The sequence below is a fragment of the Tachypleus tridentatus genome, chromosome 12, assembly GCF_004210375.1.
Source record: "Tachypleus tridentatus isolate NWPU-2018 chromosome 12, ASM421037v1, whole genome shotgun sequence".
Classification (NCBI taxonomy): Eukaryota; Metazoa; Arthropoda; class Merostomata; order Xiphosura; family Limulidae; genus Tachypleus; species Tachypleus tridentatus.
The window spans coordinates 45,932,630-46,004,718 of record NC_134836.1 but is presented as its reverse complement, the minus strand read 5'-3'; the positions used below and the strand labels follow the sequence as shown (position 1 = coordinate 46,004,718).

At 34.9% G+C, this 72,089-nt stretch overlaps 1 protein-coding gene across 1 annotated transcript; it reads left to right on the top strand.

Annotated features, from left to right (window-relative positions):
• Positions 1-18,637: 18,637 nt before the first annotated feature.
• Positions 18,638-49,877, top strand: LOC143233180 (protein big brother-like). The gene is made up of 6 exons (XM_076469145.1): positions 18,638-18,890; positions 19,080-19,166; positions 22,496-22,591; positions 45,852-45,968; positions 46,359-46,469; positions 47,551-49,877. The coding sequence occupies exons 1-6, from the start codon at positions 18,756-18,758 to the stop codon at positions 47,605-47,607; spliced, it is 603 nt and encodes a 200-aa protein (XP_076325260.1). The 5' UTR covers positions 18,638-18,755; the 3' UTR covers positions 47,608-49,877.
• Positions 49,878-72,089: the final 22,212 nt, after the last annotated feature.

Below are 72,089 nucleotides of genomic sequence, written 5' to 3'. Positions count from 1 at the left end.
TATCACTCATGGGAGAATATAAAAAGAGATGCAACAGCTAGTTAAAGGATTTTGTGATAAAAGTAAATATTATTTATTCAAAATAAGTGCCAACAACACTTGGACAATGGTAATTTTTCGATCTGAGTAAGTTTCCAGAATGTTTATCGAAAGAGAAGGTAAAGAGTTGCAGTAAGTTCAAAAGTTTCATTATTTAGGAATGAATATTAATAGCAATGGAAAATGTGGAAAAAAGAAAAAGGAAAGGATGGAAATGGTAAAAAAAGAGCATTTTATCGATTTTAAATAATTGCTGAACGGAGGTGTGAAACTAGTATTGAAGGTAACGTGGAAAGACAAAAGTAAGACTGTCGTATATGTGTGTGTTTGACTACTTTGGGCAAATAATTAAATCTAGGGGAAAGTTGACAGATATTGTGATTAGTACAATACAATTAAGAGCAGGCAGTTGGCTCGATGATATTAGGAAACAGATCGGAGATAAAACGTTTGAATTGAGAAAACTGTTGCAAGCTGTAAGTAGTAAAAAACAAAGATAATGTTTGACTTTCATGACGCCATGATTGTTTGAGACTTCGTGGAAAAAGTATGTGATATTTGTAAGTGTAGTGAGAAGTTTCACGTACCAGTTTTATCAACATTTACGAACATGTAAACCAAAGAACCAGTTAACTGCGTTCAAAATTATAACCTCAACTTGTGTGATGTATCAGTTAGAATCATAATTAACTAAAAACAAGATATTATAAGTTAATCTTTGAAATGATTTATGAAAATAACTTATACAAACTCTAAAACTTTAAAAGTAATAGTGATCATGCTCATACGCATAGCTTTGGTGCAATGCAGTGAAAGCATCATTACACTTAAACTTCGAAGCGGATGTATATTACTAAATTCAGATACGTTTACTGTAATGTAATTGCACGACGATGCCACATGAAGATGTGAAAAGAATTTGTACGAACAAATGTATTAATAGTGAATTAATTAAAGTCATTCTGTATTTTGAATTAGTTATGTTTGGAAACTCAGTTCGCTATATTCGTGTATCATTTTAATAATATTTTCATAAATAATTAATTGTAAAATTATATTTTGTTTATATATTCCGATTTGTGATAACAAGTCCAGTTCGATTGAAACCTTCAACATCTACAAATATTGTCCATCTTTCGTAGGTGGCCCATAATATTAATTATTATAATGGGATAAAGAGAAAGGGATGAAGGTTGGATCTGCAAGGATGAAATAACATGATTAAATACCCCTAAGGAAGTGACTATCAGATGGTGGCTTATACATGTTTCATACCTTTAGTTGCAAATGTCTGATATTTACGAATAGGTGCAACGTTTCACTTTAAGGGATTTAGCATTTCTCATCTGAACATCACTTTTTCAGTTGTAATAACTTTATTTAGTTATTTTATGCTGCTCACTACTTATTGCTTCAATTTGTAAATTCATTGCAAAATATTTGTTTTTAAAAATTAGGGCTGATTTGCTTCGAGATTTTAAACAGTTGTCTACGTAAGTACAAGAGCCTAGACTTTAAGTCATTGGTACCCACCACCAATTCTGGGGCTACTCTTGCCTGATCAAATAATTGGACTTAACCATTACTCTTAAAATATAATTGTAACCCTAGGGTGCGGAGCGCATTTTTGCGGTAACGAAATGTAAAGCGTTAATATTTGGATTCATAGTCCGTGTACACTAACCATTAAAAAGCTCTACTCTTTAAAAGTACCTGTGTTACCAGGTTTCTTGTCTTGTGATTTAATAATTACTTAGAATGCTATTTTCTCGTTTCTTAACCCAAAAAGTAACTAATGAAAAAATATTAAACGTTTCTTGACGTATTATATTTAAATGTTGCCAATCCCTAACACAGTTAAATTACCTCATTGTGAATGTGAAAATTCATGGTACAATTCCCATTGACATAAAATCTCATTCAGTATTTTTTTCTCTGTGTATGAGTAACTTGCCAGAACTGTAAATCTGAAGACACTAATGTGAAATGAGTCATCTTCCTATTTCTAGCTTTCATTTAAAATATTAATTCAACTCAAAGTTGTATTATAAATCAATAAGTTGTTTTCACATTGTGTCACACCTGAAGTTTTACTCGCAATATTATTTTATTATTCCAGTCCACAATGATCTGAGAAGTACAATTTCAGTCACTTTCTGGTTTCATCAACACAAGTCATGGCGAAATAGGAATTTCAGTTTTAACGACTGTCTGGTTCTACCAGACCAAAACGAAACGATTTTGTTTTGTTTTTTTAATTTCGCGCAAAGCCAAGCGAGAGCTATCTGCGCTAGCCGTTCCCAATTTAGCAGTGTAAGACTAACTCATGGACTACTCTTTTGCCAACGAATAGTTGGATTGACCACACGTTATAACGCCCCTACGGCTTAAAGGGCGAACATGTTTGGTGCGACAGGGATGCAATTCCGCGACCATTGGATTACGAGTCGAACGCCTTAACCCACCCGGCCATGCCGAGCCGTAACGAAACGAAGAGCAAGCGAAGGAAGACTATAATCTCCTTCAATACAACATATTCGAGGTTTCGGACAGTATAAAATAAAAATAAATAGTTAGTAGGAAGAATATAACATCACATTAAGGGTGATAATGTTTTAACATTTAATACTTTGTTATAAAATTCATAATAAAAAGTATTTCATTTACGTTACACCTGTAATATGTAGGAGTTTGAATACCTACTGAATTGATCAACGATCTAGGAGTTTTCTCCTAATGCTTTTTTAAATCACACGTTTCCTTCTTTAATTTATTTATTATTCTTGATGAAGTGCATAACGCGTAGTGGTTAGCGCGTCTTGACTATGATTCCACAGTGTAGCGTTAACGCAAGTCAAGCACTCCGAACTTCAGGGCTGTAAGAGTGAGTCGGTGAAAAGTTAAAATGGAACGTATTGCCATACACTTGCAAGCATATATTGTATATGAAAATTTAACTGGTACATTTACCACGTATTGATTTAAGAATGGTTTTTAAATCTGAATACGTTAACTGGTAGAAAAATAAAATGTTGCTGTTGAATTTGTCTAATATTGTGTACAACGTTATAGATGCAATTCTAAGTATATTGGATCAATTTTTAGTTGATTATAAATACACAAACTAGATGGCCCGCAACAGATTGAATATACCGAAATAAGCTCTCAAAGAATACGGCATCACAATTCTTTCAAGATTTTTTGCTGGAAGAAGTGATAAAAAATGTTTATATACAAAATATATATTTTAATTAATAAATTAGGTTCATGAGTACATGAAATGAATTCAATAGTGACGTTACTGTCGTAAATATAAAATTAAGTAGTCTGTATTTACAATGCTGTAAACTCGGCAAACAAAAGACATTTTGCAATCATTGTAAAAAGCAAAAAAAACAATGAAAAAGTTTTCAAATTATTATTATATATATTGTTTTTGAAAAACTTGGCGTGGCTCATGATTAACTGTAGAGTTGCTCCTCGGATGATCCATGCTCAAGCCATGATATGTTGCTGAACATGAACATGTTTCTTACTTTCAGTATTAAAGGTGAATAACTGAAACAATGACATTAACTTCGTTATTCTGTTCAGAGTGCCCCCTAGTGGCTCAGCGATATGATTGCGGACATATAATGTTAAGAACTTATTTTCGATACTCGTGATGAACAGAGCACAAATAGCCCATTGGTAGCTTTGCGCTTTACAAGAGCAAACAAACAAACTGTTCAAAGTAATTGTCTTCGTGGCAGACGTTGCTAATTGGTTATCTTTTTCTGATCATGAGTTATAGTTAGGAATAGTTATGTCTGAACCTTTAGGTCTCTGACCTGATCGTTCAGATCATGTGTCGTATAAGATATTATCGAAAACAAGCTGACTTAACCTTAAAAATTAGTTTACTTCATGCAGACATACAGCAGATATAATATTGTCCAATATTTACATATTCATAGCAAAATCCTCTTAAACCAGTATTATCAACTTTGATTGTTCTACAAATAAATTGGCGAGTTTTTGTCAGCACTATTAAATCCTCAATATGGAATGTTTGGAGAGTTTTTGAAACTATTAAAAATTATCATTTATGACCAAGATATCCTAAAGCGTTTGATCTGAAACCGCTTTTCATGAGCTCCCTGTGGCACAACGGTACGTGTGCGGACTGCTAGAATTTTTACAATTTTTTAACGTTTTTTTATGTTTAGCTTTCTTTTATTTTTCGAAAATGTTTAAAAATCCACTGTTATATGTTTCTGTGTAAAGTGTCATAAACAAAGACAGCTCCTTGTGAAACTTTTCACAGAGGCATTAGTTCTTAGCAAAGTAAATGTTTCATAAATGAGGCATTCTGAGATTAACAGGTAAGAACACAAACGTTTCATAAGTCAGACATTCTGAGTTTAACAGGTGAGATCACAAATGTTTCATAAGTCAGACATTCTGAGTTTAACAGGTGAGGTCACAAATGTTTCATAAGTCAGACATTCTGAGTTTAACAGGTGAGATCACAAATGTTTCATAAGTCAGACATTCTGAAGTTAACAGGTAAGATCACCTTTTGAAGTGTCCTACAGCAGAGCCTGAACAAATGTAATTAAAACCTTACAAAATTGAACAAACACTAAAGAAGAATTCATTTAATTAATATTTATTAGTAAAAACAATTACAGATTTTTTGATAAATTTGCACAGTTACTACTCTAATGTATTGGATCATTCATTTTTTTTCTGAATGGTAGAACAATAAGAAAAAAGCACTATAAAAGGCCGTTACATTTCAGTTGAGATCACCATTGTGTATATAAGCCTCGTTCTGATGAAACACTGATTACACATTTATGCCTCATGGAAGTATAATAAATGTGATATTCGTGGTCAAAGTACGAAACTAGAAAAACTATTATTAGTCATCATAGTTTATCCAGAAAAGTGGCCGGCATGGCTAGGTGGTTAAGGCGCTGGTGGGTGGTGATGACTAGCTGCCTTCCCTCTAGTCTTGTTTGTTTCTTTGTTTTGAATTTTGCCCAAAGCTGCACAAGGGCTATCTGCGCTAGCCGTCCCTAATTTTGTAGTAAGACTAGAGGGAAGGCAACTAATTATCACCACCCACAGCTAACTTTTCGACTACTCTTTTACCAACGAATAGTGGGATTGACCGTCACATTATAACGCCCCACGACTGAAAGGGTGAGCATGTTTGGTGCGACGGGGATTCGAACCCGCGACCCTCAGATTACGAGTCGAGTGCCTTATCCACCTGGCCATGCTGGGCCTTCATCTACTCTTACACTGCTAAATTAGGGACGGCTAGCGCAGATAGCCCTCATGTAGCTTTATGCGAAATTAAAAAACAAAAACAATTCTCCAGAAAATCTAAATAAGACATAAAACATGATTGTTTTTAAATAAGAATGTTATTAAGTCTTGAAATAGCATTTTGTCAAGATAACATCGAAACAAAAGAAAAGGTTTTAATAAAACATTTTTTTTATCTCGATTAATTTGTTTTAAGAAATAAAAGTAAAGAAAGTGATAAAAATAAAAAAGCTATGCGATGGTCTGATTGTGTTCTGTCCATTACTAGCATCAAAATCCTTCTTTTAACATTGATATGAGCTGGAAAGTTTATTAGTCTTGAAAATGTATAATTAAAAATGATCACTGTCGTGGATAATTGTGGGATATCCCACTAGGACTTTCTTCTGATTTAGCATCATAGTATGGTCATAATTTTTGCTCAAGTCTTTGTCTTCGGTAGATACTTTTCTTACCAACTCCAGAAGACTTAGTGACAATAGAACAAATAACACAGAAATAGCCTGCCTTGTTAAAGATTACAGCAATGATCGCATTATTTGAGGATAAACATTTTAATTGTATTCATTGCCCTGTGTTTCCTCCTTGTACTGATGTTCTTATTGAAATTACTCGTGCTTAATATTTCCTGTAACTGCACCTGCTACATATTACGTGTTACTGGGAACTTAACTTTCATATTGGAAATCAATATACCTCAATACCAAAAAAAAAGTTACGAAATTATAGTTTTCGGGCCAAAACTTAAGCTAGAATACTTTGTGGAGTATATTTTAAACATGTTTTTTTTTCTTCGTAACTTTATGACGATTCTAAAGTTTGTAAGCCCTTTCACAGAGTAAAGAGCATTTTCCAAAACAAGCAAGCCCTTTCAAATAAGAGAAGAAAGTTGCAGGTTAGATATAATATGAAAAAGACTGGGAGAGACTTTCTTCTAAACAAAGAATTTTCATTGGCCGTTCTTGCTACAGAAATTTTAAGAATATCTTCAGCTGCTGAAGCTTAAGATCTATTGGTTTCCTTATGGTTGCAAGAACACAGGATGGTAAAAATGGATCATGGTAGCAGCTATTAGTATCGACCACTGTGAGTAATTGAATTAGTTTGTTTGTTTGTTTGGGAATTTCGCACAAAGCTACTCGAGGGCTATCTGTGCTAGCCGTCCCTAAGTTAGCAGTGTAAGACTATAGGGAAGGCAGCTAGTCATCACCACTCACCGCCAACTCTTGGGCTACTCTTTTACCAACGAATAGTGGGATTGACCGTCACATTATACACCCCCACGGCTGGGAGGGCGAGCATGTTTAGCGCGACGCGGGCAATTGAATTAGAACTCGTAAGTATGTGTTGGGTAGTTCGGCTCTCAACAGATGCTGGTCTGTTTTAACCAGACCAGGGAAAGATATTAAATGTGTATGGTGAATGTAGCCTACTAGAAAGAACTGGTAACAGGGATTAATATCTTGTAACAGTCATGCAGATCACTGGTGTAGTCAGAAGTTTTGTTTTGTTTTTTACTTTTTTTTAATTTCGCGCAAAGCTACTCATGGGCTACCTTCACTAGCCGTCCCTAATTTAGCAGTATAAGACTAGAGGGAAGGCAACTGGTCATCACCACCCACCGCCAACTTTTGGGCTACTCTTTTACCCACGAATAATGGGATTGGCCGCGCATTATAACGCTCCCCAAGGATGAAAGGGCAAGCATGTTTGATGCGACGGGGATTCGAATCCGCGACCATCAGATTACGAGTCGAATGCCTTAATCCACCTGGCCATGCCGGACCATCAGAAGTACTATTAGCCTGTAAACCAATGCTTCCAGATCATGTCTAGCACCTCAACTCAGAAAAGAATGTGGTGATGGTGTCTATTGTCCTATGTCTCAGTGGTCTGTTGCTGCCTCCTCTAGGGGACACTGTATTTATCAGGATGTATTTGTTTCCTGAATCTTTAAGAAATATGAAGTCCACCATTAGACACCGATAACTCTCTGTCACACAGCAGTAGAGATAACGATACATATCTGTCTGCAAGGTTGTTTCTCAATGTTAGTAATTTGAAACAAATTAACTGGCTAGTACTTAAGAAAATGGTCAAAACAATTCTGGACTTTTTCTCTAAATGATTCAGCTTATTTGTCGAATAGTGAATGAACTTAGAGATATGAATTTTCACATTTTATGATAAGTATGAATGGTACAATACTTGATATCCTAAAGCATCTGGATAAGGAACAACTAAATAACAGAGTCATGGTTGTCGCTGAGTTAAATCTTAAATCTCGAAAGCAGACAAGAGCCATATGAGGACGTACTATTTTTAGTGATAGGAAGAACTTGTCTGAAATATAGTTCCAAAAAATGTTTACTGTCAATTGTGGTGAGATATTTATCTATGAAGATAGTTTTTATGGAATCTTGTTTGTTATTTAAGACGTTTCTGTTGTACTATAGTTTTAAAGTGGCCATATCAAACAAGACAATGAAGCAGAAGAGGAAGTTATCAGCGGTAGCACTGCAGCACTGGTTTCTGCTCTGATGCAACCTCCAAAGTGTACAATGGCATAAGACCAGACCAAAACTTTAACCTTTGTAGTAGGTTCCACAAGATATCAAGGTTTTTACCATATCCAGTCGTCATGGCTCTATGAACTATTCAGCAAGAGAAAACGCCCTCAATATTTTTGGAGGAGGTTGAACATAGCTTTTGTTTTAACCGTGACCTACACAGTAACTGAATGCAAAAGAGTTGATAGTAAGCTGTAGCTGCAGTAACGTCATCTAATTTAAACTCATAATGGCTGCAGGTTGTTTAGATAACAATGAATTTGGCTTCAATTAGCCTTTGTCTTTAAAATAAATTAATGCAAGATTAATCTCGAGTGGATAATAAAAAGTTGGGACCTTAATGGTCTCGCCTTGTATCAATTACTCTGAATGACGTCATCATTTAGTAATAACTTTATTCCGAGAAGTGGTGACATGATAGTTCTCTGCCAGATATTGTTTTGGCAATTTCACTTGTTGAAAAATAAATATAATATTTATAATCCTAATTTAGACACTGGTATCCTATGAATAGACATACTAGGGAAAATGTTAGCCAGTATAACTTCTTCTACAAGTGAACTCCTGTTATGCAGGAAACTCATACAGTGTTTACCAGCTTAGGCGCAAGAACTAGTGGGTTGCATATATGTTTCTTTTAATAAAAAAGTATTAACACCTACGAACGTACAAATAATACTCCATAGATTTCTGCACTAGGAAAGATGCACAAAATACGCTAGTTATTTTTTGTCTGAAAAGCAGGTTGCGCTTTCATAATCAGTTAACTGTTTAAATACAAGAATTGCACCAGCACTTGTCTATAATTGCTTGTATTTGACTAGCCATCTTTCACTTAGAAGGATTATCAACACGATAATGAGATTTAAGTAGCAAATATTATCTGCTTATTTGACATCATTGCAGATGCAACGCACCTCAAAAGCAAATGCGTCGATCCTCAAGTTTCTAAAACTTCTGATTGAGGATTGTGTTTTAAGTATGAACTCACTACAGATACATGAACTCGGGATTGCGCTGATTGAGTTTATTGGACTGAGTTACTGAGTAAATGAAACACAATCATTCATTATCAAGCAATTTCAATGGTGGCTTCTTGGAACATCAAGGATATTGGCTTTTCTTTTGTTCTGATGAAAATAACACACCACGTTTCCTTTTTCCAGATACACTATGAAAATCTTTATTATTATTCTTAATCAAAGCATTGCTTTCCAATTAAACTTTTGAGTATCTTATTATTACTGACATTGGCTTGTTTGTTGATACACTCATAAAAACGATAATACCACAGATGTTCACATCTACATAATTTATAAGAATGATGCGTTGGTAGGACATATATTCTATGTACAGTACTGTGGAAGTGTTAAGACAAAGTCGAAAATTAGATTTCAGGCTGCTTTCAAAGAATAATGGAAGGCAAATCACAGGTAAAACATCATAATTTTATGACTCTTCATGTTAGGTAAAGATAAACTCGCTGGAAGTGCTTGAGTTCAGCAAACAGTTAATATTTTATGTGTCTCCCTTTTAGTTTAATAACTGCAGACAGTCTTTCAGGCATTGTTGCAACATATTTAATCAAAGTGTCATTTGGGATTTAACTCCAAATGTCTCTAATACCCTTTGGAAGTAACTTTTGATTTGTCAAGTTTTCGATCTATCAAATTCCAGATCTGTTCAAATGGGTTAATATCGGTGTTTTGTGGGTCCATTGCATCATTTGAATGACTCCAGCAGTTTTTTTTTCTTAGTTAACTGATTTTTGCATATGTTGGATGAGTGTTTAGAGTCATTATCCTTTTGGTAGTAGAATCTTTTTCTAATCATACGCACACCACTGTGTATACTATGATCAATATCTGATTATCCATTCTACTTTGCATATATCTCCTGTCTCGTCAGTAGAAAAAAACACACCTCAAAACAATCATACTGCATCCCCCATGGTTCATGGTAGGTATTATTAATTAAAGTAAGTATATTTCACCTTTCTTTCGCCGGACGTATAACCTATGCTTTGACCCAACTATTCACACTTGAACTCATCCGTCCATAACACCCTTTTTCCAATCATCAACAGTCCAGTTTTGTATTTTGTAGCAATACTTTGTCAAGACTATTGACAATACTTGGAAGTCAAAAATTAAAGCTTTTAAACTGCTACCCGACCAAATATTCCATTTCCGTTAAGTCTTTTTAATACTGTAGGTGTGGACACTTTTCTGTCATTTGGTACATGGTCGTTTATCTCATACTTGAGATCAGTGGCAGTCTTCCATCTGTTTCGAAGGCTGCACAAACAAAGATACTTAACATCAGTATCATTGAACTTAGGTGTTCTACCCCTTCATTTCCTATATTCATATTTATCTGTCTTAGTCTCACTGTCTAGGATGTATTTAAAACAGAGTTTATGGAGCATTTCAAATCTGCAGCAATTTTTCGGAGAGCCCAACCAGCACCACATAAAGTTTTTGTGCGAACTCTCTGCTCTACTAAAAATTAACTATGTTTTGTGGGCCGTGGCATGACAGCAAAACTTAATACATAGTGTTAACCACTGTTTTTTTTTTTATCGAGGTGGAGTGCTATTAAATTGAGTTTTCCTTGCATGTACTGGTACTATATGCTTGCTCCTTGCTATATAGTTAAGACACTCCACTGGTGCCACGACAGTTATTTCAGACCCTAAATTTGATCAGTTTATTAATTCAAGAAGAACCCTTATTATATGCCCTTGGTTCAGGCACATGGGATTCTAAAGAATGATTAGTATGAGAACCCTGGATCATTCAGTTAACAAAAGGAATCAGTGAAACATTACCATAGTGTTGTTCATTTTGTTTGTTTTTGTTTTTGAATTTCGCGCAAATCTACACGAGGGCTATCTGAGTTAGCCATCCCTAATTTAGCAGTGTAAGACCAGAGGGAAGGCAGTTAGTCATCACCATCCATCGTTTTTGGACTTCTCTTTTACCAACTAATAGTGGGATTGAACATCACATTGTAATGGTCCCATGGCTGAAAGGGCGAGTATGTTTGGTGTGACGGGGATTCGAACATACAATCCTCAGATTGCGAATCATGGCGGGCCACCACAGTGTTGAAATATACGTTCTGTAATGACAAGGAAGAATTAACTCCATAAAATAGAAAGAATGACAAAATATTTTATTGTCCTAACACATTTTTACAATATTTTAGAACCTCACACTCTCTCTTTTGCTTAATATGAGTGGTTAGGGTCGTTATTAACTTCATAACATTTTCAACAGTAATAAGCATAAAACAGCGCTTTCGTGTGTAGTTTCCATACAGGGCTGTTAAAATAATACAGATTAATTAACACAACACCCTCGTCTCCACTAACCGTTTAATGATGATAGTCACATGACAATAGATTGTTCATTCTGTGCATCGATTGTTCAGTAAAAACTAAACTCCTGTCATTATATTGCGAAACAAAAATACATCTAAATCACTGAGAAATAGTTTAATAGTCAAAATTTATTTTCTAACGGCTCTCATAATAATGTTGCGGTTATTGCAAGAGTCATAGTATGAAGGTTTTGTTTGCTTGTCTGTAATTAAACGCAAAGCTACACCGCAGGCTATCTTTGCTCTGCCCACCACAGGAATAGGAACCCAATATCTAGTTGTAACTTCGCAGGCGTGCCGCTGTGCCACTGGAAGGAGGTAAGGAGTTCAAGTTTAACGGTGAAGGTGATTTCCTCTTGATGTTTCGTAAGTCTTAAACCTTGACTCACATAAAATGATTTTGTTGTTTATTATACGAGTTTTTGTCATGTACCTGGACTAAGGTGATCAGGTTTGTTTCATGTTACGTAAATTCTAGTCAGTACCTGTTTTAACGTGTTTATTTTATTCTGCGTTTTATATCGTTTAATTCGGAACAGTTACGATGTTGACTACGTTTAATATTTGGTTAATTGCTGTTATTAGACTTTATAATACTGTTTATCTATTTTTTTTTCAGCCCAATGACTTACGTAAGTTGTAGTCGAGTCTGCGTTAGTCATCGAAAGGAACGTTATCACATTTCATGTTCAAGTTATAGCTGAGAAGCTTTCGTAATAACATTCATTTTATTGTTCACTGAATAACTATAGTGTCGTATGGCGTGTTAGATTTATTATGAGACTGTCATGATATAGTAAGTTCATTTGAAACTTTATATACACATTATAGTACAAATTCCAGTATTTACAGTGATGGAGTCCTTCGTTTAGTCCTTACTGGTTTAATATATAACAAGTAACGAGGATAACAAATTTAGTAAATTGTGGTTGTTGTTGTTTTGAATTAAGCTACACAATGAGCTATCTGTGCTTTGCCCATCACGGGTATCGAAACCCGGTTTTTAGCGTTGTAAGTCCGTAGACATACCGCTGAGCCACTGGGGGGCAGTAAATTATGGAGTATTAGTGTAATTCCCATTTCGTTGTTTTTTGTGTAAATATGATATTATTTAAGGATTTTTATTTATCCCAATCCAGAAAATTTAAAATAGCTCCAGCTTTTGTTATATCATGCTTGACTCCTGGTGGTGGAGTTAGTTGTATAAAGTTTCTAATGTGTAAGATTTAGTTTTGTCCTTTCGTAACGGTTTCCACTTTGTAACCTATTAAATGAGTTCTAATCCGATAATTTAAATTACTTTTGTCTGTTTTCCTGTTTATAAATGTTTATGTTTACAACAAAACATGATATTTTAGATACGCTACATATGCTGGTGTCAAAAGTCTTATCTGGCTAACAATTCTCTAGTTACAACGATTAAAACTACTTGATTGGTCACTAAAGAAAAACACTAACTGCACTGGCAAGGATACTGATTTTAATGTGAAGAAAGCCGCAACGTTCGAAACAACTCAGCATTTTGTCAGTTGCGAAGCCTTTTCGAGACGGATCACGGATCAAAGGCCACGCCATCGTGTTTGATGACTTGTAGCTCAAAGTGTTACTGAACTACTATTTTATGCATATATATCAATAAGTTTGGTATCAATTGTAGATCATAGTTCATATTACAATATCACATGAGAGATTTGTTAATTTAAAATAAGTATTAAAAGAACACACCTCATTATCGATTTCTGGTAAGTGGTTGAAACGTTGTGCGTATTCTAACATACGAAAATTTCTAACTATCGACTACAACCCGTAACCAAATTTAAATATTGCTGTTGAGTGGGGAAAACACATCTTTTTTTAATAAAGAAGAATCGTCTTCAACGATACATATACTTGAAATACCAAATTACGCTCAAACATTTGGTAGAGACCATTTGGACAGTCTGTTGTATCCATCACCGGAGGGGAAACCCGAGTTAGAGCGTTGGACGTCCGTTAATTTACCGCTCTGCCCCACCAAGGACGTTTGAAAGTGAATAGCACAATGCGCACAAAAGGTATAAAATATAGTTATTTTTTCCGTAAATAAAACAATTGCGACAGAATCTGTTATAGAAAAAAAGTCTCAGTTCCCCATAAAATATTTATTGTTCCCAAAATTGGATATGGATACAATATTTATTTAAAGATTGTTGATAAAATAAAGAACACTTCAGTTCAAAAACATCTTTCAAATATTTTTTTCTTTTCCTTAATAAACTAACAAACAGTACTCATGCACTCATGAAAAAACAAACAAAAACATCGTGTAATATTTGTACTAACAATCGACTATAAGCTAAAGGAGTAATGAAGGATTGGTTTAACCTTTTTAACGCTTTGTGTTAAACTTTGTTTTAAAACAATGCGTCTCCCACTGGTACAGCGGTAAGTTTACGGATTTACAACCCTAAAATCAGGGGTTCGATTCCCTCGGTGACAGCAGATAGCCCGCTGTGGCTTTGCTATCAGGAAAACACAAAACGAGAAAACGGAGATAGTAATATAAAACACGCTTCTTTGTAAAATTCGCAACTTATTAAGGGTGTTAAGAATTTCTGGATTTCATCTAATAAGAAATTACATCAAAACTGAAGTAAGTTCAGAAGAGGTTTTCACACTTTCGTCAAAGTTTTTATCAACAGATATCGAGTGTAAATACTCTCATACCCTCGTCTTTTTTGTTGATTTGTCATTAATCCCTCTCACGTTTCTTTGAGTATTGTCAGCAAATATTCCTTGCCACCTTCCTCTTTTATAGACCAACATCAACAGCCTATTTTTACCTTTAACCTTATTGACATGATGAAAAGAGGCTTGTTCACGAATGGTTGGCTTAAATGTATTGATGCTTGACATTTGGAGGAAGTGGCCAAAGGATGTGAATAGCTGAGCGAACGAAGTAAACATAAGAACACAAACAGGAAAGTTAAGTCTTGTTTGCTTGAACCATGAAATGTCACAAGCAATGTCCATCAAGATTGCTCTTTGTCTGGAAAGCCAAGTCACTCCCCGACAGGATTAAACACTATATCTCTATTAAACCGTGTCCAAACAGCAGCGCCCTCTATGCCGCCACGCGACCTTGCGCAGCCCGTGATGAAGCGTCAGAAATGTAGTTTACAGTTCAGCAACGCAAACTGAGTGTGACTAGAGTTTACTCTTTGTAACAAGGGTGAATGAGCATTTCTTTTTTAAATTGTTGTTTTAATGCATAAAATTATGAAAAATATCCAACCGTAATACATATTCATACTATATATTTATCAATAGAACTCCTCGTTTCTTAAAAGTATTACTCTACCCGTTAAAAATCAAATTACTCGAGAACACGGTCATATCCATTTTGAACGACAGTCAACACGGAACGTATTTCGTGTTGCACGTGCTTTCGTATTCCACGTAACGGAATGTACAAACGTAACAGAATAAATTATCCAGTGAATTTTTACCAAGTCTTTGGATAACAGAAACCCACGTGTGAATCCTTAAAATCGTTGAAAATCAATTTCCTACACTCACTACTGCAGCTACGAAAAACAAACAAAAAGATCGGGAAGGGGTTATCATATTTTATTGGTCAACAATCTGAGATGCAAATTTTTATTGGTCAACAATCTTAGATGCAAGTTCGCTTTATTGATATAAAGTAATATATTAAGTTATCTATTAGTTTTCACAACGGTTGAATACCATAAACACAAAAACCGAATTATTTATACGACTTATTCAAGTCATAGTTTTAGACCCAAAACATCTTGCGAAGTTTCTTTCTAAACTATTAAAACAATACTTCATTTTGAACTCCAAAAGATTCATTCCTCAAACCTCAACATTTCAAAGTTTAGGATCAGTGAAACATTATTCGTGTAAACTTTCTTAGACATTAGCACCATAAAGTCTACAGTCTATAATAATAACAAGTAGAAACTTTAGTTTGTAAACTGTTTTTAATGTACTGCAAATATTTCATAGTTTCTGCTCATTAACGTGAAATGAATTTAAATTGATCGTGGCACTTCGGAACATCATTATAAACGTTGCACGTGACTTGAGCGTGCACTTCTACATATGTAAGTTACTTTACAACGACTGAATTACGGTTTCGTAGACCACATGTTACAAGTTATTAAGAAACTCTCTTCTGGTATGACGCAATGTTCGTTTAATCACTAAATCTTTTATTTTTTGATAAGCAACAGGAATCATGAAAACGAAATTATGCAAGACTGATGTAAGTTTCTTATATCAACTCACGCTACGTATTGAGTTCAAAAGAAAGTAAAGTTATGATGTAATATATATGTAAAAACGGCTGGTTTGGGTTGAGAAAATTTTTATGTAGAGGAGCGAACAACGTTTTGACCTTCTTCGTTCATCATCAGGTTGAAGAAGGTCGAAACGTTGTTCGCTCCTCTACATAAAAATTTTCTTATCCCAAACCAGCTGTTTTTACATATATATTTTTCTCTACAAGTGGGTTTTCTCGTCATTACTGGTTATGATGTAATGTTCCTGTGGTGAGAAAATAAAGTTAAGGATCAGTGAAACATTATTCATGTATACTTCTCATACATTAGTAACAAACTCTATAATCTATAACAAATACACTTCAGTTACGTAAAGTCCCCTGGTGGATAAGCGGTAAGTTTACGGACGTGCTATTAAATTGCGGAGTTCGATTCCCCACGGTGGGCAGAGTGCGATTAGCCCACTGTGTAGTCGTGTACTAAGAAAGCACCAACAATTAAATAAAAATTTATTACTGTTAATTAACTTATAGATCAGGAACTAAATTTTAAAACACATTCCTTGATACATAATTCAATAACTGTTGGTAATACCGTGTTTCTCCGATAATAAGACCTACCCATAAAATAAGACCTCGTGTGATTTTTGGGGATAGTTTTAATATAAGCCCTACCCTTAAAATAAACCCTAGTTAAGAGTGGCAGGAAGAGGAAAGAAATAAAAAAAAATTAATTTATTAATTAGTTTAATAGTTAGTTAATTAGTTTGTTTAAGTATTAATCAGTTAGTTTAATAGTTTAATAATAGTTTATTTTAAATGGTTAGTTTAATAGTTTTACTTTGTAACTTCATTTTTTTTAATATATCAAAATAAGACATCCCCCGAAAATAAGCCCTAGTGTCATATTTTGAAGTGAAAATTAATATAAGCCCTGTCTTATTTTCGGAGAAACACGGTAGTAACACGGGTTTAATAGGAGCCATGAAGCCTTTTTATTCACGTCAATAAACATATTTTGTTTTTATTGATTTTAATCCTAAACAGTTAAAGTTCACTGGTCATAAACGATTTCCAAAAATATATCTTGCGTAATGTCATGGCAAATTAATTTTTATCCATAAAATTTTTTTTCAAGTCGGTTTGGTTTGTTTGGAATTTTGCGCAAAGTTGCACGAGGGCTATCTGCGCTAGCCGTCCCTAATTTAGCAGTGTAAGACTAGAGGGAAGGCAGCTAGTTATCACCACCCATCGCCAACTCTTGGGCTACCCTTTTACCAACGAATAGGAGGATTGACCGTCACATTATAACGCCACCACGGCTGAAATGGTGAGCTTGTTTGGTGAGACAGAGATTTGAACCCGCAACCCTCAGATTACGAGTCGAACGCCTTAACCCACCTGGCCATGCCGAGCCCGTAAGTTTTATATCAGATAATATATAACCAAAAAGAGTTCTTCGTAAGTATAGACTTGACATTTTTTAAATTTCAAAACCATGAAATAAACAAAGTTTCATATTATAATAACCCTCATTTGAGTAGCTCCAACCGTTCTTTTCGATGTGATACAAAGAAACCGAATTAGCGAACCTCAGATTATTGTAAAGAAACTGACAGTTTCTTTGCCAGATTTCTTCTGTGAACATGGTTTCTAATATGAAAGTGAAGTTCATAATTTGACAAAAAACAAAAATCTCAGTTTTATATTTTATAGAACACTTACCAATTATCAATAAATAGCTGATTTAATACCTGAACATTATTATTGTAAGGACGTCATCTTGTGGTAGTTCGGCTATAAGATTTTGGGGGTTATAATTCAAAAATTCGAGATTCGATCCCTACAACGAGTTTATTTTAAATGAACCACTGTACAATTTGGCATTTACACAAAAATAAACAAATAGAAGCTAAAAAGTTATAAAAATTTTGTTAAAATGGTTTCAAGTAACAATGTCAAAATTTTAGTAACATAATTATTTTTCAGTATGTTAGAAGTAAAACGTGTGGTCTTGTATTGACAATGACGATGTGTGTGGACATGAATACGTCACTTCTTTAATAATCATTACGTAATTGTTTACCTCAGAGTATTAAAAACATTAACACTTAACGACTAGAATATACAATATCTGTATGAAGTTAATACTGCTCTATAGTAGGGTCGCAGGTTCGTATCCCCGTCACACTAGCATGCTCGCCCTTTCAGCCGTAGGAGCGTTATGACGTGAAGGTCAATCCCACTATTTGTTGGTAAAAGAGTAGCCCATGAGTTGGCGGTGGGTGGTGATGACTAGCTGCTTTCCCTCTGGTCTTACACTGCTAGGTTAGAGGCGGCTAGCGCAGATAGCCCTCTTGTAGCTTTGCGCGAAATTCCAAACAAACAAACAATCTCTATAGTAGGTGGGAATAGCTTTTTCACAAAATCACTTGTTATTTTAATAAAAACAAGCTGTACGAGGTATTTAATCAATCACCCTCATTCCCTGGTGGCTTAGAGCTAAGTTAAAGGTCTTATTAAGAATTGTATTTTGACAGCAATGAACAGAGCACAGAAAATCCACTAGTTTAACAAGAACAAACAAATCTTCGATTAAAGAAAAATAATAGACATTCTAAAAATGGCACTCAGTCTGAAAGTCCTCTCATGCAAGTACAGCTACGTTTAAGTATGCTTTTGCATAAGAAGTGCCCGTATGACGTCAGTTATATTACAGTTTTTATTCATTAGTGCCTATGGAAAACCCGTTTTAAGAGCCCAACTTACCCCTTCAACAGTCCCGGCGGTTGACACATTTTAACGTGTGAAATACGTCACACTTCTAAAGACGTCATGTTTTATTTTTGTTTTACTTTCGCAGATAAATGTATATAAACGTCACATCGGTACTGGTGTTCATGTACTATCGTACTGCCTTCTGGGAAACCACATAATAATTCCTTGACGTCAGACGTAAAAACTACGCCCACTTTCCCGAAGCCTAAGGCCGAGCATCCCAATATGGTAATCGTCGGTTTCCGGTTCGCCGAAGCGGTGAGTAAGTGATTCCTGGTAGCCCAATAGGCGCTGCAGGCTGCACCGAAGCACTGGCGCGGAGCTCCTGAAATAAGTATGTTGTGACTGCAGTCAGAGAAGTCGCATAGACAGATTTCACGATGCTTCCTTTTGAGTCTCCCAGCATTTATGACCAGCTTCACCGGTTTGTTTTTAAAATGCCGCGAGTAGTGGCCGACCAGAAGGCGAAATTCGAATCAGATGACCTGTTCCGAAGACTGAGCCGTGAGAGTGAGGTAAGGTATTTTAAATTTTCTTAAATGTGTACCGAAGGCTTCTTAGAGAAGTCGTCCTTGTCAGAGGGTGTTTTAACGGTTGTTACCTTAGAGGCTAGGGTTTCTCTCGCACGCGAAACCTTTGTATTTTACTTGTTTACAGACACCGGGTATATCGTCGTAATTAACCACTGCTTCTCCTTTCGTTAGGTGCGGTACACAAGTTACAGAGACAGGCCTCAAGAAGACAGACAGGTGCGGTTTCAGAATGGATGTAGGGAAGGCCACGTGGAAGTGGTACGTTATTTAGTATTAAAGTTTTTCACTTTCGTCTTTTGAGTTCTTTCCAATATTAAGTGTCCATTTTCAAGGAAAGTGGGCATGGACTCGCGAGCAAACAAATTAACAAACGCAACTGATATTTTTATTATCTTCAGAATATGAACATAAACAACTTCAGATGACCAATTTGTTTCTCTAACCCTAAATTTATACTTCTTTATTTGTAATAGAATTAAAGTTAGATCTTACTTACACTAAATAGTATTTTTTATTGGTCTATCTAAAGAACTTTGGTTCAAAAGGAGTGTCGCAACTGTTAAATAAAGGCTTATTACTGGTTTGTTTTTTATTATTAACATTGTGCAACTCAACAACGCATTACTCATTATTCTTAGAATGTTGCAGGAAGCTTAGGTGGTGAATTTTACTTCTTATTAGTGTTAGGCGCGAAATCTTTACGTTTCACCATTCGATCTGTGACTCAATCATGCCACCGACCAAAGTTATGATTCGTCGGTCGACGTATTTTCTCCGGCACTCGTGGCCAGGTTAACACTGTTCAAAGTTCGCTGTCTTTCTCTCTCTTCCCTGGAGTTTCCCCTTCAGCTGACATACTATACAAACTGCTGAGCCTGCATCGGAATGATCCAGTTTATTACTGTGAATTAGGATTTGATCCCTTCGTTTATTGTATTATTTGAAGAAGACCCGCTTTTTTCTAGCTATGTATAGTTACACTAAACGTTAAAATTCCTTTGCGATGTTATTGGAGAAAAACACAACGGAGCACTGATGACATGAGCAAAATTGTCTTAAATAGCAAATGATAATTTCGAATCGTAGATAAAAATAAAACTAATTTTGCTATCCTCAGCCAATAACCGCTTAATTTAAAGAAACATTCTCATACATGAACCAATAAGAAATGACAGAATTAGAACATTTGTTTCTCCTATATATCGATATTAAGTCTAAATACATAGCCTTGCTAACTCATGCAGCATTCAAAATCACTTGCACGTGTCCCAGCGTTACTATAAAGTTTTTATGACGTTTCGTTTTAGGAAAACTATATGATAAATAAAAACTTAATGTGAAATATAAACTGAGTAAAATAATAATTATGTCACAGAATAAGTGATTAATATTATAGTATAAATATCAAATAGTTTGAATTAATATTTTCCCGCTAGGTCTACTATAAAATATTAATGTACAAAGCAGCAAAACGAAGAGGGAAAACATAATTTGTTTGAAAATTCTAAAGAACTACAAAGCCACATGTACATGGGCTGTTCTTTAACGTTCAATAATACCTTTCATTTCATTGTGAACTTTCTCCTCTCTGGACAAAAATGTTTTAAAACAAAAAGTTATACAACTGAAATACTTGTTGAATCTTTGCTTCAGTACTGTTTGTTTTGAATTTCGCGCAAAGCTACTGAAGGGCTATCTACGCTAGCCGTCCCTAATTTAGCAGTGTAAGACTAGATGAAATGCAGATAGTCATCACCACCTACCCCTAACAGTTGGGCTACTCTTTTACCAACGAAGAGTGGGATTGACGGTTACGTTATAACGCCCCTACGGCTGAAAGGGCGAGCATGTTTGGTGCGACGGGGATTCGAACCCGCGATCCTCAGATTACGAGTCAAACGCCTTAACTCACCTGGCCATGCCGGTCCTGATTCAGTATTATAAAAATTCTTCGAATAGGTTAGACTTTAGTATTGTAAGTAATTTAGTTGTGGGTTTACTAATAATGGGCCTGGCATGGCCAAGCGCGTTAAGGCGTGCGACTCGTAATCTGAGGGTCGCGAGTTCGCATCCCCATCGCGCCAAACGTGCTCGCCCTCCCAGCCGTGGGGGTGTTATAATGTGACGGTCAATCCCACTATTCGTTGGTAAAAGAGTACCCCAAGTGTTAGTGGCGGGTGGTGATGACTAGCTGCCTTCCCTCTAGTCTTACATTGCTAAATTAGGGACCGCTAGCACAGATAGCCCTCGAGTAGCTTTGTGCGGAATTCAAAAACAAACAAAAAAAACAAACATACTAATAATGACTTCTCAGATTATACATTTTTTTTTATAAACGTATTAATATTGAGAACTTAGAAAAATTGTAAAATATTAGAATTAAAACATTCCAGATTTTTCTAGAGTTGAAATACTTAATTTTAAGTAAATGTAGCATTTAATAAATACAAGGTTAGCTTTAAAGAGTTATTCAATGTATGTGACTTTATATCAGGTTACAAATAAATTTATTTCAAGATAGATTTGTTATAATACAAAAATCAAGATATAATTTTGGTTTTATGCATAGAAAGATATTCGTTCAACTTTAGCTAATAAACTCTAAGCTTTGTAGTACAAACTAACTTAAGCTGTGATAATCTTAATTAATATTACTTGAAGTTGCACATATATATAATAAAATGAATCGTTTCAAATAAATACTTATGATAAACGTTAAGAACTTTTTTTATTTCCAAACTTGTGAATAGTTTTTCGTCTCTGTAAACTTGTGATAATTTGCCATTTTTTTAGGTTTGCAGAACTCACAATGAACTTTGGTATTTTTCTTATGATAGACCTATTAGTTTTAATGCCAAAACATAATGATTTTCAACAATATTAATTATTTTTTAAATTTACTACTGATTATTATAAAATGGTACTCATACTTAAAATAGTAATATTGGGGATGGATAAAATTGTGTACAAACATTTAGAATGAGAAATATAAATTATTTTAAATATAGATTATTTCAATAACTCCTGTCTTGTTTCTACTTGGCCTACGTGTAAATGTTATCTTGGTTAAACCAGCACGTGTATGACAAGTACAATACGTAACGTTCAGGTTTTCTTTGCAAACTAGCACGTGTTTCAAGCAGAATACTTAAATACTCAATTACAATGATCTAGCTAATCACACATTTTACCTGTTTATTGTTAAGTTTTTATTGATACTTTATGTTTATATTTGGATTAAATAATTTAATCCTTCATATTGCTAATAGTAAGTAGACAGCTTCTCATGTAATGACAAAAAATTCATATAAAACAACACTCAAGCGCATCCGATTTCAAACTGATTTTCTGTGTAAACAAAACAACGCTAATACGTGTTTTTTGAACTGTACGATTTTATAGCAGTTGTGTATTATGAGGAAGACAGGCATAAATGGTATGTGATTATTTGAGTTAGTTATACGCCGACCGACCAGACAATAAACACAAATATTTATATCTACTGTAATTTTCTGCTTCCTTCGCCACAGTTTGAAGTGTAATTTTGCTGACGTGTTTTGTGACTTATGATCATTCTTTACCCACAGGCCTTCACGACAACAGGAACGAACCTTCAGCTTGTTTTTAGCCCCTGTAACAACGGGTACAGCGAAGGTTGCAAGTTTGAAAAAGAACAAGGGAAGGTAAGACATAATAGTATTTCAGTACATAACATAATGAGTCGATTAATTTATCGAACATCAAAGTGTCCAATGGGGAAGTTTTTTTTCTCGTAATTTCCAAATGTCGGATATTCATACAACACAGTTTTGAAATTTGTGTTTACAGTGCATCACCACTTACTCCTAAAGGAAACGCAAAAAAAGGGGCTTCGATACCTGTGGTGGGCCCAAATATAGCCCATTATGTAGTTTTGAGTGTAACAACAAAAACGTTGACAATACATGGGGTCCTGGGTTCGAATTCCCGTCGCACCAAACATGCTCGACCTTTCAGCCGTGAGAGCGTTATAATGTTACGGTCAATCCCACTATTCGTTGGTAAAAGAGAAGCCCAAGAGTCGGCGGTGGGTGGTGATGACTAGCTGACTTTCCTCTAGTCTTACACTACTAAATTAGGGACGGCTAGCACATAAAGCTCTCGTGTAGCTTTGCGCGAAATTAAAAACAAACGTTGACAATATATCGACCAGTTTTATAATCAGGATTCTTCTAAGTCAAAGGTATGAAGGAGAAACTTAGATACGTTTTAAAAATTCTCTGTAATGTATCATATCTTTAAAAAAATCAAGAGAAAGGATATTTTTACGGTTTTGTAATCCATACACTTCGGCACCTTAACATTTGAGCTATTTCACATTGCACACGTAAAGTCTGTGTTCTTGGGTTTGTTTATAATAGCTCTAAAAATGTGCTATATTGAAGGAATTGTTAAAACAAACAGTATTTATTATTAAAACTCTTTAATCTCGAAGCTGACTTCAATCAACTGGTGTTACTAGGTTTTACTAGTTTTGGAGAATTTCGCTTTACATCAGTTTACCCTAAACACAAGTTAATCAGCTATAAGCTAGATCTATATCATAGTGAAAAGTATCGAACATATTGTTAGGTGAAGGTACTTTACAGTCAATATAAGAGAAACCTGTCCAGTGTATAGGTTTTTTCTTTCTCATTTGTGGTGTTAAAGGACGTTTACACCAACAATATGTTTAAACATTTTTTTATGGTGAGATAAACTAACATCAGCTATCGTCATGAGCCTAACTTGAAACTTGTTTTTATTTTGTCGATTAAAGATTTATTTTCTCTTTAAAGAGAAAAGAATGAATTCCTGTTGATAGACGTTAATAATAAAAACAGTTAGGTTAACCAAATAACCAGAGAGAAACTGTTCTATTTCTTTACGTTTCGGCCAATTTTCCTTCTTCAGACCAAATAATTGACATTTATTGAACAATACTTTATCTAATAATAGCTTAACCTTTCTGTTTTCGTTATTCCATTTGACATTAACTGTGCTATGATTTCTTAGGGATCTTTCATTTCCTTTTTCTTATGTCCAACTCTGACCACGTTTGTAATTTTCTTTTGCCTCCAGCGTAAGTTTTTGTTTGTTTTTTTATAAGCAGTGCGATACGTTATTTGTCGATCAGCTTTTGTTTTTCGCAAGTGTTGTGAACTTAGTAGGTAGGCAAAACAACAACTTACGAGCATAAGAGGAAGTCTATTGATGGTGGAACATGTATGTTTCCACAGAACATTGGTCTGTCTTCTTCAGGTATGATCTGTCGAAACATGTACTATGTTCCATCATCAATAAAACATTTTCTTATCTTTATAAATTGTTATTTGCTGCCTATTATTATATTAGTATAATGTGTTTCTCCCTGAAATTAATTTAGTAGAAACAAAACTTGTGTTTATGATTGAAAAATCTTTGTTAAAGTTCCTTATTTGTAACTTTTTACGAGAGAAACACCTGATCTAATTTTCAGTTTCATTTTTACTTGAGATTAGTATTCGAGATTCTTTTGGACAAAGAGCTCAGTAACACCTTGAAAACAGGATTTAAACTTTTGAAATAATGCACAATAATATAGTGCAATAATTTTGAAATAGTACTATGTGAAAATAACTTTTGCATATGAATTGTACCATAAGAAACAGAAACAGTTAAAGGCTATTAAAAGTACTAGCTATATATCTAGTAAGTTTTTAATTTCTTAAGATTTTAATAATTGAAAATACATATTATATTCACATTTTTTTTTTACTTGTGTATCATATCCATGTTATTCGAACCTTATCTACAGTTTTATTATATTCTTATCATGGGAGGTCCGGCATAGCCAGGTTGTTAGGTCACTCGTCTCGTAATCTGAGAGTCGCGGGCTTGTATTTCCGTAACACCAAACATGTTCGCCCTTTTAGCCATGGAGACGTTAGAATGTTACGGTCAATCTCACTATTCGTGGGTAAAAGTGTAGCCCAAGTGTTGGCGGTGGGTGGTGATGACTAGCTGCCTTCACCCTAGTCTTACACTGTTAGATTACACGCAGATAGCCCTCGTGTACCTTTGCACGAAATTAAAAAAACAAAGAAACTTGTCTTGGGTTATATCAGGACGGATGTGAATCTAACAACGGAACTTGTGACATTTTCGTGAGAAACAAATAAAACATTCTTTGGAATGTTTTCGTGTACAAAACGCCATAAAGTTGGAGTCTCTGTGAATGATTCGAAAATGGTTATCAACTCGGTTATGACAAAGCTGACATTTTTTTCAGTTTCAAGAAGAATTACTTGTCGTCGTTTGTTTCTCTGATATAAATGATGGGAAAGTTTTGTATACATAAACTAATGTACCTTCATGAACGAACTCTAATAAAATTCCCCACATACATGTGCATGGGAAATCATGATATTATATTATATTATATATAGATGTTTACAAAATTCCGTCTTCGTGTGAGGACGAAGAGTAACACGTGTAATGTTTTTTTGTAAGTAGCTCTGTTCACAATTTAAATATTAAAGTACTCTTAATATGAATGGTAGTTATTGGCATTGTGGTAATTTTCATTCGCACGAAATAGTTATTTTCTTTTAAATGTGTATAGAAAGGCTCTATAATTTGTTTTATTTCACCTCACAATTCTGTTCAAAATTTAAATAACAGTTTTTGTACTTAAATGGCACCTCAAGTGACACGTGTACTAAGCGCCTAGGCTAGAGACTCCAGGCCTACAACATAGGTATCTATAATTTGGAAACACTGACAAAAAACAGAGCAGCTACAAAGCGTGGTTGACTGTAATATTTATAACAACTGAAAGTGACAGCTTTTTATAGCATATTATAGCTGGAACATTAGGTGTGTGTGTGTAGCAATGGTTAGAACTGTCTTAGTTCTGCCAGTCTTACTAAACGAAGGCAGAACTAAGAAAAACTTTGTAATTATTGTTAATTCTTCAATTTAATGAATTTGAACTTTTTCCCGCTCTTTTAACTTTAGGCCTAATATCATATCTGAGTTTCTGCACCATATGACTCGCCAGTAAGTCTGAGGACTTGTAACACTACAAATCTAGTTTTGACACCTGTGGCAGGCACAACACACGTAACCTATTTCTGAAGCTTTGCTCTTAACAACGAAGCAAACATGGTTACATTTATAATAATATTTATACATACTCAGCAACACACTGAACATGAATCACATTGAACTTAACGCTTGGGCATCTTCCAAAGCTTGAGAAGCGCATGTGAACGTTCCTTGACGATGGAAACAACTATGTCAAGCATCAGCTCCGTGGTGACGGATCGCTACAGCCAGGAAGAACTCGGGCAAGTGCGTAAGCTTCACGCTTGGTATAGCGCGGAAGGTGATTCCGCGTCACACCTGAGAAATATCGATAAATAGAGAGAAACAGCGCCGGGTTTGCTGCAGGTGAATCGCATGCTTAACACGTTTAGATGTTACGTTTTTTTTTTTTTTCGTGTGTGCAAAGCACCGGCCGTATTTTTGTCGGTTATTAAACAATTTATTTTCGACGGCCTGTAATAAAGTTCTTTGTGTTTTCGTATGAAATATTCCACAACAAAAAAATTTCAGAGACAGGCATAATGGAGTCGTTGTTACTACAGTGTCTTTTTTTTTGTTGTTGTTATTAAACTTATTGTAACGTATGACTTCAGAAACGATTAGTTTTATGTTAGCTAGGTGTAAAAACAAATTCTTCGATTCCATTTTGCATGAGAATATTTTTAACTGTTAGCTGTTAAAATTCTTGTTAATGGTCCGGCACGCCCAGGTGGTTAAGGCGTTCGACTCGTAACCCGAGGGTCGCGGGTTCGAATCCCCGTCGCACCAAACATGCTCGCCCTTTCAGCCATGGAGGCGTTATAATGTGACGGTCAATTCCACTATTCGTTGGTTAAAGAGTAGCCCAAGAGTTGGTGGAGGATGGTGACGACTAGGTGCCTTCCCTCTAGTCTTACGCTGCTAAATTAGAGACTGCTAGCGCAGATAGCCCTCGAGTAGCTTTGCGTGAAATTCAAAAACAAACAAACCTTCTTCTAAAAAATAGCTTAACTTATTCAAAACACGTCTTATTCAAACTAGATTATGGTTAAACATTATTCAAAACAAAAAAAATACAAAATAGACCATATTTTAAAAGGGACCACAAACTCCCCTTCCACATTTGTTTTGTATCATTATTAAAGAGAAATTGTTTGTAATTACGAAAAACATAACGACGCCCAAATGATATATTTTCGTCACAAATTGTAGCTGTTGTTTTTATTTATTTCTTCTTTTCCGTCATTCTTATTTAACCAGTTTTATCTCTGTGTAATTCAATATTTCTTTAATTCTATATTTACCCACTTGTTTATTGTAAATATTAAGTCGGGAACATATAATGATCAACATTGCTTGTTTTGTTATAAGGCACAAAGCTACACATGGGCTATTTGTGCTCTGCTCACCACGAGTATCGAAACCCAATTTTTTGCAGTATAAATACGCAGACATACCACTGTGCCACAAGGGGGCGCTAATGAAGAATAGTTAATCCCTTTAACCTGAACAATAATATATAGAATTTTACTGTAAGCAGGATTGGATTAATTATAGCAGTGGATTTACCTAAATCCAAACAAGATATTTTATGTTTGAACATATTTTTATAGCATATTATAGCTGGAACATTAGGTGTGTGTGTTAGATGCGTTCCTTTCCATCTACCATTCAAAATTATCCCCGATTACTGCGGTGGCCATTGTTTTAGCTTTACACGAATATCCCAAACAAGCAAACTATTATGAAGTTAAAAATTCGCCATGTTTAATACAAGTTACAAGTTACGTTTTCGCTACATAGACTGAACGTTTTGTCCACAGCTTGAAAGATTTAACATGATATTAACGTGTGGTTTTACAGCTTGACAATTCTCATCGATTGTTTGAGGTTTACAACTTTATTTTTCTGCTTTCCACAGAAACTATGGCTGACATGTAATTGCCAAGCTGGTTTGAGAGCGGTTAACTGAGGTTAGAGGTAGTGGTTTTGGGTAGGGATGTCCTAGCAATATACGGTAAAGCCCAATAGAACTATGCTTAGATTGTGAGATATACTAAGTTACCTAAGTTTTAGTATCACTACAAATGCAGTTTGCAATCTGGTGTAATCTTGAGCAGTCCACCCTGACAAACGTTCTGAACACATTATTTATATTTATATCCGCTTTCAAATTAATTTTAATCGTGTATTATATTAAATGCTTTATTTGCATATTTCTGTGATGAAATACATTTTAATTAACGGTTTGTGTAATTTTTTTTCAGATAAATATTATAGTTATAGATAACTTTTTTGTATAATCTAACGAGAAGGTTAAGTAAAAAACTATTTCAACTTTAAAAATTTATTAATTAATTATTTTGTTTATAGTTAAGTATAAATGTACACAGTGAGGTATCTATGTTGTACCTACCCGGTTTTTAGCATTATTAGTCCCAGGCTGTATCACTAGGGTCTACTTTATGAGATGCGTAAAAAAAGACAACGCAGGTCAGTGTTTAAGACTTCTATCCAATGATAAACTGGACAATTCTCATTGTCTATCCTCTTGTTTAAAAAAAAAAAGGCATTTTAATTGAAATTTCTATTGATTGTCGATTGAAATTTCTTCTTGTTCAGCTGGTAAGATTACTTAAAAAGTGGGATTCCTTAACTAAACTGACATAATCAAAGGTTATAGAATCCAGAACAAGCAGTTTGCTTTAGAAAACGTTGCCCAACCAGATGCCTGTGGTACTTTCGTGTTGTGTGCATTATAGTTGGGTACATGAGTTTACTATGGGTTTTTTTTTTTCGTTATTTAGGCATTGGTATAAAATCCAAGTATTGCTTCATCCAAACACATAAAATATTATGTTTCACACACACACACACACACACACACACACACACACACACACACACACACACACACACACACACACACTTATATTTGTAATGAGTAAAACTGCAGATACCCAGAATACCTTCTTGTGATTCAGATAAGCTGGACCACAATGTGTATACATATAAACTTAATGTTTAAAGATCAAGCTTGTTTTTTGTTTTTGTTTTGAATTTCGCACAAAGCTACTCGAGGGCTATCTGTGCTAGCCGTCCCTAATTTAGCAGTGTAAGACTAGAGGGAAGGCAGCTAGTCATCACCACCGACCGCCAACTCTTGGGCTACTCTTTTACCAACGAATAGTGGGATTAACCGTACATTATAACGCCCCCACGGCTGAAAGGGCGAGCATGTTTGGCGCGACGGGGATGCGAACCCGCGACCCTCAGATTACGAGTCGCACACCTTAACACGCTTGGCCATGCCGGGCCAAACATCAAGCTAGTTATAAGGCTGCATATATTTATTAAATGTAACAGTTTAGCGCAGCAACGTCCTGAATATCTCTACAAAATTCATGATAAACGCCAGAAATCGAAACTGGTGAATAGGATTGAAATACTAAATTTGTCGACTAAGATGTTTTTTTTTCCAGCCATCAGCTACATGTGATCTACCACAACAACGCTATTTCTGTGAGGTGAGCATGTGTCTATGGCGAAAACTAGTGAGTACCTAGTTTCTCAAGCGCTGGCGGCAATGTGTAAGTCACTCGGCACTCTTTCAATAGAACCGCTACAAATTAGTTTCTACAAAAGAACTTTCCAGGTCTTCTTAGAGGTGAATCCTATGGTCTAGTCATAAACCAAGATTGTTCTGAAAAGGGGAACTTGTTACTCTTTACTCCCCGTATTACCACCTACTATAGTTTGTGAGAAAAAGTTAGCACCCCAGGTGGTCCAAGCTGGAGGGTCACCACGATGTCTCGTGCTTTAATGCCCCGATTCCCTCCTCCTATTACAGTATTTGCACACTTGTCGGTGCTGCTTTCAAACATTCACGAGATAATCAACACGAGCCAGGAGCAAGTTGAACTCTTTAACAGAAATGTGACCGTCTTCAACAATGTTGTGTGTGACTCTGCGGTAGCGTTTTAAATTAAAGACAAATGACCGTTTTTATTGAACGGTCACTTCCACCACTTGTCAGAAACTACAAAATATGCAGCAACTATATTTAATATGTTACACGTTTAACCCTATAATTACTAATGGGATCTTGACCTTATTGGATCTTTAAATAAATTGCTCAAAACTTTTAATGCACCAAATTTCTTGGGGGCAAAACTATTTTTTTTTAATGGGTCCCTCATAGCCCTAAAAATGTAAAGAAAAATACCATCATTGTTAGAAGTAGTCTCACAACCACTTGGGTTTCTTATGTATTTGAACATAGATAGTGTTTCTTCCAACATCTTTAGCCAATTCTTTAAACTGGACATTGTGACCAGAGAAAACCAGAGAATTATTTAATATATTGCAGTCTATGGACGCCTATGCTTTTCTTCGCCGATCTATATTGACCGGTAATAAACAAAATGTTATATTATATCAAATAATAATTTGAAAGGTAAGGTCATCATTAGTATTGAAACTGATACATCATATGCTTTATCTCAAGATGCTCTCACATTTCAACTCCAAAACATGAACTGTAACAATTCTTAAGATTCTGAGATACTGATGTACCATCAGTGATCCTCTGGCAGATGTAGGTGGTGGTGCCCACCTTCTCAAGTAGAAATTTAGCAATGAAAGACAAGGTGGAAGGTTGCTAATCAGAACCACCAACTACTAGCTCTTGGGCTATATTTTTGACCAACGAACAGTGCGATTAACTGTGATATTATAGTACCTACACGTACGAGTGCGATCGGCAATAGGGATTCGATTCTGCGACTCGCACATTGCTAGTTGAGCATCCTAAACACCAGACGAAGCCAGAAAGAAAGAAAAAAAAAAAGACGGAAGCTAATTTTATACCACAGAAACATCTTAATACACAAAATAGCCGTATTTTGCCAGTTCCCATGTGTACTGGCACATACGTACATTTTATGTTTTTTTTTTTTTAATTTCGCGCAAAGCTACGCGAGGGCTATCTGCATTAGCCGTCAGTAACTTAGCAGTGCAAGACTAGAGAAAAGGGTGGTCATCACCACTCATCGCCAACTGTTGGGTTACTATTCTACTAACGAATAGTAGGATTGACCGTAACGTTATAACGCTCCCACGGCTGAAAGGGCGAGCACATTTTGTGTGACGGGGATTCGAACCCGCGACCCTCGGATTACGAGCTGAGCGCCTTAACCACCTGGCCATGCTGGGTCTGAGTCAATAGATAATGTTCTCGCCTGTCCTAAATGTTTTCTATGACCACGTTTTAATTTGGTTCATATCACCCTATGTACACGATTGAGATCAAAGTGCGTATGCCACGAGTTCGTTGTAGAGAAAAATAATATAACAGATATAATCTACACAATTTCTGAAAACAAGCATATGTTGTGCATGCATTCTGGAGGTTGTAGAGGCTGTGCAAATATAATATACAATTTATCGACTGCAAAAGTATTTCTATTCACGTGGACAACATACATCGTTTTGCAACCCCTACTTGTCACAGACCGAGTCAGATTGATGCCGTCAGTTCAAAGACATATATTGAATGCAGATACTTTTGTAATACATGTGACTTGTTTTGAGTACAACAAACTTGTACATTTTACTTAAAGCTTGTAATATTTCGAGCAACGAATACGTAGAAAATTCGGAACTATAGTAAACATTCCTTTTACGATACAGAACCCCGGAAACTTTGAGGTAAACTAAATATACATAGCTGCCTCTTAAAATCAATAGCTTTTAATCATCAAATGCGAAAAACAAAAGTTGAAAGGTTTGTCTGCTTAAGTTTTCAAAGTTGTTGCTCTACAAACGTAAAAAAATAAAAGCTTTATTATGAATAATGTACAATTTGATAAGCTCAAGTTTCGTGTCATTTCTCCTGTCCTAGTACAAACAATTTTTGTCTACACCTTGTTTATCTACACAAACTTGTCATAATTAATTGTTAGAAATAATGTGATATAAAATGCATTTCACATCATAAATCTTACATTTTTGACGTATATAAATAACTACGAACTCTGAATATCCTGATTTAGGAATCAGAACTTTGATTTCTCTTAAAAATAACCATATTGAAACATTTTGACTTGTTACCATACCAAAATTAAAAAGCGAGTTATCTAAGAATGATAAATTTATTTCGTTTTAAGGAAGTTTCTTTTTCTCCATTTTCATAACATTTGTTATATATGTATTTGTAACCAGCTGCCTTCCCTTTAGTCTTACACTGCAAAATTAGCGACGCAAGCGCAGATAGACCTTTTGTAGCTTTGCACGAACTTTGAACTTAATTGTATGAATTTTTAGAAGAAACTACAGTTTTTTTAGAAAAAATTTAAACATCATAATACCGCGAAAGTGTCTTTGTTAATAAAGATAGTAATAAGAATTGCAGTGAAAGCAAATGGAACAGTGCAACGTTAGCCGTCAGAAAAGTTGTTTTTGTTTATTGAACAGCTCATATTTAGTTTGTTGTAACCCATCTGATAACAATGAAGTGTGCGAGTACATTATGAGTACAAAATATTGTATATCCGCACACATTTGTCAGTTGTAGAAATACTAGCAATTACTTGATAGGAATTGTTTAAATAACTTTCTTAAATTGCAGCACGTTTTGATACGAATGTTTATATAAAAAACTAAGTCGAATAAACAAAAAGGTAACAAGTTAAATATTTAAGTTTTATATATAAGAAGATATATCTTAGTGTACTATATACACACTTGAAGAATTAATGTTTCCCTGAAACAATAATAAGAAAGTATTAAACTTATAGACGTATATTGATATTAACGTAATATATAAATTCCGTAGATAATGGATATAGATATATTACGTAATTAACTGTAAACAAGTTGGAAATAATAAAATAATTAAAAAGTTGAGTAAAACTAAATTCGTTTGTTTTTTTATTGGGTTAGATAAGAACTGTATTCGAACTATTTGTTCTTCGTTTGATGGTTCCACTTTTGAGGCTTTTTTATTTTTCAGTATTTCGAGCGTTAAATCGAGCAGCCTCTCCGTATAAAAGTTTTGTTTTTATGGTCAGAAATAGGATAAGACTGATAGCACAAGCAAGGTTGTTCATGTATTTCAAGCACATTTTATTTCTGTATTATTAGTTACACTGACATCTCTTCCTCGTTCGCATTGCTTCGTAATGTTGTAGATCAAAATAGAGTTGCAGTTTCTTTTATACTGAAGCGTAAAACACATTGCTGTTTAAGACAAAGAAATGTATGTAAATACAAGAGTGGTAATCCTAACGAGCTTTGCTTTTTCAAAAATAACAATATGGTCCTGTTCAGGACAAAGTTAACATTCTATCTGTTGATAAATGAGCGTGATATTGCGGATATAGTTGAGAAACATCACGATAACAAGCACATTTGGCAATGTATGTACGCTTTTGGTTTGATTTGAATTTCACGCAAAGCTATACGAGGGCTATCTGTGCTAGCCGTCCCTAATTTAGCAGTGTAAGACCAGAGGGAAGGAAGCTAGTCATCACCACCCACCACCAACTCCCGTGCTATTTTTTTTACCAATGAATAGTGGGATTGACCGTAATATAATAACATCCCCACGGCTGAAAGAGCGAGCATAATTTGGTACGACAGAGATTTATTTGTACGATCTTACTAGATTCGGTTGCACAACACCTTGACAATCAGAAACTGGTTGGGTGAACTGCATGTGTTATTATAAACCTACTTAATGTTAAAATGATCTGCAAAATATGCTTCAACTTTACAGCGTTTTGATTAATTACTAAAGGAATGAAACTTTGTAGGTGATGTCAAGTTTTAAAGTTACAAATGACTTCGGATATTTGCAAATACGATTCAGCTGTATTCTAAATTTCTGAAATTTTACAAGCGTTAAAATGATGAATTAAACGTATTTACTCTGTTGAAATGTTAGAGATTTTTGGACTAAAATCTACTCTGAAAAAATAAATATAAAGCTATATGTAGTGATAAACTTTTTTTAAAAGTTTTGTTAAATTAGGAAAACGTAAAATATGTTTACACGTAGATTTTCATTTCAATATTCCTTAACATAGATTCATATATTAATTAAAACAAACTATATAAATTGGAGAATTAGGTATGTTTTCTTCTAGTAAAGGTGCGCATAATGTCCTACTTAAAAATATATATTTAAATATATGTAAGATACAATCGATTAAAATGTTTACAGAGATATTTTACTTACTGGATGCATATTTTTATAATGTTAAACAAAGTACATTGAATAATTCTTAGTAAAACAATAAGTACTTTCACCAAAATAAAAGTAAGCAATATGTTTTAATCATTCTTTTACGTTTCTTCAAGAAGGGCTATGTTAGCATCCTAGGTCGTGGATCATAAATCCTAGATAAGAATTACGATATGATGCGGAACACCTCAGCTCTTTCAGACGTAGGAGCGAAAGACACGTGACAGTCACTTCCGCTATTTGTTTAAGAGTTCCCGTGCAGGCGGCGAGTGCTGCTGACTGTATTTCCTGTGGTCAGCAGCTCTAAATAATGGAAGGTTATGCCTGCCTGAACCTTGATTATTTTTTTTTTAACCCAGCTGCTTAGCATAAGTACCATACAAGATGCTATTCAGGTTGAAAATACAAAATATTTTTTATTAAAACATTTAAGCAATAAACATTATAATTTAAAATACTATTACGGCATGATAATTAAAAAAAAGATTCCTAATCAATCGATGTGAAATAAGTTATAAAAAAAATATAATGAATTACTTTACTTCAAAATACATTTCTGCAAGAGAGTAATTTTGATGTCCTATATCTTGAGTATACAGTTCTACATTTAAAATTATCACCATTAGTCCACGCTTTACTGAAAAATCATACGTTAGTTAAGAATAATGACATACATAGAAAAACAATGTAATATTGGTGTGTTCTTTTACGATATCAGTGAGGTTTATATTTTCGTTTATAGTAACTGACATTTCTCATGACATTACCAACTACATCACTAAAAAAGTCCATTATATTAAGTTGGCTCAGGTCATATAATAGCAGCTCGATTGTCCGCGCCCAACTACCATAACCAAATACATTAGCGAGCTTTTAGAATCAATGTTGTATTGAATGAGCGCGGGAACTCACCTGGAATCAAGATTTGTTTTGGTGTTGAATTGTCCATCTACAAACTATTCGCTTCACTGACAATCCCACCCACACTCCATGCGCCAGTATATTTCTCTTTGTTACGCAGGTAATTTGGGATATATATCTTCCAAGCCTCGCTATCACACGGAATGAATCAACAAATAAGCTACAACTTCTGCCTATTTACAGCTTGTCTATTTGTGTATTAAGCCTCGCTATCATTCAAATTTTGTTGGCGCGAATGCCGTTATAATCAACTTGACAAGACAAGCGAGTTACAAGAAATAGCGTGAGCCAGGCGTGACAAGTGGTTAACATGCCCGACTGAGGATTAATTATTCGTGTGCAATTGTCGCGAAAATGTCCTGAGCATTTAGGGGTTGCGCTATAATAATGATGGTCAAATACCACTATTCGATAAGGCAAGAGTCGCTAAAAGTCAGTAACAGGAGTACTGTTGACTATCCACCTTCCCTCTAATTTATTGGATCAAAACAAGAGACAGTTATGTATAAGTAGCTATTGGTGTTACTTTACGTGAAAAAGTTAAACAAATAAATCTGATACGGATCTTCTTGTAAGTACAAAGAGTGCAGTATTAGTATTAATAATAAAAGATTCCCTGCGAACAATTTTTAGTATTTCCATAAATTAAAAAAAGGTTCATGACAAAAGTTTCATATAAGTAAGAAATTAAAAAAAAAAAAGATACAATATAATATTGTAGAAGCTCATTCAAACGAATGTTAACTATGAACTGGCAACCTCCAAACTTTTATATATATATATATATAAAATATATCTATAAGGAAATTGGAGCTTACATAAAACCATCAAGTATTCCAACTGACGTCTGAACAATGGCGTAGTTTGTTTTCGTGATGTTCTTTTGTCTGTGCTTAGATGCTTGTCTGAAGATTCGATTTACAAGTGAAAATACCCTTGTGTGTTTTACGGAGAGCACGAAGTAGCTCGGGCGATGACAGGTCAAATTAGGCTTAGCACGCGATCCTGGCACGTTTAACACGAGGTGTGTTGGCGGCATGCGGATTTCTCGTAGCTCCCGCATGATCTCCCGTTGAGTCGTGACAGGATATTGTCATAGCATGCAATAACAGCCAGAGTATCATATTCTGTTAATCCTAGAAATACGGAGTTCCCTGCTATATACTTGGGCTCTCAACGGCTCCACGACATGTGGGTCTAGCCTGCACCGTTCGTTCAAAAGCAACTCGTGTGTTGCATATATTTATTTCCTATTAGATCTTTATTAGACTATCAGTGTATGACGTGGAATAACTGTAAATATTTACATTTTAACCTCGCTCACTTCTTTAGGACGTTTAGTAAATTATACGATATTTGCAAAAACGAGACGTGTGAAATAGCTTGTGTCAAAAAATTTAACGTTATACATTTAATCGTTTGGAGGTTTCTATTAATACATATACTAATTGAATTGTTTTTACTTATTTGTTGTAAATATATAAAAACTATCCATCTGCAGACGAAAACAAAAGGTCAGTTTATACGTATTATCAAGAAAATATGTTCGTATAACAATAAAACTGACTGTAGTTAACGTTTCGTGTGTATTCACTAACGTCACATTTCATTTATAAGTTCAACATCTCCCAGTTTATTATTTGTCAGGAGATTGATAAATATATAACCAGAGGTCGTTTGTGTCGAATATCTTTACATGGACAAAAACAATAACAAACAAACGAAAAACGCTCCTGAATTTTAATATATAAAAAAATCTTGACTTGTATAATTTATTTCTGGATTTGTTCTTTGCTTGTATTAGAACGTACCTCCGAAGGTTATACGATGTGTAGATAAACAGCGAATATTAATGCCTGTAAGCTACTACTGTATCGATTGCACAGTTTCTTATGGGGCGACTCAGTTGTTTCCACCTTGCATGTAGAGGTTATATAAGGCTTTCGTTAAGAGGTTACATCCATGTCGATTTTGGCTGATTCGGTTGCCGTGGCAACTGCTTCTCTTGGAGGTAACCTGGGGCGGAGATTACAATATAGTAATACAGTGTGATGGAGTATGACATGAATGTAAGATGGCTGAGTTTTGGAACTTATGACGCCATGTTTACGTTTAGTGGACTTTTCAATCTTAATAAAATAGTTTTCCAAAAGTTAGAGCACTGCATGTAATTAGTATTCTGTCATTTTACATCACTGTTCTATAACATATTGCCCTTTCGGGTATTTTCTACATTTACATTTGTATAAACAAATTCGTATGCCTCCTTATATTTTGCTTGAAGTTCTAACTTCTCATTTATATTACGAGTACACTAGTACTTATTAATTCATAGCTCGTACATAGTTTGTCCCAATAAATATTAAATGGAGAGAGGCGTGTGACTGGCGTTACTGATTCGTTGCAGAATACGCTGGGGAAGTGACCCCCATCAATATGTGATGAACATGGTGAAAGCAATATACATGAATAACATAGTGTACCTCAATCGCGCATGACACATGAACAACTTGCTTGAGCTCGAGTCCAGCACACAACCATTACGAAATTGTTTAGATGCATTCACTGTTTACTGTAAGTAAATCAACCGTTTGAAATCGGCGAATAGTGTGTGTTATATCCGTAATTACTGCTAACATATCGAGTGCTAAATCACAATGAAAACAGTAACATCAAGCTTCACACAATTCTGCTTTATTACTTTTATATATCAAGCTTAAACTGAAATGAATAAAAACCTATAACCACTGAAGAATGATAACCTTTCGAAAGATATCTTATTATAGGTTTCTATACATTTCTATCAAGACTTCTTGACTCTACGTGTTTTTCTAACATCATAAACTTAAACTGAAATCAGTGTTATGTAGAACTTAAGACTTATACTGTCATATTATTTTATACTCAGCGTATAATGTTTAACTTTTAAATACTTGTGCAAAACATAATTTTAAAACTACGTATGTAATTTATGTTCCGTAATTGTTGTGTGCGTAACATAATTTCAGGATATTTTGTATTTATTTACAATGTTTCGGGCAAAACCCTTTCGTCGGGCAGTTTAAACCGTGTTATATAAAAAGAAAAGGCTTAAACAAAATCATTGAAGGGTTAAAATTTAAAAATATTTTAAATTAAGTATTTACTGCGTTGAACACTCAATTTAAAAATATTTTAAATTAAGTATTTACTGCGTTGAACACTCTAAGAAAAATACTGTTAAAAGGAACATTACTTACGCGGGTCTATAAATAATTTTTAAAATGGAAGGGAACAAAATATTAAAGGGATAGAAACTGGTTTGTTTGTTTTTGAATTTCGCACCAAGCTACTCGAGGGCTATCTGTGCTAGCCATCCCTAATTTAGCAGTGTAAGACTAGAGGGAAGACAGCTAGTCATCACCACCCACCGCCAACTCTTGGATTACTCTTTTACCAACGAATAGTGGGATTGACCGTTACATTATAACGCCTCTACGGCTGAAAGGACGAGCATGTTTGGCGCAACGGGGATGCGAACCTGCGACCCTCAGATTACGAGTCGCACGCCTTAACACGCTTGGCCATGCCGGGCCGATAGAAACTGGATTTTAGAGATTACGAAGACACGAACATAACTTTGAGAAATGACAAAACTGTAATTTAATAACCATAATAATGACCAGAGAAATACGTTCAGACGGTGTCAAGTTAACAGAGATTGCAAAGAGATATAAACGAAAGCTATAACTAGTTAAAAGAAATACATTTGTTAATTCTGTATAGTGGAAGACACGTTTGTTTTCCCTGGTTTGAATAGTTTTTCTTTTTTAGTTTTCCGTTATTTGACCACGTCCTCCAGTCTTTCCTACTGTGTGTAAGAAAATTTATTTTTTTTGTCTTCCACAACAATTTTTGTGTAAGATCCGGGTAATATTGTCACTAGTGTTAAGTATTAATCTAATATTAAGTTTCGTTGTCCCCTTCACCCAACAATTAAGAAAATATGGGGTTTGGTACAAGCAACTATGAACGAACTAGCTTTATATATTACCTAACTTTAAGTACTTGTCTAAAACATCCTTAAAACTACGTATATAATTTGTGTTCCGTAATTGTCGTGTTCGTAAGATCATTTCAGAATATTTTATATTAATTTGCAACGTTTTATAAACATTGCAAAGATGCAAACATATAAATATTACCTGTTTCTCAAGCAGCACATTATTCTAGAGTTGATGCTTTTTACTCAGGAATTATATTTCTTGATTACATTTCGAAATCTTTGTATTTGAAACTTCCCAAACCATTTGTTTTTTCATAAGCTTTGGCATTTTTGCTTTCAGTGTAATGTCAGATTAAGGTGTGGCATTTTTAAAGTAATGGGTATGTACGTCAGATTGTACGAAATTTCTTTTTACTTCTGCTACAAAACATACACTAAGATCACAGATCCACTGGTATCAATGTTTACGACGGGTTATATAGCAAATCTTGGATACTTTGTCTCAGATGTGGGTATGGCCGAAACATTGTATTGGTGTGATAGCAATGATACGAACAAGGAGATGGCAGTTAAAGTGTATCTCCAACTTAAATTGTCATAGAATCCAATGAAAGAAATGGATAATTCAAATCAATTTTAACTGGTGGTTAACTGCTACTGTTTTATTCATTGTAACATAAGTTGACCCTCACGGAACAATACAATTAAACGAGGGATAAAAAAGGTTTGGTTTGTTTTGAATTTCGCACTCAACTCATGTCGCGGGTTCGAATCCCCGTCACATCGTACATGCTTGCCCTTTCAGCTGTGGGGGGCATTATTGGCGGCCAATCCCACTATTCGTTGGTAAAAGAGTAGCCCAAGAGTTGGCGGTGGGTGGTGATGACTCGTTGCCTTCCCTCTAATCTTACACTGCTAAATTAGGGACGGCTAGCACACATAGTCCTCGTGTAGCTTTGCGCAAAATTTAAACCAAACCTATTGTTCTATAAGAAAACCTCGCCTTTACTCCGTAACGTTTTGTGAGTCAAAACAGATTTTTAATGTGTTTTCTACATATAACTGCCTATTAATTTAACTTTTTTTTGTACATACGTTTAAAGAAATTTCCCGTTTCGAGACTCAACTATACCGAAGTCAGTTTTTTTGCACTCATTGATTCGAAAGATTAATTGCATCACTTGGTGATTAGGTTTTTCGTGTTACGACCTCATCACGATCTTTCCGGTATGTATCCATTAACCAACCATATCTGACGGTAGACATAGATCACACTAATTGCAGTCCCAGCTCACGTGAAGTCTCCGTCGATTTTCATCAAATCAAGTATTTTCCAGCTAAGTGATTGGCTGTAACGAGTAAAATATTTTTTCCAAAAAAAACTACAACAAACTTACCTGTATATTCGAACAAAACGTTATTTTACTGTACATGGCCGAAGTGCTATCTTGAAGTGTTAAGTGTTATTTTTGACTCAGCAATGAGGAAAAGTTCATGCATATTTCAAAGAATAATAATTAGAAACACTACATCGCACATGAGTAAGTGATTATCCACTGGCATGCAACTTGTATATCAAACACGAGTTTCTTGTCGGTTGGAAGGCTAAACATTTACTTTAAGATGTAAGTAAAAATAAATATATCCTGCAATTCATTTGTTACTGACTATGTAGTCAATGATTTTGTTTTCTGTGCAATTATAATTGACTTTTCGCTTTTTGTAAGTGAAGGGAGTGGAATTCTCACTTATTACGAGTCACACGCAATTTACACCCTCGCATTCCCACCCATTCACTAGTCTTAAGGTTCAAATACATCAGCAAAAATAAGTCATAAGATGGTAGTAGGACTAGTATAGTGCGGATTTGATGGTTAAGTGTGTGTTTTCTTATAGCAAATCTACACCTGCCTATCTGCTGAGCCCACCGAGGGGAATCGATCCCCTGATTTTAGCGTTGTAAATCCGTAGACATACCTCTGTACTAGCGGGGGGCTGATTGTTAAGTAGCAAAGACGTATAGATATGGAAAAAAATAATCCCAGTAACTTAGTTTAATGTTCATCTGATGAAACCTAGGTCTTTTTCTTCCCTGGTTTCATTCTTCATCACAGATTTCTTAAATCGCAAATAAATGTTTAACGTCTAAATTATAGTGGAGCAAACAAAGTTTGTATGCACACTATCAGTTATACATTTGTATTAATGGTTAGGTAATTTCATACCTTATATTCTACTTGCTATCCAGTGCAGCGTAGATCAAGGTTAATTTAAGATTTTTTTAAATGTCTTTTTTTTTTTTTTACCAGCAAAACAACAACAAAAACAGTCAGTTGTACGACTTATGTTTCTAAAATTAAAAACAAGTTTATCTGTAGTTTATGTAGGGCGCATAATGAAAATAACAGTAACCTAAGGCTGTGTATTTTTTAAACCAATCCGAATCCCACAGTAGTTACTAGGTGACTCGAGTCTCTCAGAAGAAACAAATACGAACAATATATATATATATATATTAGCTTGATAGTTACGGAGTGTTTGACCCATCTTCTATTTAGGTTTCTGAACAGAGCATAAATCTATCTCATTATGTATTTAACATTCGGCTGTGTCCTTTGTTCAGAACTGGAAACCGTCCAGTGGTTAGGCGATTTCCGGGACGAACTTTTTTCATTTCTTCGGGATACTGACATACTTCTTTGCAGCAATATGCAGTAAATAAATTGGCACGAGATGAATGTTTTGTTTCTCTTTTAGTTTTTTTTTTGCAATTTTTAAGTCAAGTTTCTGGGTTTAAGGACAGTGGGAACTCAGCATTGTAATTTCATACCTCCTACACCCCCAAACCACAGTGATTATCTGTAATCATGAGATTGTGACTAACAAGTTGGGAGTGCGGGACAGGAAGATGAGCGAATTCAAAGCTTTTTTTCAATATTACCTCGTGCTCTTGAAAGTACCCAATCATCGTGAAGTACCCAGTCATCGTGACAAATGAAATTAAGTGTGCGAACCAGTGCAAGAACGACCAAAAGAATAATGTAATACCTTTCCCGAGTTCTTTACACCGATGCGCAAAGAAAATGTGTTTAATAAAGGATTTCGCAAACAGGAAGTTGAAGTTTCAGAAGGAAAAAAAAAAAGACGCGGAATCTCAATATGGGAAAAGTTGTGAATAAAGTGGAAAAAAATCAAAAATTGAGGCAACTAAAAAAAATAACTGGATTATCGAGTGAGAAACTAACAATTAAAACGGTATGTTAAACTATTTAGACACTCTTGAATCAGACTCCATCTGTATGTTGTACATACTTGTTGACGAGAAAAGTTTGATTTGGTTTGAATTTCGCGCAAAGCTACACGAGAGCTTTCTGCGCTATCTGTCTCTAATTTAGCAGTGGAAGAATAGAGGGAAAGCAGCTAGTCATCACCACCAACCGCCAACTCTACTAACGAATAGTGGGATTAACCGAAACTTATAATACCCCAATGGCTGAAAGTGCGAGCATGTTTATGACGGGGATTCAAATCCGCGATCCTCGGATTACGAGTCTAGTGCCTTTACCACGTGGCCATGCCGAGCCAAAGAAAGAAGTCATTGTGAGTTTTACGGATTTCTCTGAGAGATCTTTGGCTTAGTGAACAATAATACTGAAAAGTTTACTTTCAGGAAATTTCACTAGGTGCAAAGATAATTAAAAATTTGCTTGTCAACTTTGGAGTGCAGATGGATCGTAGACTCAACCAAATGCACCAAGTTTGTGTACAAATATATATTCATGTATAATATTTGCATAATTCACATTTGTAGAGGCCCGGCATGGTCGAACGCGTTAAGGCGTGCGACTCGTAATCTGAGGTTGCGGGTTCGCATCCCCGTCGCGCCAAACATGCTCGCCCTTTCAGCCGTGAGGGCGTTATAATGTGACGGTCAATCCCACTATTCGTTGGTAAAAGAGTAGCCCAAGAGTTGGCGGTGGGTGGTGATGACTAGCTACCTTCCCTCTAGTCTTACACTGCTAAATTAGGAACGGCTAGCACAGATAGCCCTCGAGTAGCTTTGTGCGAAATTCAAAAAACAAACAAACACATTTGTAGAAGCCGAATTGAGTTGTAGACACCGAAAAGGAATATTAAACTGAAAGAGGCAAGATCATCATTTTAAGATTAGCGTGCTCAGGCATTCTGGTTTCTAATCTTTGTTTCCGCTAGAACGCGCTCCGCAGCTTAAGACCAAAGGCGCGCTATAATATTGACGGTCAAATTCCACAATTTTATCGATATGGGTTTATTTGTTTCGAATTTCGAGCAAAGCTACACAAGGGCTATTTACACTAGCTGTTTCTAATTTAGCAGAGAACCACTAGAGGGGAGGTATCAGCTAGTCATCACCACCTACCGCTAACTCTTGGGCTATTCTTACCAAAGAATAATAGGATTGATAGTACATTATAACGCTTCCACGGCTGAAAGGGCGAGCATGTTTGGTGCGACGGAGATTTGAACCCGCGACCCTCGGATTACGAGTCGAACGCTTTAACCCACTTGAAATAAAAATGTATTCTCAAGACTGCTGGTATGGGTAGTAAAACTTTAATTAAAATAAAGTGCAGAACAACGTTTCGACCTTCTCAGGTCATATTCAGGTCAACTAAATTGTTTATATTTAAACAGTGAACCTTGATAGTTATTATTAAACATTAGCCACTTAAAAGCCAAATAAATCGGCGTTATAAACACGGATAAAACAGGTTATGTGACTATATAACTTTAAAAACTTACTTATTCTGATATACAAATGGAGATTAATGATTAATTATACGTAGGTTGACTACATCTTTTTTCACGTGACATTCTAAAAAACTTCACCTACTCCAAGTCTAGTTAAATGTCAACAAGTTGATAAATCCTTTCTTTACACAGAGGTTGTGAATTCTAATGACTTCAGTTAACCTCCTGCCGAGTAGTTCAGGTTTTTCTGGAATACCTATCGCATGTGTGACCATGTTATTTCCTTACCCTGAAGTGATGAGAGAAGTCGTGCAGGAACTACAAACCAAGGGTTTGTTTGTTGAGAATATTTGTGCAAAGATACACAAATAGTCAGTCATAGGCGCGCACAAAAATATTTCGAAGGCAGGGATAGAGGGGTGGCAAAGTACGTATGGGGAATTAGTTTTTACATGTGTGTGTGTTTTATAACAAAGTCACATTGGGCGATCTGCTGTTTTACAGTGTAAGTCAACGGACTAAAATAAAATGTTTTGTGTGCTTAAACCGAAATACAAATTCAGTTTTTATAAAAATACTACAAAAATTTTGTTTAACCATGGTGTTAAGTTTACATTGTAACACATGCAGATTTTGTTGATAGTAAGAGGACAAATGTCCTCTCTAACCCATTCCTTAGGGCGCACATACGTATAACCGCCACAATATCTATTGCCAACTCAGTTTATTATCTGGCAAAATAATGTGCCCGACATGAACAGGTCGTTAGAGGCAATTGACTCACGATCTGAGGGGCCTTGGTTTGAATCCCTGTCCTACTAAACATGCTCTCCTTTTCAGCCGTGGAAGCGTTATAATTTTACTATCAAGCTACACGAAGGCTATCTGTGCTAGCTGTCCCTAATTGAGTAGTGTAAGACTAAAGGGAAGACAGCTAGTCATTACCACCCACTCATTGCCAACTCTTGGGTTACTAGTTTACCAACGAATAGGGGAATTGAACGTCACATTATAATGCCCCCACAGCTGAAAGAGCGAGCATGGTTGGTGTGACGGGGATTCGAGCCCGCAACCCTCGGATTATGAGATGAGTGCCTAAACCACCTCTCCATGCCGGGCCAACTAATAATGGAAAAAATACTGTATAGAAGTAACCAGACGTTTAAATATTAAAAAAAATAACCTTGATGTTTAACCCTTTTAACTATACTCTGTGGCCGGAAATGGCCAGGTGGTTAGGACGCTCAACTCGCAATCTGAGGGTTGCGGGTTCAAATACTCGTCACACTGAACATGCTCACCTTGCCAACCTAGAGGTGTTTATAATGTGACGCTCAATTCCACTGTTCGTGGGTAAAATGGTAGATAAAGAGTTGGCAGTAAGTGATGATGGCTAGCTGCCATCCATCGAGCGTTACAGAACTAAATTAAGGACGGCTAGGGCAGGCAGTCCTGGTATAGCTTTGCGCGAAATTCAAAACAAACCAACTCAGTCTTATGAAATATTATGAGTTATAAATAACATAAGTGTGTTTTTGCTTATTATTTTGACTCCCTATTAGCACACATTCATGTGAAACGAGTACATTTCTCTTTGACACATAACCAGTTACTTTAACCCATGACCTATTTATACGACATGAAAAACATGTAATGTCAAAAGTACAGCGATTGCTTATTTGTCGAGATTTTCTCTTGTTATTAGGAAAGTTTTTTAAAATTTTTCTTGCATTTTGTTTGCACAGTTCAATATAAAATTGGTGTTTCGAAGTGAGTTTGAATTTAGTGAAGCCTAAAAAAAACATACCTGAATACTTCTTTCTTACACATGAAGAAAGATTTGATAAACTTTTAGACTCTTTTTGTTTAATTAACTACATAATTTGAATTTATGTTTAATTGCATTCATAAATACAAGAATACAAGCTGTACTGTTAACATCTTAATGAGTCCTCACTTTCTCCGAAAATTGTAGGTACATATAAAGTCGAGTTTTATCATGAATGGAGTCTGCGTGAGGTGGAGAGGATGGATTGATGTGAAGAGACTGGACGGCGTAGGTTGCCTGGAATACGACGAGGAAAGAGCTAAGGTAAGATAACTGGAATTTGAAACTGCAAACACATATCTGGTGATCATTTACTGCATTTTCAGTTTAAAACAACAACTTTTGTAAAGGAAAAATGATAAATAACGATTTGTGAAATAATGAAAATTATTTTACTTAGAGAACATACTACATATTTCAACAGAACATAATCTTCCGTTACTATTGCATTAGCATAATGTCCTTCCGAACACACGTGAAGACGGACTCCATGACGTTTTTTATTGTACTATGTGATCTCAGGTTGGGTAAGGTCGAAACTTAGTTTCCACCGAGGAGTTAAAGGAAATCGAAGCCACCGTGTGCGCCTCTACAGATCATTGTTTAAAATATTTTTGTTTTTCTCTCGGCTCATTTTTATCCTCAATACTGCAGGTGGAAGACGCTATACTCAGAGAACAGATTGAAAGATACAACCAGCGAGTGCGGGACTTTGAGGAGAAACAGAGAGTTCATCGTAGTACTCAGCAGGAGGCAGCGGTCGAGGTGAGTAAAGATGACCCCAGCAGAGGTTTTTTTTTATTTCAAAAGTAGAGTGGTGCACCCACCACATCCTCTGGACCAGCTGCAACCATACACGAGGCCCAGGGCTCCGTATGAATGGCTACCCAAGCCTGATTTTTTCCCTTCCCGATTCTGACCCTAATGAGTTTTTTTTATGCTAGATTAGGTTCGAGATCAGTGCACCTGAACTTTTTCTTTTTTTATTATTTTATCAGTTCTTGCGTTAACTTGATATATACATAAATGATAAAGATATTCTTCGGCATTACTGAAAACACGACATGATAAGCGTACAAAGAGATTCCGACATGACGACAATATAGAGTGGTCTATACACAGTAACTGATAAGTAACTGTACGAACTTAGGTTCATCCTTTCCATGTTTAAAAAAAGAGTAAATACATTTTTAAAGTAATGATAGATAGATAGATAGGTTACTCCATAATCAAAAGTTAATAAAAGAAGTTGTTTGTTGATACTTTAATCAGATATAGGTAAACGTGGCGCCTAACATTCAAAAGCACACTATGCTCTCCTTCAAATGAAATGTACCAAGAAGTCTATAGTTGGACTTAAACGTGACATCATTCTTGTCACAAAAAATATACGGGCAATATATTAATGTTGTGTTAATGCAATTGAAATGAAGCCTTGGAGTTAACTGCAAGTTGTTTCGTATCTGATATACTACACATAATTCTAAGATAACATGATATCAGTTGACTTACAGCAAAAAAGAAAAATTTAAATAGAAGAATCTACTTGTGTTCCAAAAGAGAAATTTGGTGAACTATTTTGCTTATAATTAAGGAACTGTTGAAGTTTTCTAAGATAAAGAAAATTCAGTTGTTTCAAGAATCGATCTTTTCACAACAATGGGTTAATATAAGAAAGTTTTTGTTTATTATTTGGAGCTAGAAACCTTATGAATGTAAATCATTCCTGGTTAATTAGTTGTTTTTAACAAGATTTGTTTAATAGTCTTTAATTTATAAGAAACGAAATAACATTTAACAGTTTTTATTTTATTTAAATTATCTTTTTGTTTCACTTATTATACAGGGAAGAAAAAAAACATTGGGCTTTAGCCAAGAACATGCCAGTTCGACAAGAAACTGAAGACTTTTAGCTTCATCTTCTAAGCTCCCCGGTGATCCTTCAGTTGTGGATCAATGATTATGGAACATAAAAATATCCAGATATTAGTTTTAATTAACAAGAGCAATCACCCAACGTTCTCAAATTATTTTTCATTCAACAGTTGACGCTCTTCGAATAAAAAATATGAATGAATGGGGATAATTGTAAAAATATCTAAGTGTTTTTCAAACATTTTTTTATAATATACATATATGTATAGGACTTGTTTTAAAAAAGCTTTTAAATATCATACCAAATGTGTGATATTCAATGGATTGTTATCCTACATTTCACTTTTAGTAACGTTTTTCAGGCTGTGTTAATAGTAAGAAATATAAATATGTTTTTTACTTTTCTGCCACATTCCAACTACGATGACTCAGATTAGCAAGTAATTATTTCAGACTTGAATTACGTATAGGCTAGTTATGGACATGCGTGGGCTGTGATTTCGTAATTTGCTACCAGTCAGCATAAAAAAAAAAAAGTGCTTTGATGCTGTGAGTGCGTTATGAGAATAACGGTCAAATTCCACTATATGATCAGAAAACAACACCCTAAAGGCTGATGGTGGGCGCTGTTGACTAGTTTGCTTTCCTTCTAGTCTATCAGCTTCAAATTTGAAACGACAGTCATCAGATAACCCTTGTGTTAAAGAAAGAAGCGAATATTTGTTGATCATCTGATTAATTTTAGTTATTATTTTTACATAATGGAAAACAAAACGAAATAACGAAAATTATAACTGGCAATAACTTGCAGTATCGTTATGTTTATAACATTTAACCATTGAAATAATTATCCTTCAATAACTTGAAAAAATATAAGTGCCATCTGGTGGGTACCAACTATTCAATTCTAAAATTCATGGCTTCAAAGAAGGACAAGATACACATGAACATCTTGGAGAACTATAATGGTGCGAAGCGTTGACGCATATTATTTATATATTTACATTGTATTTATAAACCCGAGAACATTTCTCGAGTTTGTTGCGCGATATTTGTTAATACAGTTCCTTTCAACCAAAGTTTTAAGTTTAGCGATAGTCATTTCACAAAACCACAAAGAAATCGCTAAAAGTTGTTTCTCAAGAGTATATAACATTAAGAAACAACGGAAAGCTTTTAACAGATTCCGTCAAAGTTTTTGTCAGTGTTAACTCTTTGTTTTAACGACGGGTTAGCTTAAATGCTCTAGTTTTTATTATTTACAAACGTTATTACATTTCTAAACACTTAGGTTTCTTATTTTTTCTCCTGATATTTAATTGTAAAGAACCTTATTCTGTAATAACAGAAACGAATTGCTACATTAGAATTCGGCACTTGTTTATTGTAACTACGTTCACGTGGTTTTATTGTCCTTGCTGTAAAACGGACAGCGCGTTACATCTGTTGTACATTTTGTAACACGTAAAAATATGTGAGCTACAGTTGCTTGGTATTTCTGATAGGTGTTTATAAATTCTCAAAATTGTCTTACTGTCACGATAAGTATTATATTATCATGTTGATATTTTAACAAGTTTTTATGAAATGTACAAAACGAAAATAACCGTTATTCCCTGGTGAAGTTTGTACTTGAATGGTTTCTCGCATTTTGTTTCTTAAACTATTTTTAATTCATTATAGCAATAGCCAGTTAAACGCGCAAGTACAATAATTAATGTCATCACATCCATTAATTTCCATGAATATTGTCCTAACTATAAAATTTATATCGAGGAGTCAAAATGTTATTTTTACCACACTGAAATATTCTGTGAAGTTAGAAACTATCTAATCTCCCTTGATAAAGAAGTAATAATGTGGAAACTGCTATGGTGATTGGTAAAGATCAAAACTAGATGTATGGCAAAATCCATTGGCACTTTGTAATTGAAATCCATTCTGAAAGCTATAAAGTATGTCATAAGGTGAGAAATGTAGTCACATGTAATACCAAATATTATTCGATTCTAAATTTAAAACAACATAAGAAATTTAAACACAAAACAACAGAGACGCCAAGGGTTTTTCAATAGATCATAAAGCCATTTCCTTTACCCTGATTTCTGTCAAATGTAACCAATAACTAAGCACAGTGATCACTTTAATATTGTTGTGACTCATTAATTATTGGTTTTCGTGTATTTACTAGTCCTAACGAGAGGTAAGACAATTACTTTGTAAAATTGTGTTAAATGTGTGAATTTTGGAAAAGGTTTACATGTTTGTTTTTGAATAAAGATTTCGTATTATGGTAACATTTTTAGTGGTGTTTAGTGATCGTACATTTAGTGAACTAACAAAAAAGGATGCCACCCCCATGTAAAAAGTAAATGCCCTTCACATTTGTTTTCTCATAATCATAGTTACGATTGGGGTCGCCTTCCCCACCATATCACCCGTAATTGCAGGAGCATACTTACATCAATGATTACATTACAATAATGTTTTGTTTTTTGCAACTCTCAACACATTTAAAGATATTGTAACAGGATAGTTCAAAACAAGAGAACCTGTCGCATAAATCAACTCAGGATAAATAACTCGTTTATTCTACTAGTATAGTAGTTTTTCAGAATATTCTTTAGAGTCCTATTTCTTACCGCACGAGTAAAGACAAAAAATCAGGTGAGTGATAATTCTAGTAACAATTACAATGTACAAAGTAGTTAACAATGCATTTTTCGGCTGTAAATTTTAAGATGAATTTCAAGTAATATAAAAGTTTATTAATGTCATTAAAAGTTGGTAGTTATAAAATTTCGAACGAATGAGATGGCCGTGTGGGGCGTCTCAATGACTACGAGGTTAAACCTATCTACAACACGCAATACCCACCAAACACCTCTAGTTCATAAAAACACTTTGTGTTTAATGGTTGGATCAAAATGACATATTGATCACGTCCTCAAGCAAGAGACACCAGATCTTGTGACACTTTCAAGTACGGCGGTACGTATATGGATTTACAACATTGAACTCAGTTGTTCAGTTCCTCTCAGCGGGCTCGGCACAGAGCCTAATGTGGCTTTGCTATAAGAAAACACACACACACATACTTTCAAAACTTGGCAATTTGGGGAAGTATGAAAAGTCAATTAAATAACCTTACTCATACTCTAAGTGTCTATAATTAAATGAAGATAGTCACATACAACTCACAAAATATAAATATAAAATCCATTCCCCATATACCTTTACACTGCATATATAATATTATCTATATTCACCCCTCCCCTATGCAAACGGCGTATTCAGTTCTCTCTCACTGTGGGGGTCCGAACACGTCTACGTGATTCTTCCTTTGTTTGTGTGTTTTTCAATGGAAAGATTAAAATTATATCCACATGTAAATGATAACAAATTAATATTCCATTTAAGTTGTTCATCATTCTATAGTAACGCGAATAAGATAAAATGTTGATAAAAAGAAATTCAGATGGATCCTGCTGAATGAAATAAAATCCATCAGTGAAATTACAATATTTCTTCTTGTTTTGACCGTGGTATTCACAGGATCATAAAACAGCAGATTTTACAGAAGTAAAATAAAACACCAAGTAACAATAAACTGTTTAATTCTTTGTTGGAAACGTTATTTAAAATACTTGTTGTCTTGAACCTTTCGGATCGTATCAGAGATATTTTAGATTAAGTTTAATCTTCTTCGTTCAGTTCTTTTGGATTAAGTTGGGAAAAAAATTGGAGATTGAAGACAAATTATATAGTGAAAGTGTTAAGTGACAAAACAACTTACGTGTGGTTAACGTTTCACAACCGTATGAGAGCGATGAGTAATTAAAATCAATGGATAAGGACTATGATAAATATGCATTATCATACACTAAGTCAAATTATTATAGAATATTTATATTAGATAAATCACTAGTATATTACTTATTTCCATTTATATATTTTTTTGTTTACTTCTTTTGCGTGTACAATAATTCAGACTAAACATCTAAATCCCGAAATTCCTACCAAGTTAGTTATTTTCCTAGCATGTGTGTGTGGGTGTTTTCTTATAGCAAAGCCACATCGGGCTATCTGCTGAGTCCATCGAAGGAAAGTCATTTTCTTAAAATTTTTATTAGTTTTTAAATTTGTAGTATATTTAATTTGTTAACCTTAGAGTAATGTTATATAATGTCCTGAAATAAAATATTATCTTGTGGTTGTATTTTGAATTAAGCATAAAGCAAAACAATTGGCTATCGGTGCTCTGCCCACCACGGGTATCGAAACCCGAATTATTAGGGTTTTAAGTCCACAGAGATACCGCTGAGCCACTGGGGGGGGGGGCGAAATATTACCTCTCCAAGTGTATTCTGAGAACTTTTATGTATCGATGAAAGTTACATACCTTTTTCGCATTGCAACATGTACTGTTAGAAATACAGGAACAGGAAATACGTATTATTATGAAATAGATACGAATAGATCAGGGCTTTTGAAATCGAACAAACATTTGGAAGCTATATTTTAGACAAGAAAAATGTTTGATTTTTAAGTACAAAAAATTAAACTTCGAAGAATTCATTAACGTACGCTCAAATTTAATCCAAATATAAGAGGACTAGATAAAGCATTTAAAAGTGTTAGTGACGCGTACCTATTGATTCAGAGGGCCTTTATAAAAAGATACATTTTGAAAAAATAAACGGCCTAAATAAAGTATTAGAACGTTTATTTTCAAACTAAATTTGCTTCTGAAACGTATCTCATTTATACAATAAGAGATATGCCCGATATATTTTGTCCCGAACAACACGTTACGAAATAAATGGTCAGGTCAAAGAGACCAAGATAAAGACAGCCATTCCTAATTGTGCCTATGTATTTCTGTAAACCGCATGGCAGGGTTGATTGCCACTTTAATAAAGTAACCACTAATAAAGGTGTGAGCATGTTCGAACTTCGAGCTTTTTGATCAGCAGCCCAACACCCTAACCACAAGATCACGCCCAGCCAGTCCCTAAAAGAGGAGTATAATAGCTTGTGCAAAATATGAAGTTCAGGATGTAGGTTTGATGTTGACTTACAAATATTAGTGGATGCGTAAAAATACACAGGACGACGATAGCTATATGACTGGCATGCACAGACTGTGAAATCCAGGGTTCATGGTTTATAAACCACTGGTGGAAAAACCGTGTTCCGCAATTGGGGGTCGTAGGTTCGTTATAAGAATGGCGTAAAAATTGTATAAACTAGCTAGTTGCCTTCCCTGTAGTCCATCAGCTCAAATTCAAGCAGGTTGTTTGTTATTAACAGGAAGCTATGCGTGAAGTGTGAATATATTACTATATGCTACGAAAAGCATATATTATATTAATATATGTCTTTTTATTGTTTTCAAATCTAGTTATGTAGTTGTTTGAAATATTTCTTATTGCAATCAAAACAATCTATGTCTCGGGATACAATAATGATATGAAAGATGCAAATAAAAATAGTTCGTAAAATTTGGAGACAAACTGGTTAAAAAATAAACTTTATCTTTATCGGATATTGACAGTTTATTTTCTACCTTTAGAATATTATATTAAATTACTTTATCCAATAAATCATTATTTCATGTCTGGGTAAGATAATAAAAATAGACCAAAGTATAAAGTTACTGTACAAAACTCGCATTAACACATAAATTCATAAAGCTCTAATAAATGGTCTAATTTGACAAATTATAACTAAATATATTCTTAAAAAGGGTTTTGTTTGTGTTTCTTTTAATTTCACGCAAAGCTACACTAGGGCTATCTGCACCAGCCCTTCATAATTTACCAGTGTAAGACTAGAGGAAAGGTAACTAGTCATAACCACCAACCGCCAACTCTTAGGCTACTCTTTCACCAACGAATAGTGGAGATGACCGCACATAACATCCCAAATGCTGAAAGGATGAACATGTTTGGTGTGACGGCGGTTCGAGTGCCATTAACCACTTGGCCATGCCGGGCCCTTAAAAAAATAATTCAGAAGTTATTCATTTTCGAAATAGATAAAGGAAAGAATCAAAGGTAAATCTGTAATTGAAAATATTATTTTATTTATTATTTAGAAAATTGCCTATGTTTACTATTTTTTATAACTGGCTGTTACAGCATTCTAGAGATCGAGATATTCAAGTTTAACATCTTCTCTCTGAGACAAAAGTAAGATAATAAATAATATAAGTTACAACCAGCCTTGTGCCAAAAATACTATATTTGAAACAAATTATTTCATTATTTTGCCAAATCACAAGAACACACGTATTTACAAGAAAAATCTGTTCTTTAGAGTTTTCATGTTGAGACATTATACGTGAGTAAGAAAATTAATATAATCCAATTCTGTGAGCTCCAAGTGTAAAACTATTGTATTGTAAACTACTTACGGGATGTAGGTAAGCTATTAGTCAAAATAAGTCAAAAGTTTGTCTTTCCTGGTCGAATCTAGAAAGAAAATAACAGTTTTATAACTATGTTTTGTCATTTTTTATTGATTTAACACATTTCTACTAACAACGTATTCCAGCCAGAAAGCAGAGAAGGCTGACTGGAATGTATTGTTATCAGAATTTTTTTAGGTTTCGATGCAATGAGTACAATAAAGCGCTCAAATCTGCAAAGTAGTCGTGGAGTTTTTCCCTGCTGGATGCCACCGTTCCTTGTCAATTCACAGAGTGCAAAAAAAGACCACCACTGAAGTGAATCCTTTTTTGAAAATTGTTATTTTTAAAGTAATGTTAACTGGGAAATATTCAATTATATTCAAGTCAATTTACTCGGCATGGTACAATAAAATCCTGCACTATATAATAGCGACTTAAAAAATGAATGAAGTATATATATATATATATTATAACCATACATTTTTAATCTATAAACAAAACACATTAACATGAAACCAAATACGCTGCATATTTTTGAAAAAGGACCTTAGGGTACAAACTACAATGTTTTGGAGGTGAATGCGGAAGGTGGACCCACAATGCGGTGGGGATACACCGTCTTTTAGTCTTAACCTCCAAAATGCTAGTCTCCCATGAGAAGATTAGAAATTAGTAGAGTGAAATGTGGGTGCTCAATCACACAACGTCCCACATCTATATCACCCTTCACTGCTTACAGACAGTTGTTGGAAGGTGACTCCTCCCCCAGTTAAAATAAGATAAACATAAAAAGATGAGAAATAAAAAATAAGTAAATATATATATATAAACCGAAGAACAATAAATATATGTTCAAACACGTTCGTTGCTTTATGAGTGTTTCCCCGTTCATCTTCTTATCTTCGAAACATTCATTTCGATCAGTCGACAGAGAAAATTTTCGTGAAATTTCTTCAGACAAAAACATTTTTCTTCTTAATATTATTTCTCAGATGAACTGTTCAGTATATACTACGACTAAACAATGGTATTAATGTTAATATGAAATTTTCGGAAATGAAAAGTTTTCTTGGTTTGGGTTTTTGAATTTCGCACAAGGCTATCTATGCTAGCCGTCCCTAATTTAGCAGTGTTAAGATAGAGGGAAAACAGCTAGTCATCACCACCCACCGCCAACTCTTGGGCTACTCTTTAACTAAGAATAGTGGGAATGACCGTCACAACATAACGCCCTCACGGCTGAAAGGGGGAGAGAGATTCGAACCCGCGACACACAGATTACGATTCGAGTGCCCTAACCACCTTAAAAACAAACATTTTGGTGCATGAGTTTCATCTATACGATTTACCATTCAGGAGATATAGAGCATAACAAACAGAGATTTTATTATTATATGTGTGTGTATACAGGGTGTCCCAAAAAATTTATACACACTTTGAATGATTGCAAATACAATGCTTATTAAGATATATTTAGGTTTTATAACCCAGTTTTAAGAAGACAAGTGAAGAATATTTTGAGTTATCGCAGGTGTTCGAACTGATGACCGTTCTGATCCAGGAACTGCTGTTAACGCGGATAGACGGAATTGAAAACTTCACGAGTCATTTCATTTGGTATTTGGGTGCATTCCCTTTCAATTTCTGCTCTCAGCTTATTGACTGTTGCAGATTTTGTGATATAAAATAAAGTCCAGAGGTCTGAGGTCTGGTGAACATGAGGGAAATTCAGTGCTATCTCTTCACCCAATCCATTTGTTCGGCAAATTTTCGTGCAGGTAGATCCTCACATTACGATGGTAGTAAGGAGGTGCTTCATCTTGCTGGAAATAAAACTCCTCATCTCCAAATTGCTCTCGAATGCGTGGTACGACAGATTCTTGCGTCAATTTTAGAAAAACGAGACCATTGACTATGTTTTCGAAAAAGAATGGTCCAATTACGCTCAACGCTGATAATCTACATCACACTGTAAGCCTTGATAAGTTTACGTAGATTTCATCCGTAACATGTGGGTTCTGAGGTGCCCAGTAGGTGCAATTGTGGCGATTAACTGAGCCGTTTAACTTAAATGTGGCCTCATCGCTCCAGACAGTCTTGTTTGGAAACTGTGTATCCTCTGCAGATTTTGCCAAGTACAACTCACAAAGTTCAACTCTCCGGTCAAGGTCATCTTCATTGAGGGCGTGGACTAATGCCGGAATAAAACTTTTCCAATGAAAGCGTGTCAACATGCGATGGACGTTCGATTTTGGGAATCCTGTCTCACGGACTGTTTGTCGAACCAATTTCTTGGAGATTGGTAGAGACTTTCCAACAGCTCTGCTTCTCGTGTGGGACTGATGGACGACCGCGGTCTTCCACAACGCCTTTTATGGACGTCTTGAACAGTTCCATTTGTTTCAAACTTATCTCTGATGCGAGTAATGGTAAGTGGCGTTGATGGTTCTGTTTGACACTCCCTTCTAAACCGTTCTTGCACTTCAGATACGTTTTCGCACTTCCAGTAACACTTTGAGATAAATTTCCTTTTCTCAAAACTTAATCTTGCTTCTGCCATTACTCCAAATCAGTTGCACCTGTAAAAAAGGAAAGTTTGAGTGAGTTATAATTATTTGAATTGTATAAGTATATTTTTGTAACACACTGTATATATAGATAATGTAATGGTGATGGCTTTTTATAAGAGTGAATACCCCCAAATAACGTATTAATAAAGATTAAAATTATTTCTTTTTACGTATGTAATTCTATATATTATTACTTAAATGTCGAAACACGACGTAAGCACGTAAAAAAATATTTTTACTTGACAATTTTTTTCTGAGTTATACAATAATAGGCCCGAATATAATAAAACACTTAGAACTTCACACGTTTGCACGTTCAAAGGATGCTTATTTAATGAGGGAACAAACAAGAGGAAAACGAGTATCTTGAAATCATAAACTGTTTCTCGGAGAGCGCTTGAAAACCTAAGCTCTCCTTCTATCGTATTTCTCCGAAAATAAGACAGGGCTTATATTAATTTTCACTCCAAAATATGACACTAGGGCTTTTTTCGAGGGATGTCTTATTTTGATATATTAAAAAAATGAAGTTACAAAGTAAAACTATTAAACTAACCATTTAAAATAAACTATTATTAAACTATTAAACTAACTGATTAATACTTAAACAAACTAATTAACTAACTATTAAACTAATAAATAAATTATTTTTTTTTTATTTCTTTCCTCTTCCTGCCACTCTTAACTAGGGCTTATTTTAAGGGTAGGGCTTATATTAAAACTATCCCCAAAAATCACACTAGGTCTTATTTTATGGGTAGGTCTTATTATCGGAGAAACACGGTATTAGCTTTCTGTATATTTGTTGCTGAGTATTTCTGATGGGTGAATACTGAGCAAGGTCAAGATGCGCGTATTTATCATTGGTTCTTCTTTGTAGTTTAATGTGTGCTTTCATTCATAGGTCTTCCATATACTTATACAAGTAAACACAGATATATAACTTACTGCTCACTTCTTCATTCATGCTCTAATTTTCCACTCGAAGACACACGCTTTTGTGGAGAGTTTGATTAGTGAAACGTCTCTACCTTTATGAAGTGTACTTTTTTCTTGCGCTGAATTAAATTTTCATTCCGTTGTAGTCTGTTAAGGATGCGTGGTGGCAAGGCAGGGAGTCACGCGGCACGTGCGACCCGTTTCAGTGTACAAGTTTAGCTGCTAATATCAACTTTAGTCGTACGACCATGAAAAGGATCCATTGGTTCGGAAGATTATAAGAGCGTGTATCCAAACATTTCCAGCACAGATTCGAGAACAGAAAGTCGAGTTACGGGCCCCACTCCAATCAGATAACTTAGTTAAATCTCCATGTTGCTTTCATATGCTTTAGAAGGCTATAATTCGAAATGCTTGTTCTTTTTTTTGTTGGTTAAGCACTGCCTTTACAAAACACGAAGGCAGATTTTAACTCTGAGCGTATAAATCAGAATACAGTTAACACCTATGCCGTTTTTATTGATAGTATAGCTTACAATGATTTATTCGTACAGTACTGTGTTCATAATATAAAAAATATTAATTCTAATTGAAGCACTCATTCTTTTTCTTAAACTAGAAAGTTAGATAAAACGTACAGAGTATAAGAAACAGACTAAGCCTTTATAGTTGGATAGAGAACAATAAAAGAAACACATTTAATTCAAAAGATATTTATTGCATAGCGACCTTGTCAGTATCACATACGTTTCTTCTTTCCCCATCGTGTCCAATTCTAAAACTTCTGTTCACCTCACTGCTATTCAACACTAACTCAGGTCCAGATCTCGACCCAGGTATCCGTCATGGGGAGAGACTGACTAATACAACAGCTCACGACTAAAATCACAAAACGAATAGCTTCCCTCTCTGCCGGAGAAACAAACACAAAGACAAGTCAACCCCAGTCCTTAAAGGAAAATGCTCGTCTGAGAACCGGGCCCTCCCTGCTATTTCAAGAGTAGTTTTATACAACTTTCGAGCGGTCAGGGCTTGACCGTATGAATGACCTCTGCAGCAGGTCTTCAAAATATCCTATAGAAAATTTCTCACGAGCGGAAAATGGTTTTGTCACCCAGAATCTCTGTTAGTAAAGTGCTGCTAGTACCATGATTAATATGGTTTATTCTTTGTCAAGTAATTCACAGGTCCGTGAGATATTCGTAGAAACACGTAGTATCGAACTTCATAAAATCAAGTTATAATAATTTTGTTTATTCTATTCTTTTGTCTCAACATCTTGAACCGAATAAATTATGAGCATCCAGTACATGTGTGTATGAGTATATATATATATTATTCATATTGTTCTTTCACTAAACATGGAATGTTGTTTATCAACTGATCGACTGCTGGAAATAAAATTTACATGAGTTATTTCAATATAAAATACATACTTGTTGATTGTCAACAGCGCAACCGAAAATGGCAACGATAAACCGTTTTAGGTTTCGGTAATTCGATTAAATACCTAGTGGCCCAGTATGGCCAGGTGGTTAGGGCGCTCGTTAGTTTTCGCGTAAACCAAATTGAGCTACCTGAGATCTGTTCTCCGCCAAAAATGGAACCCCGGATATTAGCGTTATAAGTAAGCAAGCTTACCAAAGATCCACAACGAAACTGGAATTAAAATATGATAAGATGTTTCTATAGAGTTAGGGCAAGGTAATGATTTCACGATAACTGTCACGAAACGTTGTGTTGCGTTTCAACCGTATTTTAATACCGTTTTCAGTTAATTTGCTTTATTGCAAACATTAATGTTTAACGAGCAGTTTGATTCCATTTTAATGTTTATAGCAGTTTTACATTTCATCTTTACTACTACATCACCTATTCACTCCAAAATACTATAAAAGGTATATGATGATTGGGAAAAATAAATAAAAGTTCGATTTACTACCCCATTAATTCTTTTACTTGTAACACTTCTTGGAATGTAGGGTCAAAGCTACACGAGGGCTATCTGCGTTAGCCGTCCCTAATTTAGCAGTGTAAGACTAGAGGGAAGGCAGATAGTCATCACCACCTACCGCCAACTCTTGGGTTACTCTTTTACCAGCGAATAGTGGGATTGACCGAACATTATAACGCCCCCATGGCGGAAAGGGCGAGCATGTTTGATGCAACCGGGATGCAAACCCGCGACCCTCAGATTACCAGTCGCACGCCTTAACACGCTTGGCCATGCCGGGCCATTTACATTAAATAGTTGAGTTTGATTATTTTAGCCTGACGAATAACGTTTGCCAAAACTTTGAAACTCTTCTCTGAAAAAGTAGAAGAGAACAATACACTTGTAGAATTATATTCTATACAAGCAACTGCCATGTTAACCGCCTCGGATTTACTAATGTGTATTTATTTTAATATTGATGTTTGTTTTAGGTTACTATACATTTGAAAATGTGTATAGCTTATGTTATTGAAAGTATATTGCAAACGTTCCACCAGATAAAAGATTCAATATTCTTTATAAATTTGTAAAATTTTGTATATAAATTATTATTTGTAATAACCGTTATTATAAATTATATTGTTGTTTTTACATTAAAATATAGTTGTGTTAAAAAAGAAAAAATGTGTGTATCTGTCTTGTTGGCAAATATCACAAATTTGATCTATATAGACATTCAATTAACTTTTAAATTAAAATTAATATATCCGGCTATTTGAAATCGTAATACCTAACGTACGTAACAGGAAATTAGAGACTAGTCCGAGATTAATTAGAATATGTAACGAAATAAATTATAATAATGTAGCAGTAAGTTGGAACGAATCCTATTTTGTCTTCACTTTTATTCAAGCTTCTAATATTTAAAAAAATTAGTGTGAAAATTGGTATGAAAAAGTACACTGTTTTGGTAATCTTTGAATTCTGATTTAACGTTGTTATTTGTTACAACATCAGTTGGCTGATAGGTTACCGTGTTACCATTAACCAGGGGATTCTTAGAAACTGGTGGTACAGTGATATCTTAGTCAGAACAGTCTTCGCAATTGGCTTTTCAGAGTTCGAAATCAGAACCTTCAGAAAACAGGGTTTGTAGAGCACACCTATGGAATTAGACACAGCTTAATCAATATTGTACATCGCAGTCAGAGGAGGAAATATATGCTATTGGAGCTTAAGTTAACTCGAACCGATTAATGTTACCAGTGTTGAAATAATTATTGTTTTCTTTAATGTTTGTTTCATTATTAATATATCTTTAAATGCTTGTTGTATTTTTAAGACATATAATATGTTGCTTTTTCAATTTTTTTGTACATATTTTTTATATACAAGGGTTATTTTAAATTGTTGTTGTATGAGCTTGGAACTATCTTAAATATCGTAACAATGTCCAAAGCTTTGAAATATTATTAAAATTACTAATAAAAAATCTATCTATCAGCGATGACGCCCAATTTATGAACTGATACTTTAAAATTATTATCCGACTTTCTTTTATGACACTGCTAACTCCTGGTTGGAGAGGTATGTTTAATTACCTGTATTCATTATTTCAGTTCTTTTCTATGTAGGTATATAGCTTGCTTTGACCAAAGTTTAATGATATCCGGCACTTTGTTTTTTAAGATTTTTGGTAAAATAAATATATATATATATATATGTATGTATGTATGAACACACATCATTATTATGGTTAAGGTCTGAGAATAGTGAATTTATTTGTTTCGGCAAGCTGAGATATATGTTTGTTTTTGAATTTCGCACAAAGTTACTCGAGGGCTATCTGTGCTAGCCGTCCCTAATTTAGCAGTGTAAGACTAGAGAGAAGGCAGCTAGTCATCACCACCCACCGCCAACTCTTGGATTACTCTTTTACCAACAAATAGTGGGATTGACTGTAACATTATAACGCCCCCACGGCTGAAAGGGCGAGCATGTTTGGTGGGACGGGAATTCGAACCCGCGACCTTCAGATTACGAGTCGAGCGTCCTAACCACCTCGCCATGTTTGGTCGTTAGAGCGGTGTACTCACTCATTCGTTTGGGAAATATAACCAATCAATTACTCCTATGTGTTAATTTATATTTTAATGTAATAAAAGTATAGATCATCTGCTAGTATTCTGGAGCAAATATGTCACAAATCTCAGTGACACTAGTGCTCACTTTAACTGTATCTTAAGATTTTGTTTTCTACATTTCTTTTTACATGAGTATACATTTTAGAACTCCTTTTTGAATGTTGCTGTAATTTCTCTTTTGTAAAATCAGAGTGTCTTTTGATTAATGTCTGGTTTAGGTCTATTTATTTCCATTCTTGTAACAAGTATATCAAAGACGAAGTACCTTGAGTTGACGACAAGTATAATCAAGCAGATAAAAAAAAGTTCTCTTGATCATATACAGATGTCAAACTCAAAGCTAAAGAGAAGCGCTCCTGATAGAAAAACTTGTGAGCCACAAACACGACATCCCGCGAGGCAAAGGACAATAGTTTCTTGGGTTAAGAAACTTCTGTTTTGGGGGAAAGGAAAGAAATCAGCGAGCTTGAACAAAGATGCTTTTCACAGCTCTTATGCATCATTAGATGAAAACAGCTGTCAACGTGAAGAGGCGGATCTCAGGCTGTTTACTGCGTAACCTCTTATGTTCTTTATGAAAGGGAAAGTTTCTTGTCTATCACTGTTATGAAGAGAGGAGCACGCGGGGGTCGATAAAGTAAAAGTCTGAAGCTATTTGTGCACAGTGTTTCTAGGCTTGGGAAATTTTGTTACTAGTAATGAGGCTACTCCAGAGAAAACACCTTGCTTGAAAAGTAAAGCTGAGAACCATAGGGGTGTTGATCAAAACTTGTCTACCACAGACTAAAAGTTCACAACATCCTGTACTTGTTTATGAATGATCCAATGCTGTGACGTTGTTTTGTGTACAAGTGTGAAAGTTGGAAGGTTGTTATTATGTGCAACCTCTGATAAATAAACATGAAATGATATCGGTTTCGGACTTTACCCAAAAGGAACGGACACAAAAGTTTGTTCGCGCGGTTTAGTTTATATATTCTCCTACGTTGAGTTTCTAATTTAACGTGGTGTAAACTATCGACTGCGCCCCCCACCCAGTGGTACAGTGGTATGTCTGCAGACTTAAAACGCTATAATCTGGGTTTCGATACCCGTGATGAGCAGAGCACAGATAGCCCACTGTGTAGCCTTGTGCTTAAATACAAACAACAGCTATTGACTGAATATCAGATTAAAGTGAGGATAAAATATAAATATAATTTTGTTTAAGCAGAATTCATTAAGCAGCAGTCCTTAAAGGAAACAAATCCACCACTTTCTAGAAGAATGTTTTTCCATTAGTTTGAATAAGAATGTATTCAATTAGTTGTAATATATTTTGTCTATAGTACTGATAAAGGTCAATATATATATATGTTTATTCCATAAATGAATCTACTCATCTTCCTATGTACAATGTACTAGAAAATTTTTAGATGGACTTTTACATATCATAGTTACGTGAGGTGTTATGAAGGTCGTTGAAAGGTTAATGTTTAATATTTTACCATTAGAACCGGAATTTTAATCTCTAGTGTATACAGAATTAGTTTTGAGAAAAACGCTTAAATGAAAATTACCTAATAAACGCTATTCCAAATGATACGGTGGAAGATTTCCAAAAATGGAAATAGAAGATTGTAAAAATAACATCAAATCTTGCTTAAACATGGCTTGTTTGTACGTTACCATAACTTCATTCTGATAATTTAGTTTTGTTTCAATAATAAGTGTTGAAGTCGCCATGATGATGACGTCATCAAGAAAACCAGAGCGCCTAGTTCGGTTAACCATAACTGTTCTTCTGTGTACTGTTTGTTTATTATGTTATATCATTAGGTACCTTATACTGTCGGAAGCATTATCATATTATATATTTGAATATTTTACGTACTCCAGTGCATTTTCCTTTTACTAGCACTATTGCACTGTAATTGAGTAACGTGGGGAAGTATCAGGTTTTAAAGTAGAATGGATAAACGTACGTTAAGTTTTCTCGTTATTCAAATTCCCATTGCGACTATGTAAAGAATGTTTTGTACCATCGCTATTAAGAGTAGAAAGCAGAAACTATATTTTTTGAAACAATGAAAGATAAATTCTTTATTAGATATTCTAACTTACTAGTTTCGGTAACACGGTTACCATAATTTCTGTAATCACTAGTCTTGAAGATTGTAACTGTGTTAATGTTTGTTTTTTAATTTATAGTAAAGCTACACGAGGGCTATCTGCGCTAGACGTCCCTAATTTTACAGTATAAGACTAGAGGGAGGGCAACTAATTATCACTACTCACCGCCAACTCTTGGGCTTCTCTTTTACTAACGAATAATAGGATTAATCGTAACTTTATAACGCCCCCATCGCTGAAAAGGCGAGCATGTTTGGTGGGATAGGGATGCGAACCCAGGACCCTCAGACTACGAGTTGAACGCCTTAACCCACATGACCATGCCGGGAGACCTGAGATCCTTCCCTCCAGTCTAACACTTCTAAATTAGGGACGGCTAGCGCATATAGCCCTCGTGTAGCTTTGTGTGAAATTCAAAAACAACAAACAAACCTCAATGACCACAATGTATCACAATTACCGTCAACTGATATTACGTCATGACTGCAAGTGTTACAAACAGAACTCGATCATCATTATGAAACTTAATGATTTTCTAATCAATGAAAGCCTTTCTTTAAATTAATAGTCATCTAATATAGATAAATTATTATTTTTATTACAGCTGTCATTTTTTGGTGATTTACTATTCTAAACACTAAAAGAGCTAAACCTGAAAGACTATAACTGTCTTGTGTTTCTCATTTTTGACATCGAGACAATAAAACTGCTATAGCTTCAAATTTTTTTAATTACAACAAAAAACTAATTGCTTCTTTCACAAAGCGAATACTCAGTTTTTGGTGTTACAACTTGCATCTTTCAATTATTACTTAGTTTACTCCTTAAAGCGCCAATCCTGTAGTTTTGTATTTTGTTTTCATAAAATCAGATCAAAAATATTATTTTATTGTAAACATGTATTGAACTTTATAATAAATAAAACTAAGTATGTTAATACAGAAGGTAAATACATATATAAGCCTATATGAACTTAACCCTTAGAATGTATATATCTAGGATCGTTACGCCATCATGTTTAACAATAGGTTATGACCTGCAATAGCCTACAGGTCAACACGTGCAGGGTGAAGTCTCTCCATTTGGATTTTTCGCCCTGGGTTGACAGGAAGCGTGCGTTTTTCAATAGAAATCAAACTTCTAAGTTTTAATGAATGTAGAAATTTCAATAGTAGTGACTGATTAGAATGTATTCCATGCTTCAAGCAAAGGAAGGAGCCCTGAGGTCTCTGTTTCTGTATTTAATCCCAAAATAATGAAGAAGGCACTTTTTCTTTCTGTTTTTTTTTTTATCAACAGGTTTTAAATAAATATAACAGGTCACAGTAAAACCTAATAAGTAAGGAAAAACAAATATAAACACTATAAGAAAAAACTTGTTTGCAAGTAAAGAATTACAATGTTTTGTTTACGACGAGTTATAAGCAATGAAGCAGTTACTTTTATAATCAGTGTTGTGTTGAAAAATGTGCATAATTTTTATTACAAATATTACACGTGAAGCCCAGTGAACTGATATTAGTAGCACATAACGTTTTTTCGTAAAAAAATCACTTTTTTATAAGTGCCTACAAATATCGGGATTCCTATGATTTTAAATTCATTGATTAAGAAAGGTCATGTGGTGTGAGGAAATGAAATAAAGGTTATAATGATCGGTTACGCAAAATATTACTTATGGTCACGGTTGGATTTTAAAGTGAAATCTAAATTTAATAAAAACTGTGAGAGAAAAAATATAAATCTCTTAAGGTGAAAAATGAAATTACCAGTACCTGTGATACTCTATTTATTACAGATAAATCCTCTAGAAATACATACAACAAAATGTGGCATAAAACGTATGGTGAAGTGTAAACAATCTCTGTGTCGTTCAACGGTAGGAAAAGCCTTATGACACTGAAATTTAGTGTTGAATTTCGCCGATAAACAAAGAACGTATAATCTAATGTGCATCTCTGCGCAAAAGACACTACAACAGAAATGTCATTAAGCTTACAATTTATTTGATTTTAAAAGAAACTAAATAAATGTGGTTCGCTGAGTTTTGTGATTTAATATTTATAAATAACTTCGAATAGATGCCAGTTTTTATGAAATTTGGATTAGTTCAGAAGAAATCATTTTTTTTAAGAGAAAGATTAATATTATTTTAAAAATCCATTAAAATAAAATGTAAATAAAAATGAGCCACGCGCTGTGCAGTTATCTCTTAACACATTTGCTGTTAAACCATTTCTTGGGAAACGTTTAGCTACTGCTACAATTTTAAAATAATTGGATAAAATAGTAGAGATTCATGGTTTTTAACTGATTCGGAACAAAACAGCCCTTTACAACGCTAAAATCAGGAGTTCCATTTCCTTCAGTGGACTCATCAAATATCCTGATATGGCTTTGCTATAAGAAACACACACAAAAGAAAATAGTTCTTTGATATTAGAGAGTATTAGGCTATTATATGCATTTGCCGAAATATATTATTTGAAAGCTATTAAACCAGGTGAAGTCTTTTGTTTTCCAAAAAAGTATAAAATTAAGTGATGTGATATGAAGAAATAGATCGAAATTGTGTTTTATGTATAAAACTTGTCTGAAATGGAAACAACCTGTTTATAGAAAGAGAAAAATACTTATTTTTTGCAACTTCACATAAAAGACGTGTATTTATACAACATTTGAGGTTGTACACTGCAACTGTTTCCCTGTTCTTGGTAAAATCAACAACATTAAATAAACAGTAATAAAACAACTGCGGAAAAAGTAGCTATTTCATTCTTTGTTTGTTTGCTAAAAAGCACAAAGTCACACAACGGTCTATCTACGCTATGTCGCCACGGGTATCGAAAACCGGCTTTTAGTGTTATAAACTTCCAGACTTATAGCTGAGCCACTGAAAGGTGGGGTAAGAGAGTTGACACCATTAAGGCGTGGCGTCACATTTGTTCAAGAACAAATTCTAAGCAGAAATTTCGGGAATTACTTCAAAAGAAAGAAATATTTTAGTTCGGTCACTTTACAAATTTGTTTCCTTAAAATGTACATTGCCTATAATATATTTTAGGACTAATCTTTGTAGAGTACACAATTCTGTAAGTGTTATGGTAAAAACAGCAATTTGACTTTAGGTTTCTTATAAGTTTAGCAATAAAAGCTCAAGAAATACCAGAAATTTTCACATCACATTTTTAACAGATTTGTACTAAATCTAACAGGTATCAGAATTACGTGTACACTCTTTCAAGGTGTATTACGCACTTCAATTTTGTATATCGCTACCATACAAGGTTTATAATGAGTAAAATTTTATAATGAGTTGAATTTTACAACACTAATTAATAGTATTGTTCCGCAATTTAGACCTACATTAAAAGCATCGTTCGTCTGTAATTTAGCTCAGCACACCAAATTATAACAATCTTTATTTGAAAACAAATTGGGTAAATGCTCAATCTTCCTGCATACAATTATCCTGTAGTGTTTCAAATTTACAATTTTCTAAACACTGTAACAAATGTTAACATTTATATTCCACCCATAACATAAGTGGATTAAATATAATTTTGTTCTTAGTTTACGTGCCCCAGCATAGCCAGGTGGTTAAGGCATTCGACTCGCAATCCGAGGGTCGCGGGCTCGAACCCCCGTCACACCAAACATACTCACCCTTTCAGCCGTGGGGGCGTTATAATGTGATGGTCAATCCCACTATTTGTTGGTAAAAGAGTAGCCCAAGAGTTGGCGGTGGGTGGTGATGACTAGCTGCTTTCCCTCTAGTCTTACACGGCTAGCACAGATAGCCCTCATGTAGCTTTGCGCGAAATTAAAAAACAAACAAACCACATCGGGCTATTTACTGAGTAACTAAATTGGTTCTTGTTGAAAACAGCCAGGACGTGGTTGTTTGTATAATAAAGTGCCATAACACATTAGGAACACAGACCGCAATTACATTTTGTGTAAGAAGAAGCGCGAAACTGGACAGACTGGTTTGAATAAGGCTAAAACAAATGACAGACAAACCAAAGTTAGTTCACCTCCCTCCAGTGGCATAATGGTATGTTCGCGGACTCACACCGCTAGAAACAGGGTTTCGATACCCGTAGTGGGAGGAGCACCGATAGCTCGTTCTGTAGCTTCGTGCTTAATTATAAACAAGCAAAAACTTAGTTCACGAATGAATCTCAACTTTCTTAACAACATAGATTTTTCTACTAAATTGAATGTGTAGTTAACAATCGCATTGCGCTATATGTATATTTAAGCATAAACTCACAGTGACGCTGATAGGAACGTTGGCATTGAATTAGAAAGTCCATTATTTTTTTAGTTTCGTGGCATCATGGTTGGTAGAAGGGATTGGTTAAGATGAATTTTCCTTGAACATCAGAGCGAGATAAAGGCTAATCTATGGTTCAGTAATATAATTTATAATAGATAAGTTATTTGTACTTGACCAAAAATAACGCGAACGCGCGATCCTCTCAACCAGCTCGACAACAGCTAAACGTGATTCGTTCAAATTTTTCTTCTTATCAAATGGTTCACTGACGCTGGTGGTCTTGGAGTAAATTACTTGTTGGGATTGAGTGGCAGCAGATTTTATTACGAAATGCGCTAATAATTGTCCAGTTTTGTTTTTTTTATCGACACTTAATCTTTTACACACAGAGATGATGTAGTTGAGCACTAAACATCAAAAAGTTTGTTTCAATAAAGGCATCAAGTATTTAAAACACTTGCGGCATGATTAGGCTTAGCTGACATAAGTATTACACCTTACTGAAGAGGACGTTGATAACGTTGTTGCTTCTTTTGGAATTTCCAATAGCTATCGATCACAATCCTTTAAACACACGAGGCAGCTTTTGTCTAAACACGTCACCATCTGACGGATGGACCTTGAAGAGACTTTACATTGTTAGAAGAAAACAGCGAACGTTCCTTCCATATAGACATTAGTGTCTCTTACCTTTCACAGACTCCTACAGTTTCTTAGGCATGAGACCAATGGCTTGTTTAAACCATGAATAAGTTTCGTCATCAAAGTGTTTTATTAGATACATTAAGAATAAATTAATACAAACAGATCTATCAGGTAAATGTTACATAATATTTTATTACAAATAATATTTATCATTATCGACTACATTTCATACGTATTAAGGTAAGTTTAACTAAACATTTCCATCTTTCAACATGATCTTCTAACAAAAAATTAAAAACAATTTCTAATGTAAGTAGGCCTGAAATTCTGCATAAAGAAATTAATTATTACCTACTGCTTTCGTATTCGTGTTACTGTTGTATTTATTGTTTAACCTTAACCTCGATGTTAGATCAAACTAGGACATATTTTACATGTGACTGGAGACACTAGATGAAACAGCAGTTAAAAAAAACTTAAATTGACTACTTTGGTGTTTCTTAAAATGTGCCTGTCCAAGTAGATATTTATGTTGGTTAGTTCACCAGGCTCACTGATTTATTGCAGCTGAGGAACCCTATAATTAGTAGGGCTCTTCTACCTAGTCCTGAAGGTTCCCATCCCGCATTCATTTTGTGACTGTGGATAGCGCCCCCTAGGGGAGTATAAAGGATGTACATATTATTTACTGGTTTACGTGATGATAAATATGCAAAACTGTAACCTGGAAAAAAATAACGTTGTGATAAGTGACCTGTGTTGTTGTACTACAACAGATGTACGCATATATATGGATCTTACATGGCTTGAAGAAAGGACAGGTAAACGCGACGTAAACTTACCATAAATACCTGATGAGACACCGAGTGTGTACAAATAATCAGGTAACGTTGAAAAATCATAGTTTCAAAATACTGACTTTGAACTGTCTGTCATCTGTCTGATAGCGGATCTTTCAACCATGACGTTTTATTTTACGTTTGGCACGGTGTTTCACACGTCTGTCATCAAACATGAAAAGGTAGTTACATAAGTTTTCTTTGCCCGCCCGCGGATTTAACAAACATTAATCCTTTAAAACTCTTCCCACGACAGAACCTAAGACTGAGGCCTGCTTGTGCGATGTGTAATGTTTGAAGTCAAATACGTCCGTCATAAATGTATCGAGGTCTGTGTAGTTTGAGATTTGGTTTCATGCATCGCAGCCGTATGATTAATTTATATAAAATAAATCTCAGGTATCACAGTTATACGTTTATTCTAAATAGAATCGTATTTATATGAATACTTTTAATCACACATAAATTTCGCTTAATGCATGCTGTAGCCACATAGTTACTCTTGGTTTGTTTTGAATTTCGAGTCGAGTGCCTTAAGCACCTGGCCATAGTTACTTTACACAAATAAATCCCAATAATTCTGTGAGTACTTTATTTACAAGTTAGACGTATTAAAACAATATAATAATTTCATGTTATAAGTCTGTTCATTTTAGATATAAACGAAAAGAGTTCGAACATTTTAACAAAGGCCAAAAAAGAAAAATAATCTCAATTACCACATCTACAACTGTTGTAATTTACACTTCAGTGGCTATATTTAGACAGGATAAGTTGTCTGGTTTTGTTTTGTTTTTCTCGACAATAATTTTGTCTGACACCAATCTCTTCCTTTGTTTTTATTTGTTTGTTGTGTTAAAGTCTTCACTTTGTGATTATAGCACTCAACTGATAAACTGCTTAGTTCAACCAATTTTTCTTTCAAAACATTGCGATCTATCAGTATTTTCGTTTTCTCCAATTAAGGTAATGTTTCTTTGTTTAAGCGTAGAGATGCACAATAAGCTATCTGCGCAGCGCCAACTACGGGTTTCAAACCCCGATTATTTTACGTATAAGCTCTCAGACTTACTGCTAAGCCACTAGCGGAATGATTCAGATAATGTGTTTGTAGTTAAACACATAGCTACAAAAATGACTATCTGTGCTGTGCCCACCATGAGTATTGAAACCTGGTTTGTAACTTTGTAAGCCCACAGCTGTGCCGCTGTACCATTGGAGGGGGAATTCATTTGAACAATGTAAACCTATGAAGGCCAGGAATACATATATATTTTAGCTTATCAGTCTTTCTCTCTTCTTCCCCGACGCTTTACTATAGCATGTAAAATCACCTGATCTACTTTTACACTTAATAGTTACATGGTCGGTGTCTGAAATAAATATTAAGAGATACTATGCTGTGTTTATATATGCAGCTGTGGTCGATCTCTCAAAATACTTTTGATTTATTGCCACCTATTCAACCCCATAATTTTGGTGGGAAGTTTAGATGTGTCGCTATTGTTTTATGTGTGATAGGAACACGCCGTGGCGAATAGGACCACCTGGAAAGCTGAATATTTAGGGGTCAGCCCTTCAGTGTCATTCTTTCAAATAGACATCACGATGCTGAGCCATGTTAAATAGAATAGGCAATAAATAACGTTCAACTAGCAACCTGATCGTGGAGGATGACACGAGAAAGAAAAGAAATCGTATTATATAATAACAACTGAACTGTGAAGTCCAATGAGCTGTAGCACAACGTACAACTAAACTACATATATATATATATATATACCTGAGGAAGAAACCGGAGTAGAGCAGGTTTTAGGTATTTATAATTGGTCATTCTTGATAAAATCTTTTCGTAAAATTTATTACACTCAACATGCAGGCTTAAAGATGAGACAGCTACAGACATGACAGACTCCACGGTATGTTTAATTATATAAAATATGAATACACATTGAGCTATTACAAGATCACTGGTTCATGGGAATTTACTCACGAAATGAGACGCGTGATGCTTAATAATATTAGTACAAGCATATACAAATTTGTTTACACAGCATCGGCAACTCACATTCAAACATTAAAGCACATGTGCGCACCTTGAGTAATAAATAAAATGTAACAGCATTGTTTGTCTGTTTGTTTTGCTTTTATCACAAAGCTGCTTTAAGTGTGTTAACCGCGTTCTTTCTCCTGCGAGAAATCAAAACTTGTAGTTTAAACTTGTAAGTCTGAGATGTTACCACAGACCCACAAGGAAGAAGATAATAAATTAAATAAATACAAAACACTTTTTTGGAATTCACGTTTGATTTTTTTATACATATTTTGTACTAATTCTTCATTTACAAAAGTCTATATGGTGTGAATTTCGCACGAAGCTACACGAGGGCTATTTGCGCTAGCCATCCTTAATGTAAGACTAGAGGGAAGACAGCTAGCCGTCATTTCCACCACCAATTCTCAGGCTACGCTTTCACCAAAGAATAATGAGATTGACCATAACATTATAACACCCCCACAGATAAAAGGGTCAGCATGTTTGGTGTGACAAGAATTCGAGCTTGCAACCCTCAGATTGCTAGTCTAGCTCAGCATGACAAGGTGGTTAGGGTACTCGACAGAATATAA

What these genes read in the sequence shown, in the direction of transcription:
- LOC143233180 (XM_076469145.1), top strand. Translation starts at nt 18,756, where the DNA reads ATGCTTCCTTTTGAGTCTCCCAGCATTTATGACCAGCTTCACCGGTTT. An exon ending in GGGAAGGCCACGTGGAAGTG is followed by an intron (nt 19,167 to 22,495) that starts GTACGTTATTTA and finishes CTTTACCCACAG; the next exon opens with GCCTTCACGACAACAGGAAC. An exon ending in ACGACGAGGAAAGAGCTAAG is followed by an intron (nt 45,969 to 46,358) that starts GTAAGATAACTG and finishes TCAATACTGCAG; the next exon opens with GTGGAAGACGCTATACTCAG.